The sequence below is a fragment of the Nerophis ophidion genome, linkage group LG09, assembly GCF_033978795.1.
Source record: "Nerophis ophidion isolate RoL-2023_Sa linkage group LG09, RoL_Noph_v1.0, whole genome shotgun sequence".
Classification (NCBI taxonomy): domain Eukaryota; kingdom Metazoa; phylum Chordata; class Actinopteri; order Syngnathiformes; family Syngnathidae; genus Nerophis; species Nerophis ophidion.
Window position 1 is genome coordinate 52,708,290 of NC_084619.1, and position 72,089 is coordinate 52,780,378.

The following is a 72,089-nucleotide window of genomic DNA, read 5'->3' on the forward strand; positions in this document are numbered from 1 at the left end:
CCCAAGTGGAGGAGTTCAAGTACCTAGGAGTCTTGTTCACGAGTGGGGGAAGAGTGGATCGTGAGATCGACAGGCGGATCGGTGCGGCGTCTTCAGTAATGCGGACGTTGTATCGATCCGTTGTGGTGAAGAAGGAGCTGAGCCGGAAGGCAAAGCTCTCAATTTACCGGTCGATCTACGTTCCCATCCTCACCTATGGTCATGAGCTTTGGGTCATGACCGAAAGGATAAGATCACGGGTACAAGCGGCCGAAATGAGTTTCCTCCGCCGGGTGGCGGGGCTCTCCCTTAGAGATAGGGTGAGAAGGTCTGCCATCCGGGAGGAGCTCAACGTAAAGCCGCTGCTCCTCCACATCGAGAGGAGTCAGATGAGGTGGTTCTGGCATCTGGTCAGGATGCCACCCGAACGCCTCCCTAGGGATGTGTTTAGGGCACGTCCAGCTGGTAGGAGGCCACGGGGAAGACCCAGGACACGTTGGAAAGACTATGTCTCCCGGCTGGCCTGGGAACGCCTCGGGATCCCCCGGGAAGAGCTAGACGAAGTGGCTGGAGATAGGGAAGTCTGGGCTTCCCTGCTTAGGCTGCTGCCCCCGCGACCCGACCTCGGATAAGCGGAAGATGATGGATGGATGGATGGATCACACGATGAACGCTACATATATTTCTATTTGACGCCAGATAACACTCCGGGAGCCGTCACTTTTTTGCACTCGCTATCCCAGTACTTTTCCGGCTATTATCCGCCAATCGCCGTGTTGCCGTAGGGAGGAACAGCGGAACCACACACATTGCGGAAATAACATTATTCACCGTGGGTCGGCTAATTACAAATATATTTCACAACCCCAAACATGTCTTTTTCAAAACCTGCAGTGAAGAGAAGAGTTAGTGATGTGCAAAGACAATTCCTGGAAAAGTGGGAGATGCAATATTTCTTTGTTGAGCACATCAGCACCCCGACGTGTCTTATTTGCACAGGTTGTGGTGCACAAGGAATACAAAATATTTAAAAAAAATAATATAAAAAACAATTTACAGGATGTTATTTATGTAGTTTGCTCATTTTCTCGGAATGGTGCACTTGCATCATGTGGTTTATTTTGTACATATGTAACAATATACAAAGATACAAAGAATTGCTATTGCGACATCTAGTGGATACATTTAGAACAGCTGTTTCTTTCATTCAAAAATTTCGGCTGATTTTTAAACTTAGCAAACTCATCCCGCGGGCCGGATAAAACCTGTTCCTGGGCCATTCGTTTGACACCCCTGACATAGAAGAATAAACTGCAATCCTGCGGTGTACCACAGGGCTCCACACCAAAGCCTGTTTTCTTTTTAACTCACACACATTTGCCCACTATTTTAGACTACTACTATTTTTTTTTCTCTTAACGCAGGGGTTCTTAACATTTTTTAACTCTGGGCCGACGCATATATTAAAAACTGAATCAGTAATCTTACTCATATTCAATACTTGTGTAAATACTACAAAGCATTCACACACATCGATTTATTATTCAACAACTTCTTCTTCTTCTCCAGATTTTGGCGCGCTCTACCTTCCCCATTTTTAATCTGATTCAAACCGTTCCAACTTCAAACTGTTCAACCTATTCAGGAATTGTGGGCTTTTCCTTAACAAATTCCAAAAATTCCCAGAATTCCAGGTTGCCGGGACATTTTTCCCATTCAAAATGAATTGGCCATTTTTCAAACTTCCACCATTTCCACATGTTTCAACCTATTCAAAGCATTTCAACTTCAACACATTCCACCATTTGGGAAATTCAAACTATAATTTTTCCAAGTTGAAAAAAATTCCAGGATTTTCCAGAATTCCTGGTCTTCCAAAGACCTATTTCCCCCCCTTTTTTTTTGGCAACTCCTCCTTCCACATTTTCAACCCACTTCAACCGTTCCACCGTCAAAACCCATCCATCTATCCATCCATTTACTACCGCTTGTCCCTTTATGGGTCGCAGGGGGGGTGCTGAAGCCTATCTCAGCTGCACATGGGCGGTAGGCGGGCTACACCCTGGACAAGTCGCCACCTCATCGTGTATCCAAACATTCCTCCTAATTAGGATAAAACAATTTTTTTTTTAACTGTAAAAATTTGCGGTTTTCCCGAAATTCCAGGAATTGCATTATACCATTTTTCAATTTAACATGTTACTACTTCAACATTTCTCGACTGATTTGAAAAATTTCAACACCAACCATTTCAACTCATTCAAACAATTCAAGTTTTTTTCACCATTTTAAAACAAAATCCTGCTTTTCCAGAAATTCCCAATTTTTGGGGAAAATTCCCATTGGGACATTCTTCAAAGTTCCACAGTTCCCACATTTTTCATCTGATTCAAACCGTTCCAACTTTAAAATATTCATCCTGTTCAGGAATGATGTACTCTATTTCAACAATTCTAAAAAAAATTCCAGGATTTCAGTTCAACTTTAGCATTGGAGCATTCACACGCAATTCCTCCAGGAATTGCCTCATCTAGTTATATCTAACCTACTTACAGTATGAAACCTTGTGTTAATCACAAGCATTTTTTGGGGGGTTATTTATTATTTTCTCAAGTCAGACTGATTATATAAATAAGTATTAACCAAATATATTACAGTAGGTAGGGTTTTCATATTGCCCCGTTCGTCACGGTTTACTTGACACATGAAATGTGACGAATTTGAATATCTAAAAAACAATTTGCAGAAATTCCAACTTTGACCGCAGTAAAGTGGCGTTTTCTATCATTTTCTGCAGACTGCATCGCAAATTGTTAACTCACGCCACATCCACCTAGATTTTTTTTATTACATAAAATTATGTTTTGCTAAAATAAATTAACAAATAGTAATTAATATGTTTCTTAACCAAACTGTCAACAAAATTAAAGTGCAAATGAAAATAGAGCTTAACCACTTTAGTCATAATTTTTGCGCTTTGTTTACACTGCACACCAAATCGGATTTTTGTGCCCTAAAGTGACACAGTTCGGATATTTAAAATGCTCCAAGTGCTTCAAATCTTATCGTTTCGCATCAGATTCAGGCCACAAGGGTTGAAATTGGGGGTTAAATCACCAAAAAAGATTCCAAGGCGCGGCACCGCTGCTGCTCTCTGCTCCCCTCACCTCACAAGGGGTGATCAAGGGGATGGGTCAAATTCAGAGGACAAATTTCACCACACCGAGTGTGTGACAATCATTGGTACTTTAACTTAACTTAATGTTCACAATGCAGGCCAAAGTGGACCAAATCATATTTTTTTTTGGAAATCATCCTTTTTTCCGGCCGACTGTTTTAACTGCAAGTAAAATGTGATTGTTATCGGACTCCAGGGTAAACGCGCACAGGCCCCAAAGTGGCCCCTATGTGGCCTCAACGTCACATGCATGGGCAGTATGATAAAGTCAAAACAAAGGAAGTTGACCAGGAGGAAGTCGCTACTACAACAAAATAAAACAAAAGTCGCCACATCTTAGAAATGTATGTTTTTTTTTACATGAAAATAAATGAAAGTAATATACTGTAAGAATAGATGTATTCAACTGACATGTAAGAAAATACGGTGCAGCGTCAATTTTTTGCCGGAATCAAAATATATATATTCATATATTACATAAAGCCTATTATTTGTGGACTATTGACAAGTGATGCACCGAAAATGTGGTCGTCTTAAAATAGACTTTGCTCGCGGAAAACGGATGTTGTGATGAAAAACTCACTGGCCAATGTGTCTTTCCTTGTGCACACGAGTGACGTACCTCGCCCAGAGCTGATGGAAAAAATCACATTCAGGTCGCATTGTGTTTAGACTGAAGTCACATTGGAAAAGATCAGATTCCAATCGGGTTCAGGACTACCCTCAAGTGACACAGATCAGTTTTATTTTTTGCCAGTCTAAACGCTCCAAAGTGCTTCAAATCTGACCTATAGGCATCAAATTCAGACCACATCAGGAGGTAGTCCTCAATCCAATTGGAATCTGATCTTTTCCGATGTAACTTCAGTCTAAACGCAATACGACCTGAATTTGATTTTTTTCGTCACCTTTTTGGCGAGCTACGTCACACGTGTGCACGGGGAAAGACGTATACCGCCAGCAAAAGTGGATATTTCATCACAACTTCCGATTTCGTTTGTTATTTAAGACTACCGAATATTTGGCACGTCACTCGTCAATAGTGCGCAAATAATAGACTATATGTAATATCAGAATCAGAATCAGAAGTACTTTAATAATCCCCATGGGGAAATTAAAATTTTCAGCACAATCCCATTCAAGGTCAGACAAACATTACTGGGAGACAGAACTGGATCACTGATGGGTCTGCAAATTTACGGCGCCCCTTACAAAAAAGGTGAGAAACAGGTAAACGCTGGGCAGGTGAGTAGGGGGGATGGAGAGGGGGTCCAGACTGAGGCCAAGGAATAAAAAAAACTCATAGCCATAGCACACATAAACATGTGTTTAAAAGGGAAACATCAAAGAACACAGAGGACAATAAAGATATTAAAAGAGCAGAGTTGATGCCATTAGCTGCCACTCCAGCAGTGCCACTTCTACAAAAGTAAAACAAAAAGGGAAAAAAATAAAAAATAAATCAACCAATAATTTACATTGCACACACACGATTGCACCATGCATAGATAAGCAACCAAACAAAATATAATTTCAACACCCACACACACTGTGGTGGCCTCTGCGGCGTTCCACGCGATCGTCTGCTGGGCTGGGGGAAGCACAACCAGACAGGACACAGGAGCAGACCCTCGGCCACCCATCAACTCACGGGCAGTGTCCAGTCCGCATGGATGCATTTGACCCATGCACTTGTTCACCCCCTGGGAGGTGAGGGGAGCAGTGGGCAGCAGTGGTGGCCGCGCCCAAGAATCATTTTTGGTGATTTAACCCCCAATTCCAACCCTTGATGCTGAGTGCTAAGCAGGGAGGTAATGGCTCCCATTTTTATAGTCTTTGGTATGACTCGGCCAAGGTTTGAACTCACAACCTACCGATCTTGTGTTTGGTATTGTCATTACTGCCACAAGTGGTGGAAAAATGTATTACAACTGAGCACCGCTGCGGCCCATACTGACCTCAGATGACAAAAGGATATTTTTGGTGGCCCTATGGTTAAGAAACACTGTCTTAATGTAGTGAGTCTTATTCTGCGTTGTGTAGTTTTTTAAATAATAGACACTCCACCATTCTGTCGTTTCATTATTTATTGGCAGCCTGTGTTGGAAACACGAAACACATACACAGGCCTCTACTTTCTGGCAGACTAATATCTGCTCCTTCTCATCCAAAAGTCCAAAAGAAGAGGAAATAAACAACATTCATTCATATAAAAATAATAATTTAAATTACATTAACAAAAACGTTTTATCACAAAAAAAATAAAAATAATGCACAAATCCACATACCTGTGTTGGAAAGACGAAACACATACACAGGTCTCTACTTTCTGGCGGACTGATATCTGCTCCTGTGTGGTGTAAATACCATGCGTAAATATGACCAAACAATTCAAACAGTCGACGCTTTATTCCTTAATTAACACATTTGTGCACAAAAAGTACTTCAAACAACACATCACTATTACCCACAACATTAATGTTTTAACTTTTAAAATGTTAGGAACGTTTAGAAAGAATATTTGCACTAAGAAACACGGAGCAGTGAAGAACTATTACCTTCTCATCCAAAAGTCCGAAAGAAGAGGATGTAACCAACCGAAAAAACAGCAAAGTCACTTCCTGCACCGTACATCCGGTTCTTCAAAATAAAACCAATACTTCAAAATAAAACATAACACCCTGTCTCGTTCATAATACAGCGCAACATCATCACACTATTAAATTAACATATACCAACAACTAGGGGTGTGGGAAAAAATCGATTTGAATAAGAATCGCGATTCTCTCGTTGTGCGATTCAGAATCAATTCTCATTTTTTTTTTAAATCGATTTTTTTTTTTAACTTTTTTTTTTTTAATCAACCCAACAAAACAATACACAGCAATATCATAATGCAATCCAATTCCAAAACCAAACCTGACCCAGCAACACTCAGAACTGCAATAAACAGAGCAATTGAGAGGAGACACAAACACGACACAGGACAAACCAAAAGTAGTGAAACAAAAATTAATATTATCAACAACAGTAACAATATTAGTTATAATTTCAGCATAGCAGTGATTTAAAATCCCTCATTGACATTATCATTAGACATTTTTCAAAATTAAAAAAAGAACAATAGTGTCACAGTGGCTTACACTTGCATCACATCTCATAAGCTTGACAACACACTGTGTCCAATAGTTTCACAAAGACAAAATAAGTCATATTTTTGGTTCGTTTAATAGTTAAAACAAATTTAGATTATTGCAATAAGTTGATAAAACATTGTCATTCACAATTATAAAAGCTTTTTTTTTTTTTAAATCTACTATTCTGCTAGCATGTCAGCAGACTGGGGTAGATCCTGCTGAAATCCTATGTATTGAATGAATACAGAATCGTTTTGAATCGTAAAAATATCGTTTTTGAATCGAGAATCGCGTTGAATCGAAAAAAATGGATGTATAATCGAATCGCGACGCCAAGAATCGATATTGAATCGAATCGTGGGACACCCAAAGATTCGCAGCCCTACTAACAACCATGTCTTGTGCTTGGTTAGCATATTCCACTTAATCTTCATTGAAAGGCATTACCAATTGCATGATGTTGACTTAGAAAAAAGGCACGCCTGTCGGAATTAAGTCCACATGTTTGTAATAAAGTGTCTGCATTAATGCAGGCGGCTGTGTTTATCGATAGGGCTAATGGATTTTCTGCCGGGCCAAAGTTTGTTTGTCCAGCAACATAATACGGCCAGGCAGTTTATAAGGCGAACGCTTCAGAATAGAAGCATGACTCACGACTCGTCAAGACAACCGCCACCGACGTTCCTGGCGGCCATATCAAGTAGCGAGAGAGCGGTGGAAGAGGGTTGAAAGGGAAGGACTGCGACGATCAATAAACAAGCAAGAATGAAGTCTGACCTGACAAGAGAGAGCAAGTAGAACTTCTGTGGAAAATTCCTGACTGACGGGGGCAAAGAGAAGTGGTTGGGATTAGGACTAATAGGACTTCACCTTCCTTTTGCATTGTTCTTACAGAAATAGGATTGTATTTCCCGCACAAAAAATTTACTTTTGGCTGCAAAGGCACTGAACATGAATCATAATAATTAATCATTTTTTCCGATAAATCCAATAAACAAATGTTAAAAAATAAACCACTTGCCTGATTAATCTCTGTGTGTTAACGGTTATTGCGATGTTTTTTGCAATTAATCAGAAGTCAACTCTGTGATTTTGACAGCCCTATTTGTATTTATTTATTAATATTTATAAATGCTAGATTTTTTTGTTGTTGATGTGTGGGTTAACTAGGAAACAGTGTTATAAACATGTCTGCACATGCACACCTTTGCAACTTGCCTTAAAAGTCAGTTTGGCTGCTTAAGGGGGGACTCCACAGAAGGCTGACTAATACAACACACACACACACACACACACACACACACACACACACACACTTGTATGTGTTACCTTCTTGAGACCTGCGAAAAATGCCTGCCTTTTTAGGACCAGTCTTTCTAGATATATAAAGATTTGTATGTACAACATTAATAATATATACATACTATGCCAATATAAAAAAGCTTGTTGTGAAAATGAGTCGTAATTTCACAAGAAAAAGGTCACAGTTTCACATGAAAAACTTAGAATTTTGGCAGTGTTATAACAAAAGTCGGCACATTTTTACTCAGCACAAGTCAAAGTTTCACAGGAAAAACTGAACATTTGTGCAATAAAAGTTGGAATTGTACTCAGTAACAGTCACAATTTTACAAGAAAAGCTTAAAATGTTGTTAATTTTATGAAAAGAGTCATAATTTTACTGGGCAAAAGTCCACATTTTATAAGATAATTCTAAATGTTGGCAATATTATTATAATAATTGGAATTTTACTTGGCAAAACTATGACAAAAAGTCATAATTTTACTCAAAAAATGTCATTATTTTACAAGCACAACAAAAAATTGGCAATTTTGTGATAAGAATCATCTGAAAAATGCCTGCCTCTTCAGGACCAACCTTTCTAGATATATAAAGATTTGTATTTACAACATTAATATTATGTACATACTATGCAAATATAAAAAAGCCTGTTGTGAAAAATGAGTCGGAATTCCACAGGAAAAAGGTCACAATTTCACAAGAAAAACTTCACATTTTGTAACAGTCGCAATTTTACAAGCAAAGCTTAAAATGTGTCACGTGTACGCGGCGCACTTGTTGCGCGGAGTTGCCACTTCGTGGATGCACAACGACCAGTCAGCAGGAGTGCAGGTAAGAAACTGATTTTAATATAATCAAACAAAAGAACAGGTACAAAATGGAAAATAAAGCGCGTGCCGAACGCACGCGAAGCTAAGACGGAACTTAGCACAACAAAAGCAGGGATAAGCAGAGAATACATACGTGTCGTGTTGCATAAAGCAAACAATGAGCCGAGGCCGAACTAAGGAATAACGCAGACTTATATACTCAACTAATAATTGCCATCAGGTGTGCGAAAAAGGAATAGCAGCTGGGACAACATAAGAAACCATGGCAACGAGCTACATCAGGAAGTGCACAAACACAGGAATCGGCCAAGTCTAAAACTAAACATGAACAAAGACATAAACGACAAAACAATAAACGATCTGTGTAGCGGATCGTGACACTACCCATCCCTCAAGGGGCAGATCCCAGATGCCCCAAAAATCCTGAAGTACAAACCCCCCCCCCCCCCCCCCCCCCACAACTAGACAGTCCAAAAGAGAAGGGAGGGCGGAGAGAGGACCTGGTGGAGGGCTGACAAGTCCTGCATCCTTGACTCCACCAAGGACACCACAGGCAGCGGCGGTGGGTGGGACGCCGCCACCACAAAAGTCTAGGCGGGCGGGCCCGCAGAGGCCACATCCGTGGCTGACGAGGACCAGGGCGCATCCCGCGAGGAGGATGCCCTGGGTAGGGCCACCACCATGGCCGGCGTGGGGGGAGACGCACCCGCCGAGGAGGACGCCCAGGGTACGGCCACACCCGTGGAGGTAGAAACACCCTGCGAGGAGGACGACCTGGGCATGGCCACCCCCACAGCCGACACAGAGGAAGATGCGCCCGGCGTGGTTTTGGGCCTGACGCTCAGCGTGGACTTGGGCGTCGACGTCGACCCGGACGTCGTCTTGGACTCGGGCTCGGACTTTGAGGCCGTCTTGGACTCGGGCTCGGACTTTGAGGCCGTCTTGGACTCGGGCTCGGACTTTGAGGCCGTCTTGGACCCAGGCTCGGACTTTAAGGCCGTCTTGGACCCGGGCTCGGACTTTGAGGCCGTCTTGGACTCGGGCTTGGACTTTGAGGCCGTCTTGGACTCGGGCTCGGACTTTGAGGCCGTCTTGGACTCTGGCTCGGACTTTGAGGCCGTCTTGGACTCGGGCTCGGACCTTGAGGCCGTCTTGGACTCGGGCTCGGACCTTGAGGTCGTCTTGGATTCGGGCTCGGACCTTGAGGCCGTCTTGGACTCGGGCTCGGACCTTGAGGCGGGGTCGGGCTTGGAGGCCGGGTCGGGTTTGGAGGCCGGCTTGGACCTGGACTCGGAGGCCGGCTTGGACCTGGACTCGGAGGCCGGCTTGGACCTGGACTCGGAGGCCGGCGCCTGGCAATCGCTGCTGAGGGGAAAGTCCTGCACTTTCTTTCTTGTGCACGCACCTGCGCGGCACCTGGCCGCCGCTGGAGCCCTCTTCTCCTGGGTGGTGTGACGTCACCGCGCGGCGTGCAATGCGCTGAGGGGAACGTCGGGGTGGCTTGAGACTGGGAGTGAAAGCGTTCCTCCGCGTCCGCTATCCTCGCCATGAATAGCCCCCAGGCCACCACTGCTTCGGCCGGGAGATCCTCCTCCGGCAGCTCAATGTCGTCCTCGCTTTCCCACGGACAAGAGTCTGCTCGGAGCTCCCGGAAGATCTCTATCTCTTCTTCCTCGGAGAGAAACACCTGCTCTGGCTGGGGCTGGAGGACTGCGAAGTGGCTTTTGGCTCGGCTCATTCTGTCACGTGTATGCGGTGCACTTGTTGCGCGGAGTTGCCACTTCGTGGATGCACAACGACCAGTCAGCAGGAGTGCAGGTAAGAAACTGATTTTAATATAATCAAACAAAAGAACACTGGTACAAAATGGAAAATAAAGCGCGTGCCTACGCACGGGAAGCTAAAGCTAAACTTAGCAGGATACAGAAAGTCCAAAAGGTGACGTGCCGAACGCACGCGAAGCTAAGACGGAACTTAGCACAACAAAAGCAGGGATAAGCACGCGAAGCGACGTCGAAGATAGCAAGATGGCGGCGCCCGGACGGGCTGCGACACTGCGGAGCTCTTGCTAAAGATGGAACATTTGGCGGAAATGCCGGACAGTTCTGCAGACTTCATGGCTGGCTCGCATCGTGGTCACTCCGTGATCATGTACGACCGCCAGACACTTCTGGATATGGACATATCGGGCCGTTTTGGACTGATAGACGCGTGCGTGCTAGACGTGCTAACTAGCATAGGAATACGTCGGCGGCTACATCCAGGGGCCTGTGAAGCAGGGGAGTATAGTAGCAGCGGGGGCCGTCTACGGAGCAGACGCCAGCGGTGTGGTCGGAAACGCGGATGCCGAGCGGGGCTTAAAACAAAGCAGAAGGCTAATCCCCACAGAACACCACTTCCCTCCATCCTGCAGCCAGATTTAAATGGAAGATGCGAGACTACTGGTCTGGGTAAGGAGTCAGTTAAATTAGAACAAGTTTTTTCTGCTTTGAGTGTTTCAGAGTTGGACGTGTGTTTTACCGAGGTGGCTAACTATGATGCGTGCAGTTTATCAAAGCAACAAACAAACAATCGGAAAATCCCCGTTACTGAGGTGGCTAACCATGATGCGTGCAGTTTATCAAAGCAACAATCAAACAATCGGAAAATTCCTGTCGTATCAATTCCTAGATATGGTCGTAATCATACTGAATGCACTGGGCATAATAAACACAACATTATTAAGATTGCTACTACGGATAATTTGATCAAAAATTCCCTAAAACAGCCGACTACCTATAATATAGGTTTTTTAAACATAAGATCATTGTCTCCCAAAACGTTGTTAGTTAATGATATTATCAGAGACAACAATCTTAACGTCATCGGTCTCAGCGAAACCTGGCTTAAACCAAACGACTTTTTTGCGCTAAATGAGGCATGTCCTCCTAACTTTACACATGCGCATATTGCCCGTCCGCTTAAAAGGGGTGGGGGGGTCGCACTAATATACAACGAAAACTTTAACCTTAGTCCTAACATAAATAATAAATATAAATCGTTTGAGGTGCTTACTATGAGGTCTGTCACACCGCTGCCTCTACACCTGGCTGTTATCTACCGCCCCCCAGGGCCCTATTCGGACTTTATCAATGAATTCTCAGAGTTCGTTGCTGATCTAGTGACACACGCCGATAATATAATCATAATGGGGGACTTTAATATCCATATGAATACCCCATCGGACCCACCGTGCGTAGCGCTCCAGACTATAATTGATAGCTGTGGTCTCACACAAATAATAAATGAACCCACGCATCGCAACGGTAATACGATAGACCTAGTGCTTGTCAGGGGTATCGCCATTTCCAAAGTTACGATACTCCCGTATACTAAAGTATTGTCCGATCATTACCTTATAAAATTCGAGGTTCAGACGCATGTTCGTCAAACTAATAATAATAATAACTACTATAGCAGCCGCAACATTAATACGGCCACAATGACAACTCTTGCTGACCTACTGCCCTCGGTAATGGCACCATTCCCAAAATGTGTGGGCTCTATTGATAACCTCACTAACAACTTTAACGACGCCCTGCGCAAAACCATTGATAACATAGCACCGCTAAAGTTAAAAAAGGCTCCAAAAAAGCGCACCCCGTGGTTTACAGAAGAAACTAGAGCTCAGAAATGATTATGCAGAAAGCTGGAACGCAAATGGCGTACGACTAAACTTGAGGTGCACCATCAAGCATGGAGTGATGGTTTAATAACTTATAAACGCATGCTTACCTTAGCTAAAGCTAAATATTACTCAAATCTCATCCACCGTAATAAAAACGATCCTAAATTTTTGTTTAGTACGGTAGCATCGCTCCACCCACTCAGCTGATGACTTTATGCAATTCTTTAGTAAGAAAATTGAAGTCATTAGAAAGGAGATTAAAGACAATGCGTCCCAGCTACAACGGGGTTCTATTAACACTAACACGATTGTATATACGGCGGATACTGCTCTCCAAAATAGTTTCTCTCGTTTTGAGGAAATAACATTAGAGGAATTGTTACAACCTGACCTCATGGTAAACTACCGACCGGTGTCTCACCTTCCCTTTATTTCAAAAATCCTCGAAAAAATTGTTGCGGAGCAGTTAAATGAACACTTAGCGTCTAACAATCTATGTGAAACCTTTCAATCCGGTTTCAGGGCAAATCACTCCACGGAGACAGCCCTCGCAAAAATGACTAATGATCTATTGCTAACGATGGATTCTGATGCGTCATCTATGTTGCTGCTCCTCGATCTTAGCGCTGCTTTCGATACCGTCGATCATAATATTTTATTAGAACGTATCAAAACACGAATTGGTATGTCAGACTTAGCCCTTTCTTGGTTTAACTCTTATCTTACTGATAGGATGCAGTGTGTCTCCCATAACAATGTGACCTCGGACTACGTTAAGGTAACGTGTGGAGTTCCCCAGGGTTCGGTCCTTGGCCCTGCACTCTTCAGCATCTACATGCTGCCGCTAGGTGACATCATACGCAAATACGGTGTTAGCTTTCACTGTTATGCTGATGACACCCAACTCTACATGCCCCTAAAGCTGACCAACATGCCGGATTGTAGTCAGCTGGAGGCGTGTCTTAATGAAATTAAACAATGGATGTCCGCTAACTTTTTGCAACTCAACGCCAAAAAAAACAGAAATGCTGATTATCGGTCCTGCTAGACACCGAACTCTATTTAATAATACAACTCTAACATTTGACAACCAAACAATTAAACAAGGCGACTCGGTAAAGAATCTGGGTATTATCTTCGACCCAACTCTCTCCTTTGAGGCACACATTAAAAGCGTTACTAAAACGGCCTTCTTTCATCTCCGTAATATCGCTAAAATTCGCTCCATTCTGTCCACTAAAGACGCTGAGATCATTATCCATGCGTTTGTTACGTCTCGTCTCGATTACTGTAACGTATTATTTTCGGGTCTCCCCATGTCTAGCATTAAAAGATTACAGTTGGTACAAAATGCGGCTGCTAGACTTTTGACAAGAACAAGAAAGTTTGATCACATTACGCCTGTACTGGCTCACCTGCACTGGCTTCCTGTGCACTTAAGATGTGACTTTAAGGTTTTACTCCTTACGTATAAAATACTACACGGTCTAGCTCCATCCTATCTTGCCGATTGTATTGTACCATATGTCCCGGCAAGAAATCTGCGTTCAAAGGACTCCGGCTTACTAGTGATTCCCAAAGCCCAAAAAAAGTCTGCGGGCTATAGAGCTTTTTCATTTCGGGCTCCAGTACTCTGGAATGCCCTCCCGGTAACAGTTCGAGATGCCACCTCAGTAGAAGCATTTAAGTCTCACCTTAAAACTCATTTGTATACTCTAGCCTTTAAATAGACTCCCTTTTTAGACCAGTTGATCTGCCGTTTCTTTTCTTTTTCTTCTATGTCCCACTCTCCTTTGTGGAGGGAGTCCGTTCCGATCCGGTGGCCATGTACTGCTCGCCTGTGTATTGGCTGGGGACAATTCTGCGCTGCTGATCCGCCTCCGCTTGGGATGGTTTCCTGCTGGCTCCGCTGTGAACGGGACTCTCGCTGCTGTGTTGGATCCGCTTTGGACTGGACTCTCGCGACTGTGTTGGATCCATTATGGATTGAACTTTCACAGAATCATGTTAGACCCGCTCGACATCCATTGCTTTCCTCCTCTCCAAGGTTCTCATAGTCATCATTGTCACCGACGTCCCACTGGGTCATTATTGTCACCGATGTCCCACTGGGTGTGAGTTTTCCTTGCCCTTATGTGGGCCTACCGAGGATGTCGTAGTGGTTTGTGCAGCCCTTTGAGACACTAGTGATTTAGGGCTATATAAGTAAACATTGATTGATTGATTGATAAGCAGAGAATACATACGTGTCGTGTTGCATAAAGCAAACAATGAGCCGAGGCCGAACTAAGGAATAACGCAGGCTTATATACTCAACTAATAATTGCCATCAGGTGTGCGACAAAGGAATAGCAGCTGGGACAACATAAGAAACCATGGCAACGAGCTACATCAGGAAGTGCACAAACACAGGAATCGGCCAAGTCTAAAACTAAACATGAACAAAGATATAAACGACAAAACAATAAACGATCCGTGTAGCGGATCGTGACAAAATGTTGGTAATTTTATGAAAAGAGTCTTAATTTTACTGGGCAAAAGTCACAATTTTATAAGAAAAATTAAAAATGTTGGCTATATTGTAATAATAATTGGAATTTTACTCGGCAAAATTATGACAAAAGTCATAATTTTACTCACCAAAATGTCACTATTTTACAAGCATAACAACAAATTGGCAACTTTTTGATAAGAGTCATCTGAAAAATGCCTGCCCGTTTAGGACCACCCTTTCTAGATATGACATTAATATTATATACATACTATGCAAATATAAAAAAGCTTGTTATGACAAATGAGTCGGAATTTCACAGGAAAAAGGTGACAGTTTCACAAGAAAAACTTCGAATTTTGACAGTATTATAATAAAAGTCGTCTTTTTACTCAATGAAAGTCAAAATTTTACAAGAAAAAAACTGAACATTTGTGCGATATTATGACAAAAGTTGGAATTTTACTCAGTAATTGTCACAATTTTACAAGCAAAGCTTAAAATGTTGGTAATTTTATGAAAAGAGTCTAAATTTTACTGGGCAAAAGTCACAATTGTATAAGAAAAATTAAAAATGTTGGCTATATTGTAATAATAATTGGAATTTTACTTGGCAAAATTATGACAAAAGTCATAATTTTACTGACAAAATGTCACTATTTTACAAGCACAACAAAAAAAATGGCAATTTTGTGGTAAGAGTCATCTGAAAAATGCCTGCCTCTTTGGGACCACCCTTTCTAGATATAAAAAGATTTGTATTTACAACATTAATATTATATACATACAATGCAAATATAAAAAAGCCTGTTGTGAAAAATGAGTCGGAATTCCACAGGAAAAAGGTCACAATTTCACAAGAAAAACTTCACATTTTGGCAATATTATCATAAAACTTGTAATTTTACTCAATGGAAATCAAAATTTTACAAGAAAAACTGAACATTTGTGCGATATTATGACAAAAGTTGGAATTTTACTCAGTAACAGTCGCAATTTTACAAGCAAAGCTTAAAATGTCAGTAATTTTATGAAAAGAGTCGTAATTTTACTGGGCAAAAGTCAGAATTTTATAAGAAAAATTAAAAATGTTGGATATATTGTAATAATAATTGGAATGTTACTTGGCAAAATTATGACAAAAGTCATAATTTTACTCACAAAATGTCACTATTTTACAAGCATAACAACAAATTGGCAACTCTGTGATAAGAGTCATCTGAAAAATGCCGGCCTCTTTAGGACCACCCTTTCTAGATATAATATCAATATTATATACATACTATGCAAATGTAAAAAAGCTTGTTGTGACAAATGAGTCGGAATTTCACAGGAAAAAGGTCACAGTTTCACAAGAAAAACATAGAATTTTGACAGTATTATAATAAAAGTCGTCTTTTTACTCAATGAAAGTCAAAATTTTACAAGAAAAAAAATGAACATTTGTGTGATATTATGATAAAAGTTGGAATTGTACCCACTAACAGTAGCAAATTTACAAGAAAAGCTTAAAATGTTGATAATTTTATGAAAAGAGTCGTAATTTTACTTGGCAAAAGTCACAATTTTATAAGAAAAATTTAAAATTTTGGCAATGTTATAATAATAATCAGAATTTTACTCTGCAAAATTATGACAGAGGTCATAATTTTACTCAAGAATTGTCACTACGCAACTCAGTATTCTTCTTCCTCCAAACACGACAAGTTGAGTTTATACCAAAATGCATACATGGATGATACACCAGAGGATTGGGAGAATGTCATGTGGTCAGATGAAACCAAAATAGAACTTTTTGGTATAAACTCAACTCGTCGTGTTTGGAGGAAGAAGAATACTGAGTTGCATCCCAAGAACACCACACCTACTGTGAAGCATGGGGGTGGAAACATCATGCTTTGGGGCTGTTTTTCTGCTAAGGGGACAGGACGATTGATCCGTGTTATGCAAGTGTCAATATATACCTTGATGGTGCAGAAAAAAGACCATATATTTTTTTAACCGATTTCCGAACTCTAAATGGGTGAATTTAGACGAATTAAACGCCTTTCTGTTTATCGCTCTGGAGGCGATGACGTCAGAATGTGACGTCGCCGAGGTAATACAGCCGCCATTTTCATTTCAACACATTGTAAACATTGGGTCTCAGCTCTGTTATTTTCCGTTTTTTCGACTATTTTTTGGAACTTTGGAGACATCATGCCTCGTCGGTGTGTTGTCGGAGGGTGTAACAACACTAACAGGGAGGGATTCAAGTTGCACCACTGGCCCAAAGATGCGAAAGTGTCTGCCGCCAGAACCCCATTTAATGTACCGGAGTGTCTCCACATTTTACCGGCGATGACAGACATGGCACAGAGATGTATGGATAACCTGCAGATGCATTTGCAACGATAAAGTCAACAAAATCACAAAGGTGAGTTTTGTTGATGTTGACTTATGTGCTAACCAGACATATTTGGTTGCGGCGTGACTGCCAGCTAATCGACGCTAACATGCTATTTACCGGCGGTGCTAAAGCAGACATGGCACACAGATGTATGGATTTCCTGCAGATGCATTTGCAACTATATTACGTTTCCTTCCACCCACATTTAATGCGAAAAAAACACTTACCAATTGACGGATTTAATTTGTTCCAGTGTCATGAGATGCGACAGTCCTAATCGTTTGGTCCGCACATTTTACCGGCGATGCTAACGCAGCTATTCGGCCATGCTATGGCTATTAATAGCTATTCGCTCAATAGCTTCAGTTTCTTCTTCAATACTTTCATACTCAAACCATCCGTTTCAATACATGCGTAATCTGTTGAATCGCTTAAACCGCTGAAATCCGAGTCTGAATCCGAGCTAATGTCGCTATATCTTGCTGTGCTATTCGCCATTGTTTGTTTGCATTGGCAGCACTGTATGACGTCACAGGGAAATGGATAGTAGCATCGCAAATAGTGAAAATCAAGCACTTTAAAGCTTTTTTTAAGGATATTCCGAGACCTTTAACATTTAGAAAAAAAATTCAAAAAATACAACAAGCCAGTGGGAACTGATTTTTATGGTTTTTAACCCTTTTGAAATTGTGATAATGTTCTCCTTTAAGGAAAGAATGAATGGGGCCATGTATCGTGAGATTTTGAGCCAAAACCTCCTTCCATCAGTGAGGGCTTTGAATGGTTGACCAAATACTTATTTTCCACCGTAATTTACAAATAAATTATTTAAAATTCCTACAATGTGAATTCCTGGATTTTTTTTTTCCACATTCTGTCTCTCACAGTTGAAGTGTACCTATGATGAAAATTCCAGACCTCTGTCATCATTTTAAGTGGGAGAACTTGCACAATCGGTGACTGACTAAATACTTGTTTGCCCCACTGTACATACTATGCAAATATAAAAAAGGTAAGGTTTTAGTTAATTTTTCTTTATTTTTTTGTTTCTAATTTGGTTTTAGAAATACAAAAACACACACACACACACACATTCTAATAGAGCAGAGTTTCAGCGCTGCTTGTGTCATTCCTGGACCTTATCCACGTTGGGTAAGTATGAGAAAAAGGACACACACAGAGGCTGACTTGCCCTCTAGATAAGGAGGTACAAGTTTCCAGCATTCTGCTGCAGACATATCCGATTACTAATGCTGTGCCCCAAGCGAGCACGCCAACACACACTGGCTCCCTAGCCCGGGGCACAGGAACATCATCTTCTCAGCCTTTCTTCCCGCCTCTCTCACCTCCCCGTCACCTCCGAGCTGAAACTTTGACCTTCTCACACCTGCTCGCATGAGCCTGCTCAGGCACATAGGGCGGCGTGAAAGTGGATCGCTCGTCATAACAACATCATTATTCCGCAGGTGTCAAGTATCAGAGCCGTAAAACATTTCTGCGCCGCAAATAAACGCGCGGCTGTAAGCGACAGTGCAGGGCAGCGGGTCAGAGTGACAGAAGCCAACCTTTTTAAGCCAAAGTCCTAGTTTCAAGTGTAAACCGCTCGACATGACCTGCAGCAATAAGGTGAGGCACACAGACCGAAGAGTGTTTTCCTTCCCACACACACCTTCATTTGCCCTTTTGGCCTCTGGGAAACAAAACAATAACCATATGACACATTAACAGCCTGCATGTAAATACGAAACACAATTATCTGCATAGACACCAAACTATGTCCCTTACCTGCTGCGTGGGAACCGTACTGCGCCGAATGTTCCGATTTTAAAAATCTGATCATTCTTTCATGCATCGTTACAATTTTAAATTTGAAGCATAGTTTGACATTAGGAGAGGAACTTAGAAATAATTAATTGCCACGCTGCGGTATTCCACAAGGTTCCACGGCAAAGTTCGTTTTCTTTAAATACAAAATAGTTATTTTGGGGTTCATTTTTTGAAATCACAACACTTTTCTTAACAAAGTATCAGATGATGTTGGCCTGCATCTATTTGTTGTCAAATACCGAGCATTTTTTGGGAAGCTGTTTTTATAGCCAATCATGGCACTCACCTGTTCCCAATTAGCCTGCACACCTGTGGGATGTTCCAAATAAGTGTTTGATGAGCATTCCTCAACTTCATCAGTATTTGTTGCCACCTTTCCCAACTTCTTTGTCACGTGTAGCTGGCATCAAATTCTAAAGTTAATGATTATTTGCAAAAAAAAAAAATTATGTTTATCAGTTTGAACATCAAAAATGTTGTCTTTGTAGCATATTCAACTGAATATGGGTTCAAAATTATTCGCAAATCATTGTATTCCATTTATATTTTCATACAACACAATTTCCCAACTCACATGAAAACGGTGTTTGTATAGAACATATTTCCTTGAATAGAATTACTGCCGATTATAACTCGCTCCCCAAATTTATAAGTGCATGCTTCCTTTTACCGCCGGGTCAAATTCGTGACATCACAAGTGGCGCTTCCCCTGTCATCATTTTCAAAGTGGCAGAGGAGTTTATTTTTGCTTTTACTATGTCCAAACCAGGGGTCTTGTTCCACAGTCATACAGAACACACTGATGGTTGTGATATAAAACAATTTTAACACTTACTCATATGTGTCACACTCTGTGAACCCTAACCAAACAAGAATAACAAACACATTTCTGGAGATCATTGGCTCTGTAACACCCCCCAATATGTAATCACAGTAATATCGACTAGATACGCTCCTGTACTTGGTATCATTACATGGCGTCTGTTTACATTTTGATGCCTGTGAGCTACGGTGTGTAATGAAGCATGTTTAGCTATTCCTCGTCCTGCATGGAAGATACTTGTAAGAAACATACTTTATTTGTCGCTATGGAGGAGAGGATCAGTGATTTAGAAGTAGCTAAAACACTGAGTCTGGACTTTAGCTGCTAGCTAGCTAGCCATGTCTTAAAGCACCTCTTCCCGGGTGTTATAACTTCATCTTTATCATTAGTTTTTTAGCCAAAATGCGTCCGTTTTCCTTTTTCTGTCTACACACTGTGTCTGCTTGTAAGTACTCTGTGATTGCGCGCTGCCGAACATGCTCCTCTACTCCTCTCCCTAGTATGTATATTTATACAGATTGTGTGCATACTGTACATATTTAGACTTAGACTTCCTTTTTATTGTCATTCAAATTTGAACTTTACAGTACAGATAGGAACGAAATTTTGCTGCATTAGCTCATGGTAGTGCAGGATAAAAAAGCAATAAGGTGCAGATATAAATAAATAGATTACTGTATGGATAAATATATTGCACTTTTGCATATGCATCCACGTTTATGGTTTTATGTTATATTGTCTTTATATTCCAGCGAGTTAATACATTTTTGGGGGGAATTGAGGGGATTATTATGATGTGATCAAGAGTCTTACGGCCTGAGGGAAGAAGCTGTTCCAGAACCTGGAGGTTCTGCTACGGAGGCTGCGGAACCTCTTTCTAGAGTCCAGCAGTGAAAACAGTACTTGATGGGGTGGTATACATATATACTGTATATATAAATATACACACATATATATATACAGTACATATACGTTTGTAATTGCATGACACTTGCACAGCTCAAAAAAGACAAAAAATTGTAAAGTCAATTTCAAAGGGGTTACTAATTGAATGATGTTGACTTCACTTCTGACATTTTAAGGCATGCGTGCAAATGTGCGACACTATTAATGGTGTTGTAACATGATAACAATTTATGGACTGTTGCTTCTTGTCTTGCATCGCCTTTGGTTGTTTTTTCCTCTCAAGAGTTTCACTCCCAGTGAAAAAAAAAAAGAAGCAGCCAGCAGGCAAACGGATGAAAGAGGCTGCAGGTGACGGTTTGAGGTCAAAAATGTCAAAAAATACTCAAGACTTTTTGGGGGGTATTTTCATCGTGATTGTTGCGTACCTTTTAGGCATTCTTGTTGTTTTTAGACGAGGGATATTCGGTTTTATTGGTAGTTGTTTTTTCCACAATCTATTGAGAGCCACTACTACAGTGGTATCAAATACAACCAAATATACAAACCCCAAAACCAGTGTAAATCAGAAAAAAAAAAAAAACTGAATACAATGATTTGCTAGTCCTTTTCAACCTATATTTAATTGAATAGACTGCAAAGCCAAGATATTTAATGTTCAAACTGGAAAACTTTGCCATTTTTTGCAAATGTAAGCTCAATGTGAGCAAATTGTTGAACAGTTTGAGAACAACATTTCTCAACGAGCAATTGCTAATTGAGATTTCACCATCTACGGTCCGTAATACCACCAAAAGGTTCCGAGAATCTGGAGAAATCACTGCACGTAAGCGGCTAAGTCTGTGACCTTGGATCCCTCAGGCGGAACTGCATAAAGAAAACGACATCGGTGTGTAAAGGATATCACCACATGGGCTTAGGAACACTTGAGAAAACCACTGTCAGTAACTACAGTTTGTCGCTACATCTGTAAGTGCAAGTTAAAACTCTACTATGCGAAGCCAAAACAATTGATCAACAACATCCGGAAACGCCGCCGGCTTCGATGGGCCCGAGCTCATCTAAGATGGACTGATGCAAAGTGGGAAAGTGTTCTGTGGTCTGACGAGTACACATTAAATTTTTTGGGGGGAAACTGTGGATAAGGTAAGGCTTCACGGTGGCAGAAGGGTTAGTGTGTCTGCCTCACAATACGAAGGTCCTGCAGTCCTGGGTTCAATCCCAGGCTCGGGATATTTCTGTGTGGAGTTTGCATGTTCTCCCCGTGAATGCGTGGGTTCCCTCCGGGTACTCCGGCTTCCTCCCACCTCCAAAAACATGCACCTGGGGATAGGTTGATTGGCAACACTAAATTGGCCCTAGTGTGTGAATGTGAGTGTGAATGTTGTCTGTCTATCTGTGTTGGCCCTGCGATGAGGTGGTGACTTGTCCAGGGTGTACCCTGCCTTCCGCCCGATTGTAGCTGAGATAGGCCCCAGCGCCCCCGCGACCCCAAAAGGGAATAAGCGGTAGAAAATGGATGGATGGGTGGATGGATAAGGTAACCCCTGTCCCACATGCCCAAATTGTAACCCGGGTTCCTGTCTCAAACTCAAACTCGAACCCGGGTGGGACTCGAACCTGGGTAGGTATTTTGAACATTTTTGGGAATTTTGCCTACTTTTCCAACTTTTATCCCCCCTCCACGTGGGACTCGGCTGGGTGTGTTATGGACATTTTGGGCATTCCGAAACTTGCATGGTCGGCGGCGGGACTTGTGGGACTCGAACCTGGGTCGGCATTTTGAACATTTTTGGGGACTTTTGTTGACTTTTCTCACTTTTTTCCCCCACTTCCGTGGGACTTTGCTTGGTGCTTTTTGGACATTTTTCGCATCCTGGGAGTTGTGGAACCCGGGAAGGTACTTTGGACACAATTGGAACTTTTTAACATTTTGGTCGCCTTTTCCCGTCTTCTTACCCGCCTTCCTGTGCACCATTGCTGGGTGTGTTTTGGACATTTGGAGAAAAATAGTTTCAAGCATGTTTTACTCAATTTAGGTCATCAAATGTCGACAACAATTTTTAATATCTTACTGAGATCATTTAGGACCAAAACCCTTAAAACAAGTAAAAGACCCGAACATAAAATCTGCTTAGTGAGAAGAATTATCTTATCAGACAAAAAAATAAGCAAATATCACCCTTATTTGAGATATTTATTCTTGCTTAGAATTCAGATACCGCACAACCCTGGTGTGGAGTATATAACATAGTTTCTTTAACACCTACCGAGCTCCTCAAGCTGATAATGTCCCCACTTAGCTTCACTCACATGACAGCTTGTCACTATGCCACTAAGCCCACTGACACACGAAGGCACAAAAACGGACACACAAGCCTCGAGAGTCAGATTAAATTGAGCCTATCCAACACGCGCTGGAAGTTTTCAGGTGACGTCCGGAATGCAGAAAATGGTCTTCCATTGTAAGTCTCACCCAGCAGGGTGGGTCATTCTGCAAGCGTTGTTGCCGAGTAAAGGGTGCGCGCGTGTGTTAAAGTAGCAGACTTCGCAGGATGAAGTGGTTTAAGCCGGGGGAGCTTAGACGCGTGAACAGCTGGGCTACACGCTGGCAAAAGGCGGGACGCATCAACGCCGACATAGACACACGATCATTTAACGCAGATTGACCCAGTCACGTACATAAAAGATGAATAAACATATCACAAGCAATTGGATCGTTCTGCATGGACTTTACTGAGGGTAGCGCTGCAGCAAAGGGGAGACTGTGGAGTACAACATTGTAATGTTGGCAGGTCATCAGTGTACCCCAGACCTGGGCAAATTAAGGCCCGGGGGCCACATGCGGCCCGTTGAGCTTTTCAATCCGGCCCGCCGGACATTCCCAAATAATTGTTTTGGATCATGGGTGTCAAACTCTGGCCCGCGGGCCAGATTTGGCCCTTGAGGCAATATCAATTTAGCATTAGAGCTGCCCCGCCGGTGTTATACAGCGTCGGTACCGCTGTAACACTGCATTCACTGCTAATACTCATACTTGCCAACCCTCCTAATTTTCCCGGTAGACTCTCGAAGTTCAGTGCCTCTCCCGAAAATCTCCTGGGGCAACCATTCTCCCGAATTTCTACCGATTTCCACCCGGACAACTATATTGGGGGCGTGCATTTAAGGCACTGCCTTTAGCGTTCTCTACAACCTGTCGTCACATCTGCTTTTCCTCCATACTAACAGCGTGTCACATATTTGTGGCTTTTACACACCAAACACACAAGTGAATGCAAGGCATACTTGGTCAACAGCCATACAGGTCACACTGAGGGTGGCCGTATAAACAACTTTAGCACTGTTACAAATATGCGCCACACTGTAAACCTACACCAAACAAGAATGACAAACACATTTCGGTTGAACATCCACACCGTAACACAACAGAACAAATACCCAGAACCCCTCGCAATACTAACTCTTCCGGGAAACTTCCAGCAAAATGAGCAATAATTAACGTTTTATTCATGCATTTTCTCTTGCTAATTCAAAGCTTGAATGTTTGGTTCATTCATTATTGTTATTTTATTTTCAAATGTATTATTAGCCTGTGGAAACAATTTGATTTTTACCTCAGAAAATTGCAAATTTGATATGCCATTGATATTTTTTCAATTATTATTATTTGAAACTGGATTTTGCATGTCACTAAAGTTATATAAGCCCTGCTTGTTCAATATTCAATGCAAAACAGCATGAATAACAAGGGTGTGTAGAGGGTGATGTCGCCAGGCTGTACTGCCTGGCAACTGCAGGCTTGAATAGAAGTGACGTGATTAACAGCAGGTCCGCGACTCCAAATGAATCAGGTGCGTGACATGAGGACAGTTGAAAACTAAGGGGTTGTCATGGAAACAAAGCAGGGAGTGAAAAAACAGGAACTGACAGAGTGCAAAAACCAAACACAACATAACCTAACAAAACATGATCACCAAGACATGACAGTGTGTTGCATTTCGGTTGCGTTTCGGTTGATTGTAAAAACATGTTGTCAATATTCAGTGTTTTATCCTTCATAGTTAATATTGTAAATCCCACATTCTTTATTTCCATGTACATGTTGGGTGTCTTATGCAGTAAAAAAATGTAAAATTCCATTCCGTTTTTTAAGGCTGTCTGTCACAACGTTTTAGCTTCAATCATTAATGTGAGGTTTTGTATTAGTATTCCTAGAAATAGATATACTGGCCCCCAGACACACTTTTTTATCTAAATCTGGCCCTCCGAGTAAAATAATTGCCCAAGCCTGGTGTACCCAATAACGGCGTTATATAACTTAAGGTAAGTTAAAGTACAAATGATTGTCATACACACACACAGTAGGTGTGGTGAAATGTGTCCTCTGCACTCGACCCATCCCTTTGTTCACCCCCTGGGAGGTGAGGGGAGCAGTGAGCAGCAGCAGAGCCCACGCCCGGGAATCATTTTGGTGATTTAACCCCCCATTCCAACCCTTGATACTTAGTGCCAAGCAGGGAGTTAATGGCTCCCATTTTTATAGTCTTTGGTATGACTCGGCCGGGTTTGAACTCGGGCGGACACTCTAACCACAAGGCCACTGATATAATTGAATATCAATGTATATCTCGATATGTTTTAACAAAAACTCGATATTCGATATATATGTGTGAATTCGATTGTGAATGTTGTCTGTCTATCTGTGTTGGCCCTGCGATGAGGTGGCGACTTGTCCAGGGTGTACTCCGCCTTCCGCCCGATTGCAGCTGACCCCAACTCTGGTGAAAGTGTATATATAAAGATATCAATTTTTGAGCGATATTCAGTGAATTTAAAGTGAATGACAACTTTACTGTAAACAGTCGGTGGCGCTTTTATTAACTTATTATTAATTTCATATGCACTGCAGGACTGCTTGAAAAATGCTCATAAAATGTTATAAATGTCTCCTGCGTTTTTGAAAACAGCAGAACGCCACAGGCAGAAAAGCATGATAACATGAATGTGCAATAAATGAGTGTCTCCATGGTGATGCCTCGTATGCACGCACAATCCTCATTTAAATACAACGGTCTGCAACACATCACGATTGCACACGCAGTCTTAGTTGATTGCATGCAACACCCACACTATTATTACATACTATTTTTATAGATTGCACGTGCTGTTTATCGAGTGCTATTTGGATCGGGCCCTTAATGTGCATTTCCAGTCCCTTGTGCTTCCGACTAGACAGCTTTTCTCTAAATGAGAAATATCGTTGATCATTTATGTTCAATTGTTGACATTTGAATGCTTTGCGAAAGTATTGGTATCCAATACCAAGCTGTTTTACTTGTCGTATGAGTAAGAACATATTTTACGCTTAACAAATAGTTGGTACTATTTACTATTACTATTACTATTGGTAATGTACACAGACATTCTGGATGAAAACCAACGTTCCTCATCTGATCTGTTGGAGCTTGAGATGTGCTGCAAAGAGAAATGGGCAAAACTGCCCACAGATAGGTGTGGCAAGCTAGTGGCATCGTATTCAAAAAGACTTCCATCCATCCATTTTCTACCGCTTATTCCCTTTTGGGGTCGCGGGGGGCGCTGGCGCCTATCTCAGCTACAATCGGGCGGAAGGCGGGGTACACCCTGGACAAGTCGCCACCTCATCGCATGGCCAACACAGATAGACAGACAACATTCACACTCACATTCACACACTAGGGCCAATTTAGTGTTGCCAATCAACCTATCCCCAGGTGCATGTCTTTGGAAGTGGGAGGAAGCCGGAGTACCCGGAGAGAACCCACGCATTCACGGGGAGGACATACAAACTCCACACAGAAAGATCCCGAGCCTGGATTTGAACCCAGGACTGCAGGACCTTCGTATTGTGAGGCAGACGCACTAACCCCTCTGCCACCGTGAAGACTTGAGGCTGTAAATGTTGCCAAAGGTGCATCAACAAAGTATTGTGCAGAGGCTGTGAATACTTACAGTATATGCATGTAATTTATTCATTACATTTGTAATACATTTTCTTCTCTTTTTTTTTTAAGTAAGCCTTTTCACATTGTCATTGTGGGGTATTGTGTGCAGAATTTTGAGGACAACAATACATTTATTATATTTAGGAATAATGATGTAACACAATGGTTCTCAAATGGGGGTACACGTACCCCTGGGGGTACTTGAAGGTATGCCAAGGGGTACGTGAGATTTTTTTTTTTTTTAATTCTAAAAATAGCAACAATTCAGAAATCCTTTATAAATATATTTATTGAATAATACTTCAACAAAATAAGTTCATAAACTGTGGGGGAAAAAATACAACAATGCAAAATTCAGTGTTGACAGCTAGATTTTTTTGTGGACATGTTCCATAAATATTGATGTTAAATATTTATTTTATTGTGAAGAAATTTTTTGAATTAATTTCATGAATCCAGATGGATCGCTATTAAAATCCCCAAAGAGGGCACTTTAAGTTGATGATTACTTCTATGTGTAGAAATCCTTATTTATAATTGAATCACTTTTTTTTTCAACAAGTTTTTAGTTATTTTTATATCTTTTTTTAAAAATATTTCAAGAAAGACCACTCCAAATGAGCAATATTTTGCACTGTTTTACAATTTAATAAATCAGAAACTGATGACATAGTGCTGTATTTTACTTCTTTATCTCTTTTTTTCAACCAAAAATGTTTGGTTCTGATTAGGGGCTACTTGAATTAGAAAAGTGACTTCACTGAAAAAAGCACTGTTGAACATAACACAATGTGGAAAAAGTGAAGCGCAGGGAATACTTTCCGGATGCACTGTAAGTGAATGAAAACTAACATTAGTAGCCAAACTTTGCCATCCATCCATCCATTCATTTACTACCGCTTATTCCCTTTGGGGTCAAACTTTGCCATATTTAATGAAAATAGTTTGCACGTGTTAGAGTTGGGTGCTCAAAGCTGGAAGTGGGCGAGCTGTAATGTTTACAGCACAGTCAACAGCTTTAAAGGCCTACTGAAATGAGATTTTCTTATTTAAACGGGGATAGCAGGTCCATTCTATGTGTCATACTTGATCATTTCGCAATATAGCCATATTTTTGCTGAAAGGATTTAGTAGAGAACATCGACGATAAAGTTTGCAACTTTTGGTCGCTAATAGAAAAGCCCTGCCTTTACCGGAAGTATGTGCGCGTGATGTCATGAGTTGCAGGGCTCCACACATACTCACATTGTTTTTAATGGGAGCCACCAGCAGTAAGAGCAATTCGGACCGAGAAAGCGACAATTCCCCCATTAATTTGAGCGAGGATGAAAGATTTGTGAATTAAGATATTGATAGCGAAGGAATAGAAAAAAAAAAAAAAGCGACGGCACCGGGCGGCGGCAGTGTGATCGTTTCAGATGTAATTAGACACATTTACTAGGATAATTCTGGAAGATCCCTTATCTGCTTATTGTTTTAATAGTGTTTTAGTGAGATTTTAAAGATTGTAAAAGATTGTAAACACATACCTCGAGGTCGGATGGCTGCGGTGAACACGAAGTGTTTCAGAGAGAAGCCGAGGAGCCAAGCTCACAGCTGCCACTACTGCAGGACGACGAATAATCCAATGATTTCTCCGGTAAAATATATATCACAATTTCCCCGTCCAAAAACATGCTGGTTGACGTAGAGAAAGATGTTCGCTTGACTTCTCCGCTTCACAACAAACAAAGAAACATCGGCTGTGTCCCGGTGCTAAAGCAGCTGCAATCCACCGCTTTCCACCAACAGCATTGTTTTTTAATAATCTCCATTATTAAATGAACAAATTGCAAAAGATTCAGCAACACAGATGTCCAAAATACTGTGTAATTATGCGACTAAAGCAGATGACTTTTAGCCGCGAGTGGTGCAGCTGCTAATATTTCCTGACAGTCTGTGACGTCACACGTACGCATCATCATTCCACGACGTTTTCAACAAGAAACTCGTGGGAAATTTAAAATTGCAATTTAGTAAACTAAAAAGGCCGTATTGGCATGTGTTGCAATGTTAATATTTCATCATTGATATATAAACTATCAGACTGCGTGGTCGGTAGTAGTGGGTTTCAGTAGGCCTTTAACTGCGTTCTTGTACTACACCAGGGGTGTCAAACTCAAATACAGAGTGGGCCAAAATTTAAAACTGAACAAAGTCGCGGGCCAAGGTTGAACAAATGAACCTTTTAATAGGGACCCAAACAAGTTTTGCATTGAATATTGAACAAGCAAGGCTTATATAACTTTAAAGTGACATGCAAAATCAAGTTTCCAATAATAATAATAATAATAATAATGATAAAGAAATATCAATGGCATACCAAAAAAAATTGAAATAAAAATTCAATGCCTTTTTTGTATTTGCAGCCTTCTGAGGTAATTATCAATCAATCAATCAATCAATCAATGTTTACTTATATAGCCCTAAATCTCTTGTGTCTCAAAGGGCTGCACAAACCACAACACAAACCACTACGACATCCTTGGTAGGCCCACATAAGGGCAAGGAAAACTCACACCCATTCGGACGTTGGTGACAATGAGGACCCAGTGGGAATTATCAAATAATAAGTAATTATCAAAATAAACTTTTTCAACAGGCTAATAATACATTTGAAAATAAAATAACAATAAGGAATGAATCAAACATTCAAGCCTTGAAGTGGCAAGAAAAAGTGCATGGGGGGTTGAGGTGGGCGGGGTTGGGGGTGGGGGGTGTATATTGTTGCGTCCCGAAAGAGTTAGTGCTGCAAGGGGCTTATGGTTATTTGTTCTGTTGTGTTTATCTTGTGTTACGGTGTTTCGGATGTTCTCCTGAAATGTGTTTGTCATTCTTGTTTGGTGTGGGTTCACAGTGTGGTGCATATTAGTAACAGTGTTAAAGTTGTTTATACCGCCACCCTCCGCTGTTGACCAAGTATGCTTTGCATTTACTTGTGTGTGTGTGTGTGTGTGTAAAAGCCGCATATATTATGTGACTGGGCCGCAACGCTGTTTGTATGGAGGAAAAGCAGACGTGTACGACAGGTTGTGGAGGACGCTAAAGGCAGTGCCTTTAAGGCCCATCCCCAATATTGTTGTACGGGTGGAAATCGGGAGAAATTGGGGAAAATGGATGGCTCGGGAGATTTTCAGGAGGGGCACTGAACTTCGGGAGTCCCCCAGGAAAATGGGGAGGGTTGGCAAGTATGAGAATTTGCGGTGTTACAGCGGATGTGTGTATAATACCAGCGGGCCAACTCGAATGTTAAATGGCTATTGCCTCAAGGGCCAAATGAAATTACACAGCGGGCCAAATTTGGCCCATGGGCCAGAGTTTGACACCCATGTACTACACGATGAACGAAAATGACCGCAAACGTTTCGAAACGACTCGCCACCCGACACAAAATAGTTCATGTCGCTGTCACTTACGTTGACACCTTGACACAGCGGGACAATCTCGTTGACGAGACACACAAACAGGTGTGACTGCATGCGTCAAGGCTTCCTCTTTCTTGCCAAACCGATGTATAAAAAAAACATACTGCGTGTCTTCGTCGTTACCCAATTTTAAAAGCAGGTGTGTCGCTACAAGCTCTAAATTGGAGCGCTGACATAATAGGCCTGAAGTCACGGAGAGTTCATCCGACAAAAAATAAAAACGGGATGCTGTGCCAGGATGGTCCTGTCTCGACAACTCTTTTTAGGAAGGCTGCCACACACGCCTAAATATGACCACAGAGAACAAAGTGTTCTGTCTTCCACACTTTAAGTATTAAACTGAAGTAATTTCGCCCCACCTAGTGTGTGTGTGACAATCATTGGTACTTTAACTTATTTGGCACTGTAATATTGAACAAATTACTTCCTATGAATTAACATTTTAAAAATAAATTAGATTTGAATAAAAATTATTTAACATAAAATAAACATTTTGTAATGGGGGGATGCAGAATAAAATGATTCTGCATGCATGGTCCAGATAAGGAAGGATCTACATAGCAGGGGGACAAGCGAGTGGACCAATCAGCCTGATTGGTGGCTCCCTCACTGGGAGAGAAGATGCAAGATGGCGTCTGGAAAAGAAGCCATATCAAGCCTTTAGCTCAAGACCACTCCTCATACGGAGGCTGCACACTACAAAGGACGGCGGAAAGGATGCGTCTGTGAAAACAAACGTGACCAACAACACCCAAAAACGAAGGGGAGTCGCGTTTCACCGCCATGACGACAGCGAGCTTGGGGCTGAGGGCTGTCGTAATTGGACACTAGTTTTAATACTGCACGGCGACGGCGGGCGAAATACACACCGACCACTTAGATATCATTTAGCTGTTGAATCCGCAGGTGCAATGCTCACAAACATCCGTAAGGCAAGAACGGGGGGCGGACACATGCAAACAAGCAGGTCGGGGTAACTTGATCGACCCGCCCACACCGGCAGGAAAGATGACACTGCTAATGCAATTCTGGGAATCCCCACACACACACGCACACGCACACACAAGTTATCATTTGGAAAGGGGACCAAGTTTTCAAGTTGTGGGGACCACCCATTCTACAGGTTGTGGAGGCATAAAAAAAATTGGTAACATGGCCACTGCTCAGTTAGCTCATACACGTCTTTAAATCTCTGGATTGATGAAGTGATGTGCTGATCATTCTTACTGGGGACCCTGGGGTAAACGAGTCTATATTGTTCATGGGGACCAAATTTCAATCATTTTGCATAATTCACACAAATTTGTACGTGACTACTGAGGACCATTTAAAAAAAGAAAAAAGTTCACACTCAAACTAACGAGTAAACATATTTTATATGGGTCGAATCTTAAAAATCACTTAGGAATCTTCAGAATGGATCTGACTATAATTTAAAAATGTTTCCCTTTAGGGGACCTCTTTTTTGGTCCCCATACCGTCAGAAGTCCCCTAAAGGTGACTGTGTAAACAGAGTGATGTCCCCATTAAGGATGCATTGCCAGAACACACACACACACACACACACACACACACACACATAGGTTATCATTTGGAATGGGGACCAAGTTTTTGATCATCACTTGTGGGGACCATCCTTTCTACAGGTTGCGGAGGAATAAAAAAAAAAATGTAAATCTTTAAGTCTTTAAATCTCTGGATTGATGAAGTATCAATCAATCAATGTTTACTTATATAGCCCTAAATCACTAGTGTCTCAAAGGGCTGCACAAACCACCACGACATCCTCGGTAGGCCCACATAAGGGCAAGGAAAACTCACACCCAGTGGGACATCGGTGACAATAATGACCCAGTGGGACGTCGGTGACAATAATGACTATGAGAACCTTAGAGAGGAGGAAAGCAATGGATGTCGAGCGGGTCTAACATGATACTGTGAAAGTTCAATCCACAATGGATCCAACACAGTCGCGAGAGTCCAGTCCAAAGCGGATCCAACACAGCAGCGAGAGTCCCGTTCACAGCGGAGCCAGCAGGAAACCATCCCAAGCGGAGGCGGATCAGCAGCGCAGAGATGTCCCCAGCCGATACACAGGCAAGCAGTACATGGCCACCGGATCGGACCGGACCCCCTCCACAGGGTAGAGTGGGACATAGAAGAAAAAGAAAAGAAACGGCAGATCAACTGGTCTAAAAAGGGAGTCTATTCAAAGGCTAGAGTATACAAATGAGTTTTAAGGTGAGACTTAAATGCTTCTACTGAGGTGGCATCTCGAACTGTTACCGGGAGGGCATTCCAGAGTACTGGAGCCCGAACGGAAAACGCTCTATAGCCCGCAGACTTTTTTTGGGCTTTGGGAATCACTAACAAGCCGGAGTCCTTTGAACGCAGATTTCTTGCCGGGACATATGGTACAATACAATCGGCAAGATAGGATGGAGCTAGACCGTGTAGTATTTTATACGTAAGTAGTAAAACCTTAAAGTCACATCTTAAGTGCACAGGAAGCCAGTGCAGGTGAGCCAGTACAGGCGTAATGTGATCAAACTTTCTTGTTCTTGTCAAAAGTCTAGCAGCCGCATTTTGTACCAACTGTAATCTTTTAATGCTAGACATGGGGAGACCCGAAAATAATACGTTACAGTAGTCGAGGCGAGACGTAACAAACGCATGGATAATGATCTCAGCGTCTTTAGTGGACAGAATGGAGCGAATTTTAGCGATATTACGGAGATGAAAGAAGGCCGTTTTAGTAACGCTTTTAATGTGTGCCTCAAAGGAGAGAGTTGGGTCGAAGATAATACCCAGATTCTTTACCGTGTCGCCTTGTTTAATTGTTTGGTTGTCAAATGTTAGAGTTGTATTATTGAATAGAGTTCGGTGTCTAGCAGGACCGATAATCAGCATTTCTGTTTTTTTGGCGTTGAGTTGCAAAAAGTTAGCGGACATCCATTGTTTAATTTCATTAAGACACGCCTCCAGCTGACTACAATCCGGCGTGTTGGTCAGCTTTAGGGGCATGTAGAGTTGGGTGTCATCAGCATAACAGTGAAAGCTAACACCGTATTTGCGTATGATGTCACCTAGCGGCAGCATGTAGATGCTGAAGAGTGCAGGGCCAAGGACCGAACCCTGGGGAACTCCACACGTTACCTTAACGTAGTCCGAGGTCACATTGTTATGGGAGACACACTGCATCCTATCAGTAAGATAAGAGTTAAACCAAGACAGGGCTAAGTCTGACATACCAATTCGTGTTTTGATACGTTCTAATAAAATATTATGATCGACGGTATCGAAAGCAGCGCTAAGATCGAGGAGCAGCAACATAGATGACGCATCAGAATCCATCGTTAGCAATAAATCGTTAGTCAATTTTTGCGAGGGCTGTCTCCGTGGAGTGATTTGCTCTGAAACCGGATTGAAAGGTTTCACATAGATTGTTAGACGCTAAGTGTTCATTTAACTGCTCCGCAACAATTTTTTCAAGGATTTTTGAAATAAAGGGAAGGTGAGACACCGGTCGGTAGTTTACCATGAGGTCAGGATCGAGGTTAGGTCTTTTAAGAAGAGGATGAATAACCGCTTTTTTGAATGCTAGGGGAACAGTGCCCGAGGAGAGTGATGAGTTTATAATATTTAGCACTGATGGACCTAATAATACAAAGAGCTCCTTGATCAGTTTCCCAGGAAGAGGGTCAGGGTTATTATTTATGTTAGGACTAAGGTTAAAGTTTTGTTGTATATTAGTGCGACCCCCCCACCCCTTTTAAGTAATGTTCTGATCATACATACTGGGGATCCTGGGGAAAAAGAGTTAATGTGGTGCATGGGGACCAAATTGAAATCCATCCATCCATCCATTTTTCTACCGCTTATTCTCTTTGGGTTGGTCCTGATCTCAGCTACAATCGGGCGGAAGGCGGTGTACACCCTGGACAAGTCACTACCTCATCGCAAGGCCAACACAGATAGACAGAAAACATTCACACTCACAATCACACACTAGGGCCAATTTAGTGTTGCCAATCAACCTATCCCCAGGTGCATGTCTTTGGAGGTGGGAGGAAGCCGGAGTATCATTTTGCATAATTCACACAAATTCGTACGTGACTATTGAGGACCATTTTAAAAAAAAAAAAAAAAGTTCACACTCAAACTAACCAGTAAACATGTTTTATGGGCCAAAGCTTAAAAATCGCTTGGGCATCTTCAGAATTGATCTGACTATCATTTTAAAAGGTTTCCATTTAGGGGATCTGTTTTTTTGGTCCCCATACCGTCAGAAGTCCCCTGAAGGTGACTATGTAAACAGAGCAATGTCCCCATTAAGTAGGCATCGCCAGAACACACACACACACACACACACACACGAACACACATGCACACAGACATACGGTTGCATCACACACCTTCTATTGTTTGGTGAACTTGGAACTCGACCAACTTGTGGTTTTGCTGTATGTCCTGGCTGGCACTGCACACTTGGAATGTTCCTGTCCATTGTCAACATAACCGTGAGAACATTTACCAGCAGATATTTGATGTTTCAACACATTTCGACTCGCCAGAAATCGAGGAAAATACCCCGTGGAATCTTACACTACAATAAAAACCTTCCATCAATCCATCTTCTTCCGCTTATCCGAGGTTGTGTCCCTCTCCCCAGCCACTTCGTCCAGCTCCTCCCGGGGGATCCCGAGGCGTTCCCAGGCCAGCCAGGAGACATGGTCTTCCCAACGTGTCCTGGGTCTTCCCCGTGGCCTCCTACCGGTCAGACGTGCCCGAAACACCTCCCTAAGGAAGCATTCCGGTGGCATCCTGACCAGATGCCCAAACCACCTCATCTGGCTAATCTCGATGTGGAGGAGCAGCGGCTTTAGTTTTGTGACGTCTCGGTGGCATTGTGGTGACGAGTTCTCTCGTGGGTGCAGCGGAAGATGGAACACAGCGTGAGGGTAAAGATAATGATTTATTTACACACTAAAGAACACTATAAAACAGACTAGGAAACAAAACACTTTGCATGAAGGCACTAACAAACAAAACAACAGAACTAGCGTGGAAGCTAGGAAGAACAGAAAGCGCTAGCGTGAGAACTAGAGAAAAGAACAAACAAAATAGCGTGGAAGCTAATCGAGCGCTAATAGTTACCACAATGCTGGAATGTGACGTCATCTGTTGCGTGGGAGCAAACAAGAGTCCAAGAATGAATGTCAAACAGAGGCGGGCATATATAGGGAGATAAATAATTAAGGGCAGGTGCGCCTGATCAAAGCAGAGACAGGTGACACTAAGTGGGTAACTATGACAACAGAAACAAAACCAGGAAGTGCCACAAAGAACTGAGGAAGACAAATACTATACAGAATGTGATAAACAGAACCAAAACCAGAATATGCCATGATCCAAGATGTGGATCATGACAAGTTTGAGCTCCTCCAGTTTGACTGAGCTTCTCACCCTATCTCTAAGGGAGACCCCCGCCACCCGGCAGAGGAAACTCATTTCGGACGTTTGTACCCGTGATCTTATCCTTTCAGTCACGACCCAAAGCTCATAACCATAGGTGAGGATGGGACATAGATCGACCGGTAAATTGAGAGCTTCGCCTTCCGGCTCAGCTCCTTCTTCACCAAAATATCTCATGTCAGAAAATAAAAAAAAGTACATCTGTGAATACATAGGTCAAAATTTACACAATTAATCACCAAAAAAATGATCGCTTTTAGGATGTATGAACACAGAGCTAAAGCATCCATCCATCCATTTTCTACCGCTTATTCCCTTTGGGATCTAAAGCAGTTCTTCATAAATAGGGAGCACGTGTGAAATATGTTTATCAGGATCACGGGTCAAACAACAAAAACGTGCTCATTGTAAAGTTAAAGTTAAAGTTAAGTTAAAGTACCAATGATTGTCACACACACACTAGGTGTGGTGAAATTTGTTCTCTGCATTTGACCCATCCCCTTGATCACCCCCTGGGAGGTGAGGGGGAGCAGTGGGCAGCAGTGGTGCCGCGCCCGGGAATTATTTATGGTGATTTAACCCCCAATTCCAACCCTTGATGCTGAGTTCCAAGCAGGGAGGCAATGGGTCCCATTTTTATAGTCTTTGGTAGTAATTATCCCTGACTTTATTTTTTAAAAATCAGCACAAAGTGTTTTTGTTTTTTTCTATTAGTTAAAGCAGGGGTGCCCATTACGTCGATCGCAATCGACTGGTCGATCTCGGAGAGTGTGTCAGTCAATCTCAAGCCAGGCATTAAAAAATATACATAAAAATGAGCAATCATCAATCATACCAAGACTTCACTTTCGTCAGTTGTTTGACATTCTCGGCACCCGAGGATCTTGTGAGATGACGCTGGCTGCTGCGAGCTCATATTTAAGAAAAAAATCACTAACAGGGCGGACGCCGAGAAACACATTTTATTTCTAGAGACTCCGTACCTACTGTCAAAACTCTAAAGACCGACAGCAAAGTTCCTGTCTTCACCATAAAAGACCAGTTTCATCCTGCCTGTGCTAACAAAATAAGAGTCTCAGAAAGTTAGCGTGCACAAGCTAGCACGCTAGCCAATGTATTTCTCCCCCGCCCTCAGCGACCGCTTTCTCACTTGCTTGCCCACCCACACTCTCACTGACGTCACTCACCTGCTGCCAGACATTAAAGGGCCACACACATATGCTACTCTCATAACAAAGTGTTTAAAAACGAGTATGCAAGTTGGACAAATGAGATGCCAAATTCAACCACTTTCACGTGGTATTGGACAGAAAGGAGGACTTTTTTTTCCTCCATTTAAAAATGCGGACGTTATCAGCACCACTGTCTAATTCCAATCAATGCAAGTCATCAGAATCAAATACACCAGCTTATATTTTTGTCTTCATGGAAGGAAGGAATCTATGTGTGTTATCATTAAACACCATTAACTTGTTAACAAAAATGTCTCTTTCATAAATAAATAAATATAAATTATAAATAGGAATGAGGTAGATCTCCTCGACTTGGTCAATTGAAAAGTAGCTCGCCTGCAGAAAAAGTGTGAGCGCCCCTGAGTTAAAGTGTTTTACATATCTGTTAATGTTGCTGATCAATTAAATGTATCATTATTCATCAAGCTTATTTATTTTTGTTTTTCATTTCAGTCCGAGTGTGTGAATGTGAGTGTGAATGTTGTCTGTCTATCTGTGTTGGCCCTGCGATGAGGTGGCGACTTGTCCAGGGTGTACCCCGCCTTCCGCCCGATTGTAGCTGAAATAGGCGCCAGCGCCCCCCGCGACCCCAAAAGGGAATAAGCGGTAGAAAATGGATGGATGGATTTCAGTTCGTAAATAAAAGTCGGATGGATGTATTTTTTATTTCGGGCAAACCGATGCACTTTAAATCTTTTCTGTAACAGACTAAAAACAATGTTGAAAGAAGTATTTTTTTGTTTTATGGTAAGTTGTTCTACATTCCTTTAATGTTAATAGGGATATTATGTAATGCAGAGGTGTACTTATAACCATTTCTTACACACATTATACTAGGGGTCCCCAAACTTTTTGACACCGGGGCCGCATTGGGTCCCAGCTGGACTGTATATATAAAAGTTTACATACACTTGTAAAGAACATAACGTCATGGCTGCCTTGAGTTACCAATAATTTCTACAACTCTTATTTTTGTGTGATGGGAGTGATTGGAGCACATACTTGTTCATCACAAAAAACATTCATGAAGTTGTGGTTTTTTTAACGAATTTATATGGGTCTACTGAAAATGTCAAAAGTTTCACTGCAATAAGGCGCTTTTGGCATCCATAAGCTTCTGGCAAGCTTCTGCTTGAATTTTTGACCACTCCTCTTGTCAAAATTGGTGCAGTTCAGCTAAATAGGTTGGTTTTCTGACATGGACTTGTTTCTTCAGCATTGTCCACACATTTAAGTCAGGACTTTAGGAAGGCCATTCTAAAACCTTAATTCTAGCCTGATTTAGCCATTCCTTTACCACTTTTGACGTGTGTTTGGGGTCACTGTCCTATTGGAACACCCGACTGTGCTCAAGACCCAACCTCCGGGCTGGTGATTTTAGGTTGTCCTGAAGAATTTGGAGGTAATCCTCCTTTTTCATTGTCCCATTTACTCTCTGTAAAGCCCCAGTTCCATTGTCAGCAAAACAGTCCCAAAGCATAATCCTACCACCTCCATGCTTGACGGTAGGCTTGGTGTTCCTGGGATTATAGGCCAAACCTGTTTTCCTCCAAACATCTTGCTGGGTATTGTGGCCAAACAGCTCAAGGGGGGCGTAACAGGAAATAGTTAAGAAACACTGCATTAACTGCAGATTAGAACAGCAGTAAACAATCATTATAGTAATGGAGTAATCAATTAATTTGTTCCATTAATCTAGTAATCGAATAAAAAAAAACTTAAAGGCTCAATATGCATTTTACAGAAAATAGTTTAAATACACACCAATTTTTCTGCGTGCCATAACCTCCATTCTGTTTTCCCAATTGAAGTCACTTTTAACATGTGTGCATTAATAATTTAAAAAAAGAAGATCTCTCCTTGGTGTGTTGCAACACAAATCACGGCGCCCACACATTTAAAGTTACAAGCGGTCTGGATTTTATTATTTTCTAGTAGTTAAGAAGCTTTTTTTTTTTTTTTCCTAATCGAATACATTGGTATAATTGTTGTGTACTTTCTTTCCCTCCCACTTTCACTAGTGTGAGAAAACACAAATGAATGTTTTCCTGTGCCTCAACAGCTCAGCTTACTTTGCTTACAGGTACATTCTGAAAACTAATCAGGCGTCAGCATCTAGCTACACTTAGACTGCAAATACTAAAATCTAAGTAAAATTGAATATCTTAAATAAGGGTGATATTTGCTTCTTTTCCGTCTGATAAGATACAGTGGGGCAAAAAATTATTTAGTCAGCCACCGATTGTGCAAGTTCTCCCACTTAAAATGATGACAGAGGTCTGTAATTTTCATCATAGGTACACTTCAACTGTGAGAGACAGAATGTGAAAAAAAAATCCAGGAATTCACATTGTAGGAATTTTGAAGAATTTATTTGTAAATGATGGTGGAAAATAAGTATTTGGTCAACCCTTCAAAGCTCCCACCGATGGAAGGAGGTTTTGTTCTAAAAATCTCACGATACATGGCCCCATGCATTCTTTCCTTAACACGGATCGATCGTCCTGTCCCCTTAGCAGAAAAACAGCCCCAAAGCATGATGTTTCCACCCCCATGCTTCACAGTAGGTGTGGTGTTCTTGGGATGCAAGTCAGTATTCTTCTTCCTTCAAACACGACAAGTTGAGTTTATACCAAAATGGATACACGGATGATACAGCAGAGGATTGGGAGAATGTCATGTGGTCAAATGAAACCAAAATATAACTTTTTGGTATAAACTCAACTCGTCGTGTTTGGAGGAGGAAGAATACTGAGTTGCATCCCAAGAACACCACACCTACTGTGAAGCATGGAGGTGGAAACATCATGCTTTGGGGCTGTTTTTCTGCTAAGGGGACAGGACGATTGATCCGTGTTAAGGAAAGAAAGAATGGGGCCATGTATCGTCAGATTTTGAGCCAAAACCTCCTTCCATCAGTGAGAGCTTTGAATGGTTGACCAAATACTTATTTTCCACCATAATTTACAAATAAATAATTTAAAATTCCTACAATGTGAATTCCTTGATTTTTTTTTCACATTCTGTCTGTCACAGTTGAAGTGTACTATGATGAAAATTACAGACCTCTGTCATCATTTTAAGTGGGAGAACTTGCACAATCGTTGGCTGACTAAATACTTTTTTTGCCCCACTGTACTTCTTCTCACTAAGCAGATTTTATGATAGTCTTTTACTTGTTTGAAGTGTTTTGGTCTCAGTAAGATATTACAGCTTGTTGCTGAGATTTTATGACCTATATTGCAAGTCACAAGTAAGTCTCAAGTCTTTGCCCTCAAGTCTCAAATCAAGTCCGAAGTCTAGACTGGAAAGTCTCAAGTCAAGTCCCAAGTCCTGCATTTTAAGTTTCACGTTCTTGCAAGTCCTTTTAACCACAGACTAATATATTTACACAGATTGTGTATGCTTTTAAAACGCTTTATTTATTTATTAAAACAAGTGCGTTTGAAATTCCAGGAACAAAAATAGTGCTGACATTGCACTTAATAATAGCAGTATTAACGTCATTTTAAACATGTAACTCATTACTTTACAGAATAAACACATTTTAAAAAAACAAGTGCAACTGTACTTATTTGCACAAAAGTGTTAACATTGTATTTCCATGGCAAATTGCATTGGAACTAGTTCCACAGCATTTTCTATCCTGTTCTTACCTTATCTGATTGATCTCATCTTATACTCTATGTGTGTTTATGTGTGCGTACACATGAAAAACATAACAAATACATGAACATAATGGAAAGAGTTGTACTTTTTAGATGTCAGGGCCCTATGCAATATGTACACATATTCTTAATATAGTATACATTTTAACTGACTTTTATTTGACTATGTTTGTCTTTTTGTAGGTGGATAAAATATGCGGTGTTGCTGAATTACGTTACTGTGTGTGATACATTGACTAACGTAACGTTATGTGTAGGTACCTCATGAAACCCTGCTTTAAAAAATCACTTGAAAAAAAGTATGAATAAGGTAGCGAACTGCAGTGGACGCAACAGACTGCCATGTTTGCAATGACGTTATAACCATTGACATCTAATAAGTGGACGCAGCATTGGCTGCTGTGACGCGAGCAATTTGGCCGCCATCTTGAAGTGGTGATGAGAAGCCGGCATGTAACCTAAACTGACAGTTGACAGGTAGAAAACAAAGATGCCGGGCTGGTTTTCAGTATTTTCTTGCTCAAATGAGCGGACTGTTGATAAAAGGAATAGGGGGATTACTTTTCACGAGTAAGATTTAACATTAACATACTATTGGTTGTATTTTGTGAAAAGAATATTACCACAGATTTGAGAAGGAGCAAAGATCTTCAATATTTGTATGTGAAAATCCCAAAGAAATCTTCTGGGGGAGGATGATGTCATGTTATCGATCGGAAAATGCAAGAAATGTAATGCCGAGCGCATATCATTATGTCAAGATAATGGCACTAGCATTTACTTAATTTTGGAATATTTTTCAACATATTGAGCAAAAATGTCTCATATTTGTTTTTTTCTACCAAGAAAAGTGCACTTGTTATTAGTGAGAATATACTTATTTTAAGGTATTTTTGGGTTCATTGGTGTTAGCTAATTTTACTTGTTTTGGAAAGTCTTGACAAGCCAAATTTTCTTGTTTTAGCGGCAGATAATTTTGCTTAGTTCATGTAAAATGCCCCTGACTTTTGTATTTTTTTTTTCTTGTTTTTGAACACTGACTTTTTGCAGTTCAGGACTTGGATTCGTTTGAGTTTGGAATTTAAAGATGCAGAAGCAAACCCTGGGAGTGGGAAGTGTTTGTTGTGTGGAAGAATGTGTTTGTGTGTAAGTGTGTGTATGTGTGTGTGTGTGTGTGTGTGTGTGTGTGTGTATGTGTGTGTGTGTGTGTGTGTGTGTGTGTGTGTGTGTGTGTGTGTGTGTGTGTGTGTGTGTGTGTTTATGTGTGTGTGTGTGTGTGTGTGTGTACAGAGCCCGAGGTGAGCGGTGTCTATTACAGCGACGCTTCCTTTCCCAGGTGAACAAGCCAAACGCTGAAGACCTCACGCCTGGTTCTCACGGGAATTGACTAGGATTTTGTACAAAACACACACTGTAGTCAGGTAGTTTTCTACAACTTAGAGTTCCATCCATTCATCTATTTTCTACCACTTGTCCCTTTTGGGGTCCGGGGGGTCGCTGCAGCCTATCTCAGCCGCATCCAGGCAGAAAGCAGGGTACACCCTGGACAAGTCGCCACCTCATCGCAGGGCCAACACAGATAGACAGACAACATTCACACTCACATTCACACACTAGGGCTAATTTAGTGTTGCCAATCAACCTATCCCCAGGTGCATGTTTTTTGGAGGTGGGAGAAAAAGGAGGAAGGAACCCACGCAGTCACGGGGAGAACATGCAAACTCCACATAGAAAGATCCCGAGTGCAGGATTGAACCCTGGACCTTCGTATTGTGAGGCACATGCACTAACCCCTCCACACCGTCCTGCCAGAACTTAAAGTTATATTTTTTTAAACCATAAAATATGACAAGAACACCACCCGCCGGCTTACGTTGACATAACTGGTTTAACAGAAAATATACAGTGTATTTTTAAAGTGTTTATATTTTTGACGATTACTACTTATATAGAATAAAAAATTGCTCGTTGGTCTGAGGAATTTGTCCAGCATTCAGGCGCTACCTATGTACACCTCCACTTACGTAAAAACAGCAACTAACAATTTGCAGTCATGTTGTTGTTTTGATATAATACACATCAGGTTTTTACGGTAAACCAGTACTGGTACAGTATCGGGATACTATTGCATAAAAAAATAGTACAATATTCTATTTGAAAGGTACCAGTTCGCCATATTTTTTTTTTAACAGGTATGACATGGCTGATTCTGCGTGCATATGAGCATGTTCGGCAGCGCACAAATACTAAGTACTTACAAGCAGACAGTGTGTAGACAGAAAAAGAAGAACGGAGGCATTTTGGCTTAAAAACTAACGATAAAGGTGAAGCTATAACACTGAAATGCCCTCAGGAAGAGGTGCTTTAAGATATAGCTCGCTAGCTAGCGGCAAACTTCCATCCGCATTTGGTAGTGTTTTAGCTACTTCTAAATCACTAATCCTCGTCTCCATGGCAACGAATAAAGTAAGTTTCTTACAAGTATCATCCCTGCAGCACGAGGAATAGCTAAACATGCTTCACTACACACCGTAGCTCACCCGCGTCAAAATTTAAACAAACGCCATGGGTGGATCTACACCTGACATCCACTGTAATGATATCAAGTACAATTGCGTAATTAGTCTATACTAGTATGATTACATCAATATTTTTATTGTCAAAAAATGTTTTTTCCTTTTAAAAAAAAATGTATTATGTTTATTAACTAAGGAAATAAGTCCCTGGACACAGGAGGACTTTGAATATGACCAATGTATGATCCTGTAACCATCTGGTATCGGATCGATACATAAATGTGTGGTATCATTCATAACTAATGTAAAATATACAAACAAGAAGAAGAAGAAGTGATTATTACATTTTAACAGAAGTGTAAATGGAACATGAAAGTAAGTAGATATTACCAGTAAATGAACAAGTGGATTGATATTCCATTTTTACAGCTTGTCCCTCATAATTTTGACAAAATAATAGAATGGAAAATGACACAATGTTACTGCATATGTCAGCAGACAAATTAGGAGCCTTTGTTTGTTTACTTACTACTAAAAGACAAGTCGTCCGGTATGTTCACTATTTTATTAAATGACAAAATTGTTTTTCGATTGCAATAAGAAACATATGTTTAATGTACCATAAGATTTTTTTGTTAAAATAAAGCCAATAATGCCACTTTTTTGTGGTCCCCTTTATTAAGAAAAGTACCGAAAAGTATCGAAATACATTTTGGTACCGGTACACTAGTACACATTCAATGAGAGCTAATGCTAGTTATCCAAATCACTATTACTAACTAACAACACCCAAAGCTCATGTACGGCGTGTTACAAACAGAACAACATAGTTTATGTCATTACGTACTAGAATTACTTTGGAAAGTTAGCGTCCTTCTGGCATTTGCGTAAAACAGGGGTGCCCACACTTTTTCTGCAGGCGAGCTACTTTTCAACTGACCAAATCGAAGGGATCTATCGAGATGGATGGATGGATAGATAGATAGATAGATAGATAGATAGATAGATAGATAGATAGATAGATAGATAGATAGATAGATAGATAGATAGATAGATAGATAGATAGATAGATAGATAGATAGATAGATAGATAGATAGATAGATGGATAGATGGATGGATAGAGAGATAGATAGATAGAACTTTATAGATTCCCTTCAGGAGAGTTCCCTCAGGAAAATTTAAAATTAAATAAAACAGTTTGAAACATAAAAAAAATATTAAATGTAATGAATATTTTGATACCACAAATGAATTACAAATTAATTAAAACATGAACAATTTTAAAACCTCATTCATATATACTGTGTAGACCAGGGGTCGGCAACCTAAAATGTTGAAAGAGCCATTTTGGACCAATAATACAAAAACGAATATGTCTGGAGCCACAAAAAAATAAAAGCCATGTTAAATACAGATAGTGTGTCATGAGATATAAATTGAATTAAGATGACTTAAAGGAAACTAAATGAGCTCAAATATAGCTACAAATGAGGCACAGTGATGCAATATGTACATATAGCTAGCCAAAATAGCATGTTAGCATCGATTAGCTTGCAGTAATGCAGTGACCAAATATGTCTGATTAGCACTCCACATAAGTCAATAACATCAACAAAACTCACCTTTTGTACATTCATGCACACGTTAAAAGTTTGGTGGACAAAATGAGACGGAAAAAGAAGTGGCATAAAACACGTCTTAGAAAGTCGGAGGAAGTTGTACATGTAAACAAACCACGGTGAGTTCAAAGACCACCAAAATTAGTAGGACAAAACGGCGCTCACTAAATACTCCAATCAGTGAAGCATGTTTAAGATAAACAGTGTGCTTTACAACAATTAGGCAGGTTTGTGTCATGTTTGTCCTCCTACAGAAACCATATTAAAACAAAAAACATATTTTTTTATATCTTTTTCCATTTTTCATACAGTTTTGAAAAGCTCCAGAGAGCCACCAGGGCGGCGCTAAAAAGCCGCATGCTGGAGCCGTGGGTTGCCGACCCCCGCTGTAGACAGAAAAGGGAGAATCGACACATATGGAAGGAAAAGTACCATCCATATGATGAACTGTGAATAAGTTAGGACATAAGTCATGGTCCCAATACGGAAAACCATTACATCTAATAGAGAATGTCTCATTAGCACCCCTGGTGGTGAAATCTATCAAAATGAGGGTGGTCCCAAAAAGGAGGGATTTTTCAAATTGACTGTGTCAGTTTTAAAAGTGCTCCCCCTCTGGTCAACATATGAAATAACAAGTGTGGGTAAGAAATTGAAATGTGCCCCCTTTGGCCAAAATTAATTTAAAAAAGATAAACAAATATGTATATAGAGACTTACTGTAATAACTTGAAGTATATAATTAAGATTAAAAAAACAATTACAAACAAAAATTCCCCAAAAACCAAACCAAAAGCTTACCTTTTTTTATATTTACGTAGTATGTGTATATTATCAATGTTGTAAATACAAATCTTTATTAATCTAGAAAAGGTGGTCCTAAAGAGGCAGCATTTTTTGGCGGTCTCAAGAAGGTAACAAATACAATAATGTGTGTGTGTGTGTCTGTGTGTGTGTGTGTGTGTGTGTGTGTGTGTGTGTGTGTGTGTGTGTGTGTGTGTGTGTGTGTGTGTGTGTGTGTGTGTGTGTGTGTGTGTGTGTGTGTGTGTGTGTGTGTGTGTGTGTGTGTTGAAATTTAAGCTTGTTGTAATGTTGTGTTTGGATAAAAAAAAGAGATTGTTGAGCCATTACCACCTTTATATATTGGTTTGATGTATACAATATGTACACAATATATACATATATATATACATATATATCAAAGTGTCACCAAAATGTGGCAGTTAGTTTTTTCCCTAAAATCGAGACTTTTGTTGAGGCTAGAACCAAATATTAATGTTTACATTGATTCTAACAGAGACCTCAGCTTCACTATGCAAACTTTTCTGTTGGCGAACCATGTTCAAAAAGCAATTACGTTCGTAAATTGAGGTTCCGCTGTACCGGATTCGGTACCCGTCCCTACTCACCAGTCTATTACAAACCCCGTTTCCATATGAGTTGGGAAATTGTGTTAGATGTAAATATAAACGGAATACAATGATTTGCAAATAATTTTCAACCCATATTCAGTTGAATATGCTACAAAGACAACATATTTGATGTTCAAACTGATAAACATTTTTTTTTTTTGCAAATAATCATTAACTTTAGAATGTGATGCTAGCAACACGTGACAAAGAAGTTGGGAAAGGTGGCAATAAATACTGATAAAGTTGGGGAATGCTCATCAAACACTTATTTGGAACATCCCACAGGTGTGGAGGCTAATTGGGAACAGGTGGGTTCCATGATTGGGTATAAAAGCAACTTCCATGAAATGCTAAGTAATTCACAAACAAGGATGGGGTGAGGGTCACCAATTTGTAAGCAAATTGTCAAACAGTTTTAGAACAACATTTCTCAACGAGCTATTGCAAGGAATTTAGGGATTTTACCATCTACGGTTCGTAAAATCATCAAAAGGTTCAGAGAATCTGGAGAAATCACTGCATGTAAGCGATGATATTACGGACCTTTGATCCCTCAAGCGGTACTGCATCCAAAACCGACATCAGTGTGTAAAGGATATCACCACATGGGCTGAGGAACACTCCATAAAACCACTGTCAGTAACTACAGTTGGTTGCTACATCTGTAAGTGCAAGTTAAAACTTTACTATGCAGAGCAAAAGCCATTTATCAACAACACGCAGGAACGCCGCCGGCTTCGCTGGGCCCCAGCTCATCTAAGATGGACCGATGCAAAGTGGACAAGTGTTCTGTGGTCTGACGAGTCCACATTTAAAATTATATTTGGAAACTGTGGACATGGTGTCCTCTGGAACAAAGACGAAAACAACCATCCGGATTGCTATAGGCGCAAAGTTCAAAAGCCAGCATCTGTGATGGTATGGGGGTGTATTAGTGCCCAAGGCATGGGTAACTTACACATCTGTGAAGGCACCATTAATGCTGAATGGTCCATACAGGTTTTGGAGCAACATATGTTGTCATCCAAGCAATGTTATCATGGACGCCCCTGCTTATTTCAGCAAGACAATGCCAGGCCACGTGTTACAACAGCATGGCTACGTAGTAAATGAGTGCGGGTACTTTCCTGGCCCGCCTGCAGTCCAGACATGTCTCCCATCGAAAATGTGTGGCGCATTATGAAGCGTAAAATACGACAACAAGACCCCGGACTGTTGAACAACTTAAGCTGTACATCAAGCAAGAAGAGTAAAAAATTCCACTTTTAAAGCTTCAACAATTAGTTTCCTCAGTTCCCAAACGTGTATTGAGTGTTGTTAAAAGAAAAGGTGATGTCACACAGTGGTGAACATGCCCTTTCCCAACTACTTTGTCACGGTTGCAGCCATGAAATTCTAAGCTAATTATTATCTGCAAGAAAAAAAAAGTTTATGAGTTTGAACATCAAATATCTTGTCTTTGTCGTGCATTCATTTGAATATGGGTTGAAAAGGATTTGCAAATAATTTGATTCCGTTTATATTTACATCCAACACAATTTCCCAACTCATATGGAAACGGTGTTTGTAAACAAACCACTTACAGTTGAGACGTCTGCAGAAATTTGCAAGTATTTTAGTCTACTTCTTTCATGGAAGAAACCGACCAAGTCAATGTTGACGTGTAAAAGCGTCCATATTCTTCTTTTTTTTAGCAACGTTTCTTCATGTCCCGTCTCCACTCAGACACCACACTGGCGGTGTTGGACCCTTCTGTTCTGATTTAACCATCGCAGTGGTCCGCAATGGCAGCCCAAGAACTTTTACCACAGTTCCACTGTTATGGCAAAGCTGTTTGCTTTGGAGATGGCGAGCGAATTGACACTTCTTTCGAACGCGAGACAGGGCTTATGAAAATGTGACTGGAAACAACAACACGAGCGAGCGAGTGAGAAAAGACAGGAAAAGGGGGAATTAGATGTAAAAAAAAATAATACTTAAATCATTAAAATAGAAAAGCGAGCTTTGAGGCATCATGGTTGTAGAACAGCTTTTTGGCAGGTTGTGGCATTCATTGAACTCGTCCATCAAAAGCATTGCTTGTACTGATTTATGTCAATCACAAGTCCTGGAAGTACACTGAACAAACTTTGATTATGTACATTCGTGGTCAAAAGTTTACATACACTTGTAAAGAACATAATGTCATGAATGCCTTGAGTTTCCAATAATTTCTACACCTCCTATTTTTTGTGATGGAGTGATTAGAGCACGTACTTGTTGGTCACAAAAAACATTCATGAAGTTTGGTCCTTTTATGAATTTATTGTGGGTCTACTGAAAATGTGAGAGAATCTGCTGGGTCAAAAGTATACATACAGCAATGTTAATATTTGGTTACATGTCCTCTGGCAAGTTTCACTGCAATAAGGCGCTTTTGGTAGCCATCCACAAGCTTCTGGTTGTCATGATCCGTGATCCGGATCATGTTTTGTTTAGTTATGTACTGTTAGTTTTGGACTCCCTTAGTTCCTGTTTTGTGTACTTTTATTGTTTGTTTTGGTTTCCATGGGAACTAATTGGTTTCACCAAGTGGGTGACATTGTTATCACCAGGAAGGATGAGATCACCTACCTAGGTTCCATTCTAGAGGCTAATCTTTCCTGTGATAAAATGGCAACCAAGGTGATCAAAAAGGTCAACCAAAGAATGAGATTCCTCTACAGAATATCCTCTCTGGTCAACAAAAGCACCGTGAGGATTCTAGCGGGAACTCTTATTCAACCCTTCTTCGATTACACTTGCACCTCCTGGTACCCCAGCACCTCCAAAACCCTCAAATCTAGACTCCAAACATCCCAGAATAAGCTAGTCCGGTTACTTTTAGACCTCCACCCCAGATCACACCTCAATCCAACCCACTTCTCCAAAGTGGGCTGGCTCAGGGTGGAGGACAGAGTAAAACAACTTGCACTGAGCCTAGTCTATAAAATCCGCTACACCTCCTTGATACCGAAGTACATGTCAAACTACTTCCTTAACGTAAATGACCGCCATAACCACAACACCAGGGGGAGCTCCACAAACCACGTTAAACCCAGATTCCAATCTAACAAAGGTCTTAACTCATTCTCTTTCTATGCCACATCAATGTGGAATGCACTCCCAACAGGTATAAAAGTAAGTGCATCTCTATCCTCCTTCAAAACCGCTCTGAAACAACACCTCCAGGCAACTTCAACCCTTTACTAATACCCTCATCCATTTACATCCCATCTCCCCGGATAATAAACAACTCAAATGTACTTCTATTGTATATACTTGTTCTTATGCTATCTGAACTCACTATGTTCTCTGCTGGCTGTACATATCCTACTAAATAAGACCTACACTGTTTCAATGTCCACATTTCTCTGTTGATGCAATTGTTGATGACTGAAGTACTGATATCAACCAAAGCTCCTCATCCCACCCCCCGGATTGTAAATAATGTAAATAATTCAATGTACATACTATGATGATTAACTTGTGTGATGACTGTATTATGTTGATAGTATATATTTGTACCATGAATTGATTAACGTGGACCCCGACTTAAACAAGTTGAAAAACTTATTGGGGTGTCACCATTTAGTGGTCAATTCTACGGAATATGTACTGTACTGTGCAATCTACTAATAAAAGTATCAATCAATCAGTCAATCAAAACCTGCCTCTGATTAGTGCTCTGCACGTTCAACTGCTGTTGAGCACTAATTAGAGAGCTATTTAGTCACGTTGCTCGCCACAGTCGGTGTGGGGTCCTTGTTTGATTTATGCAACTATCACGTTGGTTTATTCCTGTTCATGATTCCTGATCTTGATCCTGTGCCAAGCTGTTATCTTAGCTTCCCATGCAATCGGCACGTTTTTCCTTGGATTGTTTCTGTCTTTTGGTACTATCCATCCATCCATTTTCTACCGCTTATTCCCTTTCGGGGTTGCGGGGGGCGCTGGCGCCTATCTCAGCTACAATCGGGCGGAAGGCAGGGTACACCCTGGACAAGTCGCCACTTCATCGCAGGGCCAACACAGATAGACAGACAACATTCACACTCACATTCACACACTAGGGCCAATTTAGTGTTGCCAATCAACCTATCCCCAGGTGCATGTTTTTGGAAGTGGGAGGAAGCCGGAGTACCGGGAGGGAACCCACGCATTCACGGGGAGAACATGCAAACTCCACACAGAAAGATCCCGAGCCTGGATTTGAACCCAGGACTGCAGGAACTTCGTATTGTGAGGCAGACGCACTAACCCCTCTGCCACCGTGAAGCCCTCTTTTGGTACTATTATGATTAAATTATCATCTCCTACCTCACGCTGTCGTCCGGAGCCGTCCGTTCTGCATTCCGGGAGAACAAACCCCGACCAGACCACGTCACATTGGCAAGCTTCTGCTTGAATTGTTGACCACTCCTCTTTACAAACTTGGTGCAGTTCAGCTAAATTTGTCTTTTTTCTGACATGGTCTTGTTTCTTCAGCATTGTCCACACGTTTAAGTCGAGACTTTGGGAAGGCCATTCTATAACCTTAATTCTAGCCTTGATTTAACCATTCCTGACCACAGAACTGTCCTCCAGAAGGTCTTATCTTTGTCCATGTGATGTCAGCTGAAACAGAAATTGAGCTGTTTGGCCACAATACCCAGCAATATGTCTGGAGGAGAAAAGGTGAGGCTTTTAATCCCAGGAACACCAAATCTACCATCAAGCATGGTTGTGTTAGTATTATGCTCTGGGCCTGTTTTGCTGCCAATAGGACTGGTGCTTTACAGAGGGTAAATGGGACAATGAAAAAAGGAGGATTACCTCCAAATTCTTCAGGACAACCTAAAATCATCAGCCCGGGCACAGTTGGGCGTTCCAATAGGACAATGACCCCAAACACACGTCAAAAGTGGTAAAGGAATGGCTAAATCAGGCTAGAAATAAGGTTTTTAGAATGGCCTTCCCAAAGTCCTAACTTAATGGTGTGGACAATGATGAAGAAACAAGTCCATGTCAGAAAACCAACAGTTTTAGACTTTAATGATCCACAACGGAAATATTTCCACACAGTAGCTCAGTTACAAAGATGGAATGTGTAAGGATGGAAAGGACAATGCAGGTATAAATAGACTAAATATAGCAATATAAAATATAAGATATATACGTAATATTTACATAATACATGTACAGTATGTTATATATACTGATGTATTATATTATGCCTATATCATGTATACAATATATAACAATTACCATGTACAATATTACAGTTTATGTGACAGCTGCAGCATAAAATAGAGAGTAAATCCAGCAGAAAATACACATTAAAAACAAAGAGAAGTAGCTAACATAGAAGGTGTCAGGTAATAGACAGATATCATCTATTGCTGTATGGCGAGTGATTGTACAGCTGGATGGAAAATTTTAGCTGTACTGCACCAATTTTGTCAGGAGGACGGCTTGTAGATGGCTACCAAAAGCGCCTTATTGCAGTGAAACTTGCCAAGGGACATGTAACCAAATATTAACATTGCTGTATGTATACTTTTGACCCAGCAGATTTGGTCACATTTTCAGGTGACCCATAATAAATCCATAAAAAGAACCAAACTTCATGAAAGTTTTTTTTTGTGACCAACAAGTATGTGCTCCAATCACTCCCATCACAAACAAACAAGAGTTGTAGAAATTATTGGAAACTCAAGACAGCCATGACATTATTTTCTTTACAAGTGTTTGTAAACTTTTGACCAAGGCTGCATATAAACAGCACGGCTGGGACCCAATACAGCCAAGGAGTAAAAAAGTTTGGGGACCCCTGGTATAATGTGTCTAAAAAATTGTTATAAGTACACCTCTGCATTACATAATATCCCTATTAACATTAAAGGAATATAGATCAACTTACAACAAAAAAATACTTTTTTCAAACATTCTTTTTTAGTTTGTTACAGAAAGATTTAAAGTGCATCGGTTTGCCGAAAATGAAAAAATACATCCGACTTTTATCTGTTGTGTTTTATCATTTTCCCGGCCTCCTCCTTTTTTTGTGATGTCCGTTTCCTCCAGCTAATTGGTCCCCAGTGAGGGGCGGACACTAAGCACTAAGGCACACCTGCAACCAATTTCACCTAGGAGTATTTAAGCTCGTCACTGACAGCTTATTATCTCTCCTTATTCCTGTAATCCCTCACCTCTATGTGTTTATTCCCTAGCCTCCCTGAGGCAACCAGAATTCTGTGTTGAACTTTATGCTGTGCTCAGTGCGCCCTGGCCTTTATCCCTGCTGACCACTGAGGAACCTGTTTTTGGATTCATGGTGTGCACTTCTGCCCCATCACCTTACATTTTTTGGACTCATTAAATTTTTTCACTTTTCATAATTCACCGTGGCCTCCCGTCTCTGCATCCTGGGGTCACCTCCTTGATCAATTCCTAACATTATCTACAAACTGAAATGAAAAACAAAAATAAATAAGCTCAATAAATAATGATCAGCAACATTAACTTAGGAGCACAATATATAAAACACTTTAACTTATTAAAAAACATTGTGCTAATTCATTTTTTTATTAAAGTGTATAAAATAGGTTTATATCAATCAATCAATCAATCAATGTTTGCTTATATAGCCCTAAATCACTAGTGTCTCAAAGGGCTGCACAAACCACCACGACATCCTCGGTAGGCCCACATAAGGGCAAGGAAAACTCACACCCAGTGGGACGTCGGTGACAATGATGACTATGAGAACCTTAGAGAGGAGGAAAGCAATGGATGTCGAGCGGATCTAACATGATACTGTGAAAGTTCAATCCACAATGGATCCAACACAGTCGCGAGAGTCCAGTCCAAAGAGGATCCAAGACACAGCAGCGAGAGTCCCGTTCACAGCGGAGCCAGCAGGAAACCATCCCAAGCGTAGGCGGACCAGCAGCGCAGAGATGTCCCCAGCCGATACACAGGCGAGCAGTACATGGCCACCGGATCGGACCGGACCCCCTCCACACGGGAGAGTGGGACATAGAAGAAAAAGAAAAGAAACGGCAGATCAACTGGTCTAAAAAGGGAGTCTATTTAAAGGCTAGAGTATACAAATGAGTTTTAAGGTGAGACTTAAATGCTTCTACTGAGGTGGCATCGCGAACTGTTACCGGGAGGGCATTCCAGAGTACTGGAGCCCGAACGGAAAATGCTCTATAGCCCGCAGACTTTTTTTGGGCTTTGGGAATCACTAATAAGCCGGAGTCCTTTGAACGCAGATTTCTTGCCGGGACATATGGTACAATACAATCGGCAAGATAAGATGGAGCTAGACCGTGTAGTATTTTATACGTAAGTAGTAAAACCTTAAAGTCACATCTTAAGTGCACAGGAAGCCAGTGCAGGTGAGCCAGTACAGGCGTAATGTGATCAAACTTTCTTGTTCTTGTCAAAAGTCTAGCAGCCGCATTTTGTATATCCGTCGTGTAATTAACCAATTTATGTGATGAGTTTAACAGTACAGAATAAACATATTTAACAATCATACACATTTACAAACAAACAGAAAAGAAAAAGAATAACTGAAACGGAATAAGCTGAAGCCAAAGCTTATATTTGTCATGACGGGGGGTCGCAACTTGTGGCGAGGTTTGTCCTCCCAGGACGCAAACGGACTTTTCCGTACAACGGAAGAAAGTAATTTTAACACTCAAAAGTACTACAAAAACAAAGGGCGCACAAGGTGGGGAACAAACTTAACGCAGGAACAAAACTAACACATAAACAGACTAAGGACATAAAACAAAACTACACTTACTGTGACGTGAAAAGCATGAAACTATGGCAAGAAGTGAGCAATCAGAAGTGTCAGGAGTGTGATGTCGCCAGGCTGACTGCCTGGCAACTACAGGCTTAAATAGTGGTGACTTGATTAAGTACAAGTACGAGTCCAAATGAATCAGGTGCGTGATATGAGGACGGGTGAAAACTAATGGTTTGGCATGGAAACAAAACAGGGAGTGAAAGAAAAATAGGAACTGACAACTTCCAAAAAACAAACAGAACATAGCCACACTAAACATGATCACCAAGACATGACAATATTTGCCTCTCCTTGATGTGGAAATTATTGGAGTCTCAAGACATCCATCCATCCATTTTTCTACCGCCTGTCCCTTTTAAAGTTGCGGGGGGTTGCTGGAGCCTATCTCAGCTGCATTCGGGCGGAAGGCAGGTACATCCTGGACAAGTCGCCACCTCATCGCAGGGCCAACACAGACAGACAGACAACATTCACACTCACAGCCATGACATTATGTCCTTTACAAGTGTATGCAAACTTTTTGACCGTGACTGCACATATTGCAAAAAAAAAAAATAAGGCATGCGTGCCCAAAGTTTTAACACCAGTAGATAGGATAGTGGGTCAACAGAGCTGCAATCTGATATCATGAGCGTGCAAACACGTGCGTCTACTTTACTTAATACAAATGCTGTTAGCTGTCAAGTAGGATCGAAGCACCGCCTCACACACGCACAACCCCTCACACACTACATTGTGTGGCCTTCCAACAGAGCGCAAACACAGTTACGCGTTTCACTGTGCATTACAAATGGGCCGCCAACTGCCTCCAGAGTATCACATGGCCGCAGAATGGCGCTATACGAACAGCGAGTTTGCGATTGATTGAGTGCCGATGTGGTGGAACAGATGGGTCGGGGAGGAAGTGCATTCCCAGGAACTGCGCCACACCATCAAAGGGGGGTTTTTCCACAGGCAGGTGAGACGGACACAATGAATAAAACAATCAGGACCCATCGCTCACCATTCATTGCGTTGAATTACTTACTCCAGCTTTACCGGACAACTGACGGTCATTAATATTTACCTGCCACTACTCCACTTAATCAGGAGGCAAAAGCAAGAATTGACACACTTTTCCATGTCCAGGTTTATATTGGACGTAAACGAGCCCGGACAACATTTGTGTTAATAACGGTTGCCCACAGAAAACATCAGTCACCACAGCTAATGCTTAGAGCAGACTTCAAGGCAGGAATTTGGCGCAGGCGGGAGTAAAACAATAATTATTGCAATATGTATGAGAAAAGAAAATATCCTGACAGCCAAGAATAGTTGTTGCTTTCACTTTAGAGCAGAGTCAATTTGCCAAAAAGACCTGCTTTATCATCAGACTGCAGTTTAACTCCGTGTTTCCCAACCTTCGGGCACGCTGTTGGGCCGCGAGCGGGCCCTAGAGGGCCACCAAAAAATATCTATATTGCAGCTGTGTTCCATATGGGCCGCATTGGTACTAAGTTGTAAAAAACTGTTGTTGTTTTTTTTTTACCACTTGTGGCAGTGATGCTAATACAAAACAAACAGAAGAAGTCTGTAGTTTAAGTCACAGAGAAGTTTCTTAAGTGCAAAAAATATGACTGAAGTGGTGAAGCTTTATTTCCATTTGCACTCAAATTGTATTGACAGTTTAGTTAGGAGACCTCTTGTCATTTATTATTAACCTAGTTCAGGGGTCGGCAACCCGCGGCTCCGGAGCAGCATGCGGCTCTTTGGCCACTCTAATGTGGCTCAGTTGCACAATCGCCGACCCCCCCGATTGTTACGGGGGGATTCCGGTTCTCAGAGCCTCTTCCGGACATCACCCGGGGTCAACATTCTTCGATTTTCACTCGGACAACAATATTGAGGGCGTGCCGTGATGGCGTAACTTTTAGCACCTTCTACATTTTGACGTATTTCACAAAATAAAGAAGACAAAGGGAGCCGCAATCATTCTCCCGAATATCTGCTGGTGGTCACCCATGTAACAATAATAAGGGCGTGCCATGAAGCCATTGCCTTTAACACCTTCTACAACATGTACAGACAGCTTGACAGTACAGCAACATGTTGTGTGTGGCTTCCGCAGATACACGTACACGACTGCAAGGCATACTGGGTGACACAGAGTACACTGAAGGTTGTGATATAAATGACTTTAACACTCTTAATAATATGCACCACACTGTGAACCCACACCAAACAAGAATGACAAACACATTTCGGGAGAACATCCTCACAGTAACACAACATAAACGCAACACAACAAATACCCAGAATCGTTTGCATCCATGACTGTTCCTGACTATATTATACACCCCCGCCCACCTCAACCGACGCACAGAAGGGTGCTAGCGGGGTGTATAATATAGCCTGAAAGAGTCATGGATGCATATCATTCTGGGTAATTGTTTTGTTGCGTTTATAATGTGTTACTGTGAGGATATTCTCCAGAAATGTGTTTGCCATTCTTGTTTGGTGTGGGTTCACAGTGTGGTCCATATTAGTAAGAGTGTTAAAATTGTTGATATCACAACCTTCAGTGTACTCTGTGTCACCCAGTGTGCCTTGCAGTCGTGTACATTTATCCGCGGAAGCCACATACAACATGTTACTGTACTGGCAAGCTGTCTGTACATGTTGTGGCGTCAAAGGCAATGGCTTTGTGGCACGCCCTTATTACTATTATATAGGTGACCAGCAGCAGATATTCGCGAGATTGCGGCTCCCTTTGTCTTCTTAAATTTGTGAAACGGGTCAAAATGGCTCTTTGAGTGGTAAAGGTTGCCGATCCCTGACTTAAATTATTATTTAAGCACTACATAATTGCATGCAAATGTATTCGTTTTCATTTATTTATGAGTGTTTTCTTATGCAGTATATGTTGTTAGTACTTATTTTCCCAATCAGCCTGACCTAAACCAAAGGTTTATGTGATTAACACATGCTTTCATACCTTTTGACAAGATTTTAAACTGTAAGTAGATTAGATATAATTATTAAATATGACTACAATCACGGGTAAGATTACTAATGCAGTGTTAATGGAAAAAAATAAAAAGTTGAGACTCGAGGTCAAAAAGGTTAAAAACAAGGGTGTCCAAAGTGCGACCCGCAGCTCCTTTTTCATTGGACATTCTGCAGGAATAATAAAGCCAGCTCTGAATTAGAACGTCACAGATAATTAAAAAAAAAAATGTAAAAGACACAGATCCCCCCTAAAATTGGGACCTAAAAAAAAAATGGCTGACGACTTATTGTACAGTAAGGTCTTAAGGGTTTCCATGCCTTCTGTCATGATGAACGTGTACAAATTGTTTGCAAGATATATTTTGGGTGGTAAGCATGCTAAAGCCTTTAAAAATAGTATCCTTGGTGGAATAATAATACAGAATAATAACAAAATGAAGAAGAAATTAAATATCTAAATGGAGATGAGATAATACATAAATTTGCTTTGTTGCCTATAACACTGAGTTAAGATGTGTATGTTTGGTTCGGATAGTTTAGCATATAATGTTCTATATTGCATTGATGTTTTGTATCTTCAATGTATAAAATGTATCAGCCAAGATTAGATATTTGACACACTGTAATTTTCGGCATAGCTTTATATTGCCAGGATTGTTCTATGTATATATATATATATATCTATATATATATATATATATATACATACATACATACATATACATACACACATTTATAAACATACATACATACATATATATTTACATATATACGCATGTATATGTAAATATATATACAGTATATACATATATATATACATATATAAACATATATATATATACATACATATATATTGGGGGTGTGGGAAAAAAATCCATTTGAATACGTAGTGCGATTCAGAATCGATTCTCATTTTTCAAAATGTTTTATCAATTCAAAAAAACCAAACACAGCAATACCATAACAATGCAATCCAATTCCAAAACCAAACCTGACCCAGCAACACTCAGAACTGCAATAAACAGAGCAATTGAGAGAAGACACAAACACGACACAGAACAAACCAAAAGTAGTGAAACAAAAATGAATATTATCAACAACGGTATCAATATTAGTTATTATTTCAGTATAGCAGTGATTAAAAATCCCTCATTGACATTATCATTAGACATTTATAAAAAATAAAAAAAAGAACAATAGTGTCACAGTGGCTTACACTTGCATCACATCTCATAAGCTTGACAACACACTGTGTCCAATGTTTTCACAAAGATAAGATAAGTCATATTTTTGGTTCGTTTAATAATTAAAACAAATTTACATTATTGCAATCAGTTGATAAAACATTGTCCTTTACAATTATAAAAGCTTTTTTTTTTTTAAATCTACTACTCTGCTAGCATGTCAGCAGACTGGGGTAGATCCTGCTGAAATCCTATGTATTGAATGAATACAGAATCGTTTTGAATCGGAAAAATATCGTTTTTGAATCGAGAATTGAATCGAATCGAATAAAAAAAAATCGATATATTAGTCACGAATCGATATTGAATCAAATCCTGGGACACCCAAAGATTCGCAGCCCTAATATATATACATATACGTACATATATATATATGTATATATATATATATATATTATAAAAAAAAATGTTACATATATCTTTGTGTTCATATCGCTATATATGTGTATATACATATATATATGTGTATATATATATATATATATATATATATATATATATATATATATATATATTTTATCTTTTATTTTTTTGGTTCTCCCTCTGTCATTTTTTTTCCTTCTTTCTATCCCCTACAGCTGTGGTCCGGCTGCGACAAACACTAAAACTATAACACTAATAAAGTCAAATACACATGAAGCAACAAGAGAAAGATTCCACACTTCTCTTTTGTTAAGCAATTCAGGACAGCAGCTATGGGCATCTACATCAGCAATTTGCCTGAGCAGTTGGACTGTGTAGATTTAAAAAAATAAAGTAAAAAAATATATATATCTATATTTTTTTTTTTACTTGGGATGTAACATTTGAAATTTGAGTACGACAACATAAAAGCTCTTCTGTTATGCAAAAGCGCATTTTAAGTGATGTAAGACACTGATCATGTTTGCTCCAATTTTAGGCGGGAAAAAAACAAATCATAAAAACTAGAGATGTCTGATATATCGGCCGACAAATGCTTTAAAATGTAATATCGGAAATGATCTGTATCGGTTTCAAGAAGTAAAATTAATGACTTTTTACAAGGCCACTGTACCGAGCGGTACATATCCGGTAAACACGGACGTAGGCCCTACGTATATTATATAAATTATATAGTATACTACAGGCTAGTATACTCTGGACTGAAGCTGTGTGCCTTCATTGTTTTTGTAGCTGTTGTTTTGAGGCATGTTTAGAAAAAAATTAAAATAATGCACTTTGTTAAAGTCAAACTGTAGTATTTCCCATAGTTGTAGTGGGTATCAGGATTATTTTAGGGAGAGCATGTCCCAAATTCCAAGCTGTTTTGAGGCATGTTAAAAAAAATAATGCACTTTGTGACTTTAATAATAAATATGGCAGTGCCATGTTGGCATTTTATTTCCATAACTGGAGTAGAAAATAAATTATTTTGGAAAACATTGTTTTTGATTGATTGAAACTTGTATTGGTAGATTGCACAGTACAGTACATATTCCGTACAATTGACCACTAAATGGTAACACCCGAATACGTTTTTCAACTTGTTTAATTCGGGGTCCACGTTATTTAGTTCATGGTAAAGTTACATTGTTGAATGCATCCAATTGGGCATCAATTAATTCCACGACTGTATATATCGGTACCGGTTGATATTAGAATCGGTAATTAAAAGTTGGAGAATATCGGAATCTCGGCAAAAAAGCCATTATCGGACATATCTAATAAAAAGGCTTCACCGCACACTTTAATATAAACATTGTTTCACTAAAAGTCCATAGTCTTAGACATTTTACTGTAATTTCTACTCATTTCTCATATACTGTTTCATCTGTTATCTGTGTATTATATTTAAAAATGTACACTTCCTCTAAGAAACCAACTGGAGGTTAAATCTATTTTTAAGCAAGTGCAACTTTGGTAGCCTGACTCTTGTTGTAATCAGTGCTAAGCAGGGGGAATTACTCCCACGTGCGATAATGCTACTCAAAGCAACTATTACACGTCGGTATTGAGCGCTAAAACTACACAAGAGCTAAACAAACAAGTGCCAAAGCTCGCTAAACCCTCGTCTTTGCCCCGAGGCGGTCCGTTGCACGGGCTGCAAACGCTCCTGCTCTAATAACTACAGCTTGAACACAAAAGAAGTGGATTGCTGTTGAGTTTATACTTAAAATGCCGAAGTCAAGGGGAATTTAAGATGAGATTGTATTGATTTTTAAATCATATATTTAGCACAGAACCTATGGCTCTCGAGCCAGATGCGGCTCTTTTGTTGACTGTATCTGGCTCTCTAAAATAAATCTTAGGTGACATTGCTTAACACCATAAGTAATGAACAAGTCTGCAGGTAATCACAGTGTCAAAAATAACGTTCAAAATACAAAACATTCTCATGCATTTTAATCCATCTATTCGTTTTTTACTGCGCCTGTTCAAGAAGTCGCATTAAAGGTCAAAAGAATTTGATTTAGTATTGGTTAACTTCAGAATAACAATATTATTAAAAAGAATAAGACATTTAATTTACTCTAAAAATGTTGTTTTTACTTAAAAATGCACGCATTTAGTTGTATTCAGTGTTAAAAAATAATATATGGCTCTGACGGAAATACATTTAAAAAATATTTTGCTTTCATGGCTCTCTCAGCCATGATTTAGGTTAGGTTACTTTATTAGTCCCCGAAGACAAGCAATGAAAATACCTACCACACCCCAAGTAATACAAACATCCATCCATCCATTTTCTACCGCTTGTCCCTTTTGGGGTCGCTCGAGCTTATCTCAGCTGCATTCGGGCGGTAGGCGGGGTACACCCTGGACAAGTCGCCACCTCATCGCAGGGCCTAATACAAACATTTGATAAGATTATAAAGAGTGGGACAAAAAACCTGAAACAACAAACCTTTGAATAAACCAATGTTTATTCTTTTTCTTTATGCTACCCAAGATGACTTTGTGCATTAAATATTAGAAGTCTTCCTATATCTTCAACAAAATCCATTATAGGTCCTCCTTTTTCATCATTTGGACTATTCAACTGGTGGCTCTGCAAATTCAGTTGAAAAATGTTGAGCGAATCACATTTTTGCGTATACATGCAGATTGACGAGCTTTTCTGTAGAAGGTCCTTAAAAACAGCAAAGAGCTCTTTTAACTGTAACAAAATAAATAGACCAAAATAACAAATGTCTACCTTAGAAGACACTGGTTCTCTAGAACAGTGTTTTTCAACTAGTGTGCCGTGAGATAGAGTCTGGTGTGCCGTGGGAGATTATCTAATTTCACCTATTTGGGTTAAAAATATTTTTTGCAAACCAGTACTTATAGTCTTCAAATTATGTGTTGTTGTTAAATGTTAGTGCTGTGTAGAGCTCGGCAGAGTAACCATGTAATACTCTTTCATATCAGTAGGTGGCAGCCGGTAGCTAATTGTTTTGTAGATGTCGGAAACAGCGGGAGGCAGGGTGAAGGTAAAAATGTATTTAATGATTTAACCAAAAATAAACAAAAGGTGGGTGCCCCTAAAAAAAGGGCATTGAAGCTCAGGGAAGGCTATGAAAACAAAACTAAAACTGAAGTGGCTACAAAGTAAACAAAAACAGAATGCTGGACGACAGCAAAGACTTACTGTGGAGCAAAGATGGCGTACACAATGTACATCCGAACATAACATGACAATCAACAATGTCCAAACAAAGAAGGATAAAAACAACTGAAATATTCTTGATTGCTACAACAAAGTATATGCGGGAAGTATCGCTTAAAGGAAGACATGAAACTGCTACAGGAAAATACCAAAAAAAGAGAGATAGCCACCAAAATAGGAGCGCAAGACAAGAACTAAAGCACTACACACATGAAAAACAGCAAAAAAACTCAATATAAGTCACGTGATGTGACAGGTCGTGACACCTACTTTGAGACAAGAGCTATATTGATGGTTGATTATGGTTTAAAACTCATATCCAACCAATTGTGACAACGACTTTTTACTGTCAACTGAGTTTTTGTTTTTTGAATGATTTCTGCTGGTGGTGTGCCTCCGGATTTTCTCAACGCAAAAAATGTGCCTCGGCTCAAAAAAGGTTGAAAAACACTGGTCTAGAATACACAAAATAGGACTAATACTGAAGGCAGAAGTCCGGCTCACCGGTCCTTAGTTTTCTGGAAATGTGGCCACCCAAAAACAATTTAGTTGAATATCCCTAATTCAAACGTTGGTGTATTGCACATCATTATATAATAGTTGAACATTCTAAGGAAGCAGCATGAAACACTGTAGACACATTCAACTAAGGTAAAAGCTACATTTCTGGATGCTAAGAGATTTTCCTGGTCACACTGTACAGATATCTCTAGAAAATCCTCAACATAATTCAGTACTTTCTCATATTATTTCATAGCAGTTTCTAAAGTGCAATTGAATTCCCCTTAAGCTCTGACTTCCTTCCTCCCACCCGACACAATGTTGCCGGGGTCTCAGACCGGGGGTTCCCCGTGGAATGGACATGAGATATGTACGTGAGATATGCACATCCACCGCTCTGACACAACATCTCTGTGTGGGAGAACTCCGGGCCAAGTATTTGGATGACTTTCAAGCAACTGCCTTATGGCGACTCCCCAGAGGTGGCAGCCTAAACCCAAACACTCGGCTGTCAATCACTACGAGCCACCAAACACGGTCACGACCCGGTAACAGGAAGAGGCCTTGTAGTCCCTGAACGAATCTCACTGTGCGACTCTGGAGGGAGCGATGTATGTGTGTGTTTAACCATGGGCTGAAGCCAAAAGGGGTGGGAGTAGAGGAGTAGACATTTTTCATCTCGCTTTTAAAAATATTACTTTACACATGGTTGAACAGTCAGACCTCTACATCGAGAGGAGAGCCTAAGAAAAATAGTCCGCCATCCGAGGGACATTTCCATGAAACAGGTCCAGAAAGCCTACTGAAACCCACAATTACCGACCACGCAGTCTGATAGTTTATACATCAATGATGAAACATTAACATTGCAACACATGCCAATACGGCCGGTTTAGTTTTCTAAATTACAATTTTGAATTTCCCTCGGAGTTTCTTGTTGAAAACGTCACGGTTGGAGGGGACATTTTAGCCCAACACCACTTCCAGCTAAAAGTCGTCTCTTTCCATCGCATAATTACACAGTAATTTGGACATTTGTGTTGCTGAATCTTTGCAATTTGTTCAATTAATAATGGAGACTATAAATAAGAATGCTGTTGGTGGAAAGCGGTGGATTGCAACTGTCTTTAGCACCGAGACACAACCTGTGTTTTATTTGTTTGTTGTGAAGCTTTAAAGGCCTACTGAAATTAAATTTTCTTATTCAAACGGGAATAGCAGGTCCATTCTATGTGTCATACTTGATCATTTCAAGATATTGCCATGTTTTTGCTGAAAGGATTTAGTAGAGAACATCGATGATAAAGTTCGCAACTTTTGGTTGCTAAAAAGAAAGCCTTGCCTGTACCGGAAGTAGCAGACGATGTGCGCGTGACGTCACCGGTGTGAGGGCTCCTCACATCCTCACATTGTTTATAACCATAGCCTCCAGCAGCAAGTGCTATTTGGACCGAGAAAGCGGCAATTTCCCCATTAATTTGAGTGAGGATGAAAGATTTGTGGATTAGGAAAGTTAGAGTGAGGCACTAAAAAAAAAAAAAAAGTGACGGCTACGGTCAACGGCAGTGGGAGCGTTTCAGATGTAATTAGACACATTCACTAAGATAATTCTGGAAAATCCCTTATTTGCTTATTGTGTTAATAGTATTTTAGTGAGATTAGATGAGTAAAGTCATACCTGAAAGTCAGATGGCTGCGGTGAACGCCAGCGTCTCAGAGAGAAGCCGATGAGGAGCCAAGATCCATCCATCCATCCATCCATCCATTTTCTACCGCTTATTCACTTTCGGAGTCGCGGGGGCGCTGGCGCCTATCTCAGCTACAATCGGGCAAAAGGCGGGGTACACCCTAGACAAGTCGCCACCTCATCACAGGGCCAACACGGATAGACAGACAACATTTACACTCCCATTCACACACTAGGGCCAATTTAGTGTTGCCAATCAACCTATCCCCAGGTGCATGTCTTTGGAAGTGGGAGGAAGCCGGAGTACCCGGAGGGAACCCACGCATTCACGGAGAGAACATGCAAACTCCACACAGAAAGATCCTCGGCCTGGAATTGAACCCAGGACTGCAGGACCTTCGTATTAGACGCACTAACCCCTCTTCCACCGTGAAGCCCAAGATCACAGCTGCCTTTTTGACAGCTACAGGAGAAGGTCCCATAATCCACTGAAGTCTCCGGAAAGAGCCGGTAATTTTCCCATCCAAAAACTTGCTGGTTGACGTAGAGAAAAATGTTCGCTTGACCGCTCTGTGTTAAAGCTTCACAACAAAAACAAAGAAATACCCGCTGTGTCTCGGTGCTACAGACAGCTGCAATACACCGCTTTCCACCAACAGGATTCTTATTTATAGTCTCCATTATTAATTGAACAAATTGCAAAAGATTCAGCAACACAGATGTTCAAATTACTGTGTAATTATGTGATGAAAAGATGTAAGTGGTGCTGGGCTAAAATGTCCCCTCCAGCCAATAACGTCACAAACACGAGTCGTCATACGCGTCATCATTCCGCGACGTTTTCAACAAGAAACTCTGGGGGGAATTTAAAATTGCAATTTAGTAAACTAAACCGGCCGTATTGGCATGTGTTGCAATGTTAATATTTCATCATTTATATATAAACTATCAGACTGTGTGGTCGGCAGTAGTGGGTTTCAGTAGGCCTTTAACACAGAGCGGTCAAGCGAACATTTTCTCTACGTCAAACCAGCAAGTTTTTGGATGGGAAAATTGTCGGCTCTTACCGGAGACTTCAGTGGATTATGGGATCTTCTCCTGTAGCTGTCAAAAAGGCAGCTGTGATCTTGGCTCCTCATCGGCTTCTCTCTGAGACACTGGCGTTCACCGCAGCCATCTGACTTTCAGGTATGACTTTACTCATCTAATCTCACTAAAATACTACTAACACAATAAGCAGATAAGAGATTTTCCAGAATTATCCTAGTAAATGTGTCTAATTACATCTGAATAGCTACCACTGCCGCCGCCCGGAGCCGTCGCTTTTGTTTTTTTTTTTTGTGCCTCACTCTAACTTTCCTCATCCACGAATCTTTCATCCTCGCTCAAATTAATGGGGAAATTGTCGCTTTCTCGGTCCGAATAGCTCTTGCTGCTGGAGGCTATGATCATAAACAATGTGAGGATGAGAGGAGCCTTCACACCGGTGACGTCACGCGCACATCGTCTGCTACTTCTGGTACAGGCAAGGCTTTTTTATTAGCGACCAAAAGTTGCGAACTTTATCGTCAATGTTCTCTACTAAATCCTTTCAGCAAAAATATGGCAATATCGCAAAACGATTAAATATGACACATAGAATGGACCTGCTATCCCCGTTTAAATAAGAAAATGTCATTTCAGTAGGCCTTTAAGAGCTGTGCCATATCGCTATTTCTACTAGAGCACCAACCACGGCATTAAGAACACCTAACCCATATTTTATTGAACAAAGCTCATCCTTACAAGAAAGGACCACCGAAAGCTGGATGTCATTTGTTTGGTCGGAAAACATTTTTCATTTTACTCCTTAAACTATCAGCTTACACGTTTCCAGTCCCTACTTCTACATAAAAGTCATCCTGAGAAAGTTCACATTCCAAGCTATATTTCTATGAAACAGGACCAGAAAGTGAAGTAAAAACTTGAAAAAAACAACAACCCGTTCCTTACAGAATGCCCATACACTGAAATACCAACCAAAGGAATACATTTGTACGGTAGCCCAGCTCACAAGTTGTTTTGGACACCTCCCCTCTCTTGGCTAATTACTATGTAAACCCCATAAGGTCGGACTTAAACATTCGATCTCTCACTCAAAGGCGATCAGCTAAATTGCCTTTCAAATGTCTATTCTTGGTGTTGGGTTTTATCAAATACATTTCCCCCCAAACATGAGACCTATACTCCAGTGCGACTTATATATGGTTTTTCCCTTCCTTATTATGCTTTTTCGGCAGGTGCGATTTATACTCCGAAAAATATGGTAAATATAATAACACATGAAAACAAGAGGGAAACACAAAAGAATGACACAAGAGCACAGAGCTCCTGCCAATAGCAGCAAATGCAGCTGCACCATCTTGGGGGGGAAAAAATGAAATATGAATTAAAAAAAAAAAGGTATGTTCTGTACAATATTATTATACTTATTACAACTACTGTAGTTGTTTTGGATACATTACGCTTTGGGGTTAGTGTTGCACGGAATAATAACTTGAGTTAATTTCAATGGAGAGAGTTGATACAAGATAGTTGGCTTATAAACTCCTGCACAGAACCACCATACTTAGAAATTGCAATCCACTAATACAGGGGTAGGGAACCTATGGCTCTAGAGCCAGATGTGGCTCTTTTGATGACTTCCTCTGGCTCTCAGATAAATCTTAGGTGACATTGCATAACACAGGGCTGTCCAAAGTGCGGCCCGCGGGTCATTTTTTAAAGGCCACACGGCACATTTTAAGAATACTATTTGAAAAAAACTAAAAACATAAACAGTGGTATAAAAGAGCAAACAGGTGAAATGTAACAAGAAATTGTTGCAATGCTTACTTTTATAACACAAAGCTCCCATGCAGGCTGTTTCTTCCTTTATAAAATAATAATGAATCAAAATCAATGTCATTTTGAATTATTGACCTATTCAAGGCTTCGATTACATCACATTAAATATTCCACTTTGAGATATTTTTTGGGGAAAATGTTGCATATTTTGACTTTTACCATATAAAAAACTGAGCTGTTTTTTTTTAAAGAAGGGCCTAAAACAAACAAACAAAACATAAACAACATGAAAACTTAAAACTGACGGATATATCTGAAGTTGATCTCGAGATTATTGTGCTAAAAATAAACGGTAAATAAAATGTATAATTTATTTTTTAACACTTTAATAAGTAAGACACTTTTTGATCCCCAATTATTTTAGTGTGATTTGTTTTTAAGTGTCATTGCTCAAAAAATAATAATGAATCAAAATCCAAAATTAAGGCTCCAATTATTATATAATCTCAAATATTCCACCTAAAAAAGTTATTGGGTGAAAATATTGCATATTTTGTGTTTTTTCCATTTTTTTTTCTAATGTTGATCTAGAGATTTAAAACTTGCATTATAATAAAAAATATAATACTGAATAATGACACATTTTTAATATTTTTTTTTGACCAAAACCCTTTGGGGTCCCCGGGATCATAACTGAGTGGAGGCCTAAATGTATATTTTTATACATATATTGTATTGGTTTTTAAAATAAAAATTATGAAAATGGCCCCCGCTTGCTCTGATTTTTCAGTGTGCGGCCCTCAGTGGAAAAAGACTGGACACCCCTGGCTTAACACGATAATTATGAATAATACCGCTAGTAATCACAGTGCTAAAAATACCGTTCAAAATATAAAACATTCTCATGCATTTTATCCATCCATCCGTTTTCTACCAGACTTGTTCAAGAAGTCGCATTAATGGTAAGAAGTATTTGATTTATTAATGGTTAACTTCAGAATAAGAATGTTATTAAAAAGAATAGGAGATTGATTATACTCTAAACATGTTGGTCTTACTTAAAAATGCACACTTTTAGTTGCATTCAGTCTTAAAAAATATTAAATGGCTCTCACGGAAATACATTTTAAAATATTTGGCTTTCATGGCTCTCTCAGGCAAAAAGGTTCCCGACCCCTGCACTAATAGAATTGTAACTCCCTTGTGACAAAAATGGACTGAGAGGAAGACCAGAGATAATAACTTATCTTAAAGCTCACCATTTTTTTAATAAAAACCCACCAAAAGCTCAATTTTCTCAGTTGTCGTCCAGTGTTTACAATCAATGTCCATCCTTCAGTCTGCAATTAATGACTTCACAACCATAACCAAAGCTGCTCCAATAGACCTGCCCTTTCTAATGCACCCCAGAAATGACTTAATCTTTTCCAGATTATTTGCATATCCCGTTGCCGGCTTTCACTGTGCCGCATATGTTCCCCCTGATTGAGAAGCTAGACATTGCAATCCCGCCTACACATTTGACTTGAAGTGAAAGGCTTGACTGTAGTTCTCGGCAGTATAAAACATGATCTTTCCGCGTAAGAGGACCTACTGCGGACACAGGCTGCAATGGCGAGAAAACACATATATTAAATTTATGCCCCTGTAAATCTAACACAGCAAAGCTTTGGTAATTTTTGAAAGAACCGCACTGAGAGAGCTGATCATTTTCTTACATGACGCACTGGAAAGCATTAAAAATTAGCCACAGACGAGTGCAAAGGAGCGAAAATGCACACTCGCTCTGGAAATGCATTCAAAGCCAAACTGCAAAGCTGTCTCTCCAGAAAATGTCATGTTTGCATACACACTACTAGGTTATTAAATTCTTGTCAATTCACACTGAAGAATATTTGTGAGCTGTTTCATAGCCTCCTCCCGAACTAAACCAATCTAAGGATGCCTTTATGTCTCAAAGTTGCAAGCATTCTGATGAGTCAGTAAGAGACGTGACATGAGTGGAGATCCTGATTTCAAGCATCACAAAAGAGCGTCAAAGCCACAAGATATGGGGTCCTTTGGACGTGCGAAATAAATACGTACTATAGCACAAGTGTGTGTGTGTCCTGGCGTGTGGGCGTCAAAAGGGAAAGCTCATAAAACCCATGATCACACTGATGAGGTCACAGAGAGTGAAACTGGAGAAAGCCTTTTCATTTCCTGCCTCATTCCATCCATCTTTCCTCCAACCTCATCCCTCTCTCTCTCTATTTTAGCAAAATGCCAATCGTTTGAGTGAAACACGTTTTTGATCCCCTTTACATCGTCAGTGTAAATCTTTTTTCCTAAAAAGCCTGACGTACAGTGGGGCAAAAAAGTATTTAGTCAGCCGCCGATTGTGCAAGTTCTCCCACTTAAAATGATGACAGAGGTCTGTAAATTTCATCATAGGTACACTTCAACTGTGAGAGACAGAATGTGAAAAAAAAATACAGGAATTCACATTGTAGGAATTTTAAAGAATTTATTGGTAAATTATGGTGGAAAATAAGTATTTGGTCACTTCAAACAAGGAAGATCTCTGGCTCTCACAGACCTGTAACTTCTTCTTTAAGAAGCTCTTCTGTCCTCCACTCGTTACCTGTATTAATGGAACCTGTTTGAACTTATCTGTATAAAAGACTCCTGTCCAGAGCCTCAAACAGTCCGACTCCAAACTCCACTACGGCCAAGACCAAAGAGCTGTCGAAGGACACCAGGAAAATAATTGTAAACCTGCACCAGACTGTGAAGACTGAATATACATGGTGTGAAAAAATATCAACCGTGGGAGCAATTATCAGAAAACGGAAAACATACAAGACCACTGATAATCTCCCCCGATCCGGGGCTCCACGCAAGATCTCATCCCGTGGGGTCAAAATGATTATGAGAACGGTGAGCAAAAATCCCAGAACCACACGGGGGGACCTGGTGAATGACCTGCAGAGAGCTGGGACCAAAGTAACAAAGGTTAACATCAGTAACGCACTACGCCGACAGGGAATCAAATCCTGCAGTGCCAGACGTGTCCCCCCTGCTTAAGCCAGTGCATGTCCAGGCCTGTCTGAAGTTTGCCAGAGAGCACATGGATGATACAGCAGAGGATTGGGAGAATGTCATGTGGTCAGATGAAACCAAAATAGAACTTTTTGGTAAAGAAAAATAACTTAGATTCATATCATGCTTTTCTAAACACTCAAAGCACTCAGAGAAGTGGGACTCAACATTCGTTCACACCTGGTGGGGGTAAGCTACATCAGTAGCCACAGCTGCCCTGGGGTAGACTGACGGAAGCTTGGCTGCCAGTTTGCGCCTACTGCCCCTCCGACCGCCACCTATGATTCATTCATCATTCATTCAGTAGTGTGAGCGGCACCGGGGACAAAGGGTGAAGTGTCCTGCCCAAGGACACAACGGCAGCGATTTTTTGGATGTCAATAGGTGGGAAGCGATCCTGCAACCCTCAGGTTTCTGGCCGGCCGCTCTACCCACTACGCCATGCCGCCCCTAAACCTCAACTTGTCGTGTTTGGAGGAAGATGAATACTGAGTTGCATCCCAAGAACACCGTAACTACTGTGAAGCATGGGGGTGAAAATATCATGCTTTGGGGCTGTTTTTCTGCTAAGGGGACAGGACGATTGATCCGTGTTAAGAAAAGAATGAATGGGGCCATGTATCATGAGATTTTGAGCCAAAACCTCCTTCCATCAGTGAGAGCTTTGAATGGTTGATCAAATACTTATTTTCCACCATAATTTAAAAATAAATTCTTTAAAATTCCTACAATGTGAAGTTCTAGATTTTTTTTTCACATTCTGTCTCTCACAGTTGAAGTGTACCTATGATGAAAATTACAGACCTCTGTCATCATTTTAAGTGGGAGAACTTGCACAATCGGTGGCTGACTAAATACTTTTTTGCCCCACTGTATATATATATATAGAATAAAATAAATATATATAGCTAGAATTCACTGAAAGTCAAGTATTTCCTATATATATACATATATATATATATATATATATATATATATATATATATATATATATATATATATATATATATATAAATGAAATACTTCATTTGGTGAATTCTAGCTGTAAATATACTTCTCCCCTCTTAACCACGACCCCCTGACCCCCCCACCTCCCGAAATCGGAGGTCTCAAGGTTGGCATTTATGTCGCCAACACATCAGTATGAACAGTTAATGTATTGATGCACTGTGAAATTATTAAAAATATCAAAATGTATTTTATAGTAGAACAATTTTGAAAATGTGTATCAAATTTGAAACTGCAGGTATGTAGGTAGTGTAACCCTAAATTAGTCAACTGGCTTTTTATTGCATTTCATGCATCATAAATACCATCGAGCAACATACAGTCTTTAGATTTTTCAAACAAAAATGTTTACATTACACAGTATTATATATTTAGAGTTAAAATATACATAGCCAATTTGCTGTATTATTTTGTGGCGATCACTCAGTGTGTGTTGCGATAATAAATTATTGCTTTCTGATTTTCATGAGAAAAAAAAACATTAAAAAGTACATAATGATGTTGACTTGTTGTACATTTTTTTTAGATGCCAATAATTACGACATTAAAGACGCTTTAATATGATAGATAATGTGAATTCAAGTGATCTGGAGCAGCTGGGGAAAGATGATGATCACGAATGTTTTTTTTCATGTTTGGAAGTTACATGATGGATATTTTTTTGTATTGCAATACATTTTGGCTTGTTACAAAAAAAATAATGTTAGAACATTATAAGCACTTCTTATTTGCCAAGAAAATCCATCCACCTCACAGGTGCGGCATATCGAGATGCTGATTAAATAGCATTATTATTGCACAGGTGTGCCATTGGCTGCCCACAACATAAGCCCCCACTGAAATGTGCAATTTTGCCTTATTGTAGGTCTGGGGGGTCAGAAAAGCAGGGATTATCTATTATGTAAAATTGCTGCTGGATATAGGCAGGAAATGGAACACACTGTTTTATACGCCGATCCTCAGCATCCCAAACAAACTCAAAAGATTACATTTCTGGTGAGTATGCTGGCCATGCAAGAATTGGGATGTTTTCAGCTTCCAGGAATTGAGTACAGATCTTTGCAACATGGGGCCATGCATTGTCATGCTGTAGCATGAGGTGATGGTGAATGGCACAACAATGGGCCTCAGGATCTTGTTATCTCTTTGCATTCAAACCGTCATCATTGCATTCGTTGTCCATAAAAAACGCCTGCCCATACCATAACCCCACACCCATCATGAGCCACTCCATTCACAACATTGACATCAGCAAACCGCTCTCCCACACAACGCCACACACGCTGTCTGCCATCTGCCCTGAATAAAAACCCGCTTTCATCTGTGAAGAGAACACCTCTCTAACATGCCAGACGCCATCCAATGCGAGCTTTTGCCCACCCAAGTCGATTACGACGACGAACTGCAGTTAGATTGAGACCCCA